Source organism: Zonotrichia leucophrys, chromosome 5 (assembly GCF_028769735.1).
Source record: "Zonotrichia leucophrys gambelii isolate GWCS_2022_RI chromosome 5, RI_Zleu_2.0, whole genome shotgun sequence".
In the NCBI taxonomy this organism is placed as follows: domain Eukaryota; kingdom Metazoa; phylum Chordata; class Aves; order Passeriformes; family Passerellidae; genus Zonotrichia; species Zonotrichia leucophrys.
The window spans coordinates 35,298,197-35,368,806 of record NC_088175.1 but is presented as its reverse complement, the minus strand read 5'-3'; the positions used below and the strand labels follow the sequence as shown (position 1 = coordinate 35,368,806).

The following is a 70,610-nucleotide window of genomic DNA, read 5'->3' as shown; positions in this document are numbered from 1 at the left end:
GGGTTGATAGATGTGCAACTCAGGTGGGAATCATGCAAGGGTTGAGTTCATTGACAATAACAGGAATATGCCGCTTGGATGTGTTCACAGTGCAAAACATGCCCATCACCTGTGCCTCAGGAGACCTCAGGGCACACTTTGGCTACCTACTGATTGTGCTTTCAGATCTGTGTTTGAAGTCACAACAAAAGAAGACAAAATCTCAGTGGGCCAAGGATAAGAGTTGCACAAGGCAATTTTGGCACCCACTTTACGTGGTGAGATAATTAAATGTAGTGGCTTTTGGGGTAAATGAAAGAGTAGTGTTTTTTTCTCTTAGTCTCAATTACATATTTGCCAAGGAACCATCAGAGAACGGGCAGGTCCCTTCAGTGGCAGACAGCTACACTTTTGGAATCAAGCATGCAGGGCATTGGAGATATCCCTGTGCAAAATCCAGCGTAAATTCTCAGGGAATAGGGAATCCAGAAGAAAAAAAGGCAAAGGGAGAAAGGATAAGAAAGAGAAAATGACAGAGAAATCCCCCTTGTGATTTGCAGTAAGTCTTCATGTTCAAAGTGAAAGCGATAGAAACACTAAACATTTTATAGTGCAGCTTCATTTGTTTAGGCTTCCCTACTGAGCATTAAATTTTATGGTACTTTAAAGAGTGCTTGATAGTTTTGTAAAGCCCTGCATTAAACACACACGTACACACACATGTGCGTGCGCACACGCAGCTTTAACAACCTCAGCATCCTGTAGTGGCCCAGTACATTCTAATTTTACACTGTGAACTTAATGCAAGGCATCAGAGAACACCTTGCTAGGAGAGAAGTGTTTGATGTTGGAAAGGAGAGAGGAGCAGAAGGAGAGAGTTTGGAGGGAGGCAAACAAGGGCCAGTGGAGCCCGCTCCAGCCCTGCTCCCAGCAGTCTCATGAGAGCCAGTTCTCATCAGCAAAGGAGCCAGCCTTGTGTGTGCTGTCCACAGGGGGTTTGCCTTTCCCTGGCTTGTCATCACATGGATGTGCCTTGCCTTGCAGCCAGTCCTCCCCAGCAAGCTGAGGTTGGTGCTGGTTTGCAGTGCACAGGAGGAAGGTGCAGCTGTGCAGCAAGGCATGAGGCACACAGGGAGCACCAGGTGGGGAGCACGCTCTGTTGACAGGCTATCAGATGGATGAACATATTATCTGGACACCAGGGGGACTCCCAGGAGCTGGCCTGGCTTCCCCTGCACCCAGATGTATTTGGATTTACGGGAAGGAACTAGCACCCTTCAAAGGATTTCCTTTCATGTGCCCCACACCACACACCCTCCATACCTTTCTGCCAAAGCTGTGATGGACTTCTCATGTGATGAGACAGAGTAATGAGGGAGGTCTTAAGCAGCTCTGATGCTCTAAAACTTCAAGGATATGCTGAAGGCACTGAAGAACTGTTCTTCCTTGGAAATACCTAATCCCCTTCAGATGAGAAGCTCCAACCTGTGTGACCCCAGAGCCATGAATCACCTACAAAGGCTTGACTCAGCGTGCTTCATTGTCAGCTTAGCAGTGGAAAAAGGGATTTCTTTATGGTTTTCACTCAGGAACACTCTGTCTCCTTAGCACTTCAGAGGAAGACCATTTATCAACAACTTTTTCTATCCCAGCTTCTCTCTTTGACACTCTGAGCTTCTGACTGTGACAAGAAGGTGAATGTCAAGCTGTGGGTACAGCGAATGCCATGTGGCCAATCATAGGGTGTTTCTTGAATTCCTCTAGTTCTCCCATCAAGCTCTGACAAATGGGAAGCTGTTGCTCCAAGCAAGCAGAGTTATTTTTCTCACACTGTATCTACTGTTGTACATGTTCCTAAGAAGAAAGAGAGCATGGAAATGTCTGCTGTGAGAACCAAGTGTTTTTCTGGCTGTAGCTGCAGGTTACAGCTGCCTTCAAGCTGCAGCTTAAGAAGTGGCACTTCACAACGTGTCCCTCTGTGCCCTGTGATGGCTACACAGCAATTCATGAATTCATGTAGCATTGTGTGTATATACAGCTGTAGTCTTCTGCCATGCTCAGCAATAGAGAAGAGCTGGCAGCAGAGCCTTATGCACCTGCTGTACAAGAACCCTGCAGGGCTCTGGTCACCCAACTGGCCAGGTGAGGGCCCTGATACCTGGGAGGGAAGCAGAGGTGTAGACAGCTGAAGCAGATATGCTGCAAACAGCAGTCCATGCTCTGCCACATGGGCATCTTATGATGGAGCAAGAGGTGGGACAGGGGAGAACAGCGCAGAAGTAAACTGGGAGCATGTTTCTCTTTCTTGTTTTAGTTCTCAAGTGATATAACCACTTCACTGAAGTCACAGGCTGGCCCTCTTACTCAGCTCCATAACAGCTTTTTTTTACTCCATTCCTCAATGCCAACATCTACCAACTAGCCTGGCCCAGCCAACCGAGGAATCCATGCTCTTTATCCCTCCTGTGTTCAGCTCCTCTGAAGGGCAACCAGAGCATTTTAGTGTAGTTTCAGCTCTGTATTGTGCCCAGCCAAGACAGAAATTACTAGGATGTTTAACAAAACTGTCAACAGGACAGTGAATTCCCAGAGGTTTTTCTTTCTCAAACACATCCTAAGGAGAAGAACCCAAAGACTCTGGGAAGGTCAGGTTCCCCAAAAGCCATGTACTTTAGGCAAGGACAGTCAAGGGTTTTGCAAGTAAATTTCCTTGGCTGTCCTTGCAACTTAAGAAGCTGAAGGTGAAATTTAAATAGCAGAGAAGATGAGTTATATGGATTTAGAACATGCATGTTCTGTATTTTGCATTTGCTTTATTTAGAGGAGATTTCCAATAGCCCAGTAAAAGTGCTTAATTCCTAATTTCCAGTGACTCACTTATCTTTGATTTTAACTGTGTAGGTTAAACAACAATATGCCTGAATTGTCCATTGAAAGTTGCATTTTGAGCACCGAGAGAGAGAGATCTCATGCAGAGGGAGTCATGCTGCAGTGACACAGTGTGGGAATGTGACCTACCACCCTTTTCTCATGCAGTATGAGTTGGAGAGAATTGGCACTGGTGTGCTGACTGGCTCCTAACTCTAAGGCAAAGCAGATTTTGAAACCAGGACCAACTAAACTAGGATCAGGATCTGGGTTATGAGCAAGGACAAATTAAGTCAGACTAATTAGCCCTGGGGGCTACCTCCAGTGTAAAACTGTCTCCACACACATGAAACAATTCAGCCTCACCAAGCAAGCAGCCTGAGCCCCATGTCCATGCCACGGCATAGGAAAGCACATATCATGGCTCAGTCCTGGCTCCCACAGAAAGCCTACAGCAAAAATCATGGCTCTCAAGAATCCCATTTCGCTGCTCCTCTCCCAGACTTTATTGTCTTTGGGAACCCATCACAGGTCAGTACAAATTATGCAGATAAGAAAGCTTTTAAAAACATGCTTCTAATTATTCAGGTGCCTGGTCAAGAGCCTCATACTTTTACTTGTGGTACAAATGACTTGTCTTTTTCTTGGGGCCCTCTCCTTTTCTTCTTCCTCTATTTTCATTTCTTAGTCTTTCTGTCTTTCCTGTGAAAGAGAACTGGGGGAGCTGTTTAAACATCATTAAAGCCAGCTACTTCTCACAAAATATATGCTTGCAGAAATAACCCCATTGCACTGGGGACAAATAGATCCTGGTCCCAGAGCTGTCATCACAACCATATGCTTTGTACCGTGTCTCTGAATGGATTCGTCCCAAGGTGAACACGGTAATGCTTGGAAGTATTGCATTTGCTAAGCATTCTGTCAGGAGTGTAAATCAGAACAGGACAGCATCATTTCTGCTGGACAGGCAGGATCCAACTGGCTCCTGGAGCAGTTGTGGGGACTGGACATCACATCACATCCCCTCCTTGCTGGTGAGGAGGAGCTCAGGCCTGGCTTATGGGAAGGTGTTCCCAAACTAGTGCTCACGAGCCCTGCCAGGGTCATGAATCCAGACACACAAACAAAGGTAAGGGCTGCAACCCTACTAGTGAGGACAGAAACAAAGCAAAGCAAAACAAAGGCCATGGGATCACTAGCATAAGGTGTTTTCTAGATGGGTTCCTCAAGGCTGACTTGCACAAATTAAGTCATCCCTTGAAGGACAGTGTCTACTTCCTTGTGAGTTTGTTCTTTCTCTGGCAGCCATAGCAGCAGGGGCACCCAAGCATTTCAAGTGTGGCAAAGCCAGTCTGTGCCTAAACTTCACCACATCATTTAAAGTTCGGGATATGGCTGCTGGGCATTATCAGAAAGAAGCAGCCACAAAATCAGGACTCTCCGCAAGTTTGGGAGTACTCAGATCCCTGCATTCACTTCAGTTTCCTCTCTGGCTTTGTCTGGGAATGTTTGTGCCAGCAACCTACAGAAGAAAATGAAGTCCATTGCACACAGATGCTTGGCCAGCTCTCAGTAATGAAACACGTCTTTATCGTCCACAATTTTTGATTTAAGGAAGGGGCAAAACTGCCCACAGTTTGCAGAGAAAATAAAATATATAAAAAAAGAAGCAAGCCTCAGTGCTTAGGTTGTGAAATGCAGCTTCCTCGGGACAATAAAGACGTGTTTCATTATGGAAAGTGGCCGACCATCTGTGTGTTTTTGCCTTGTATCCCTCAGATCTGGGAAGTAACAAGGCCAGTTTTGCACTCACTTCGCTGACTGTAACTGTGCTGACGTGTCTGACTTTGTAAACATTGCCAGCATTTGGGAGTGAGGACCACATGCCTGCTGCTCCTCTGGGCACGCTCCTCCCGAGGGTGCGGGGAGCCACTTCCCCCCTGCAGCCAGAGACACTTGGCTGTCATCTGTGTGCACTAAGCTGCCCTGAAGGACTGTTCCCTGGGTGACTGGCAGCCTCTGGTAGGGCTGAAATCACCTCAGAACAGTAACACTCATTCTGTTTGCAGGGCGAGGCGTGACACCCTACCTTGGGACAAAGCGATGCTAGACAGACTGAATAGTCAGACAGACTTTGCTGCTGAAATCCTGCTGTGCCTCCATGCATGCTGCTCCACTGTTTGCTCTGCTCAGACTGGTTTTCAAGCAAGGGCTTGTTGGACAGATGCATGTGGAGCTGGATGCTTCCTCTCTGTGTATGGCACTGCAATGGCAGTAAAGGTGCCTCTGTTGCCCTCATCCCCCTAGCATGGCCCAAAGCTGCCCAGTCCTTGCCTGGCCCTTGCCTGACTTGCTGACACTGCTCAGCAAGGTTTCTGCTTGAAGTGAGACAAGCTGTGGATGCTTCTGCCTGCTCCCCTGTGCTTGGCTGCTTCTGCTGAGGAATAGAGTAAAAGGTCTTGGGAAAACATGGTGCTGCCCTCTGAGAGGCTGCCTTTTCATATCAACCACTGCACCTGACCTGTGGGGACTTGCTGGAAAATAATCAGTGCCCCCACCATGATCTCCAGCCAGAGCCATGACTTCTTAGCCAGATAGAACTTGTGTGGTTGCAGCAATGGGCAGGATGGTGCTAGAGGAGGCTGCCATGAGAAGGCGTGAGAAGGCTGTTTCTTGGGTGAAGAGTGAGATGGAATGGAGGGTGAGATGTCCCAGGGATGGCTCCATTTTGGGATCAGGTTACTCTTGACATGGGAAGTTCCACCACTCATATCTCACCTGCTGAAGGCCCAACCATCAGGCTTTTACATTTTTAAACATATTCTTTTATGTTTCTGGCTCACTGTACAGTCTGTATGTCCATCTATCTCTGGTACTTCCTAGATCTATACAAGTGCCAAGGCTGCCACTCGTTAGGAACAAGCAGGTCCAGTTTCAGAAGAGACAGAACTCTGTGAAGAGTAACAGTTTATAACTACCCAACATGATTGAAGATGTACCAAAATCTACTCATGCTGCTCCAAAAGCCATCAAAGACGGAATAATGACTCCAGCTGTGACCACCAGCCTTCAGATCAGGTCCTAAATGAAGCCACGTGAACCATATGCGGTCAGAAGAAACAGAGCTCTAGGTGCATAATGTGGCAAAGATATGACATTTTCCAAACAATGAGAGGAAGAGAAGAGAAGAGAAGAGAAGAGAAGAGAAGAGAAGAGAAGAGAAGAGAAGAGAAGAGAAGAGAAGAGAAGAGAAGAGAAGAGAAGAGAAGAGAAGAGAAGAGAAGAGAAGAGAAGAGAAGAGAAGAGAAGAGAAGAGAAGAGAAGAGAAGAGAAGAGAAGAGAAGAGAAGAGAAGAGAAGAGAAGAGAAGAGAAGGGGAGATGGCCAGAAGAGCAGAAGAGCAGAACAGCATAGGTTTCCTCTCTGTCTGTTCTGAATGGCGCAAAAAGGGTCATACAGCACCAGGAGCCCTTATTTCTAAACACGATACAAGGAGCTGATATTGGTGTTTACACAGTCATTTTAGGGAAGAAAGAGTTTAATTTTGACAGCACCTCACCTACAAGTGTGCCTGGATATCATTTTTAGCAGGTGCATGTAATCACAAAAACTCCAATCAAATAATAGAAACATTAAGTTTCAGCTCAAGATCAAAAAATAGAACCAAAACTTCTACCTTGGCTCAGGCTGATGTGTCAGCCACATGCCTCAATACCTATAGCTTCAAGATCACTCATTCCTCCAAGGCACATATGTTCAGCTCTCTAGGAAAGCTAAGGAACTTCTTGTCCTGGGCCCTCACCAGTAAAATCAGTCAGCAGCAGCATTCCTGGGAGCAATGCAATGAGACCAAGCTTGGGGAAGTTTCTGGATGGGGAGGTGTTGTAAAGCAAGCCTTATGCAAAGCCTCAGGAGCAGCACAGCTCAGTTAACCAATACTGGGGAGCAGATGTCCAGCCATGCCTGAGGAGAGTTTGCAGTCCCCTTTGGAGCTGGAGTGAGCAGGAGAGTCAGGGACAGATGGGTGACAAGGCAGCATTATTAAAAGCGGGAGAGATGGCAGCATGAATGATCAGAAAGAAATGTCCTTCCAAGGCTGAGGTCACCTGCCCATTATTTACATAATTCTAAAACTAGATTATATAAGGAGTTGAAGAAGACATGGCCTGGATCCTTCAATGGGTTCCCAGAGGAAAGCTTGAGATAGGATTTATTAGCTTTTTTCCCCCAGTTCTAATTTCCATTAAGTGGAAGACTTTTTTTCTGCCAAAGCCAGAACTCTAGGTTCCTTTGAAATTCCTGGCTAAATGCTCCTCTCTTTGCACCAGGAGAAGCATGGATTTAATTCCACAGCAATCACTGGATCACACCCAGGCCTTGTGTTCAGGCCTGCCGGATGTCCTTGCCATGTCCCCTGTTCCAGCCTTCCCACAGACACTGCTCATGTCTGTGCAGTGCACTGAGCAGCTGCCCTGTCCCCTGGCAAAAGTTAGTCCCTGTCTCCATCAGGCTACAGTGCAATGGCTTTTTCTTTCTAAACAAATCAGTTGCTGGACCCCTAAAACTGGCATTTTAGAGTCGGTAAATTGCAGCTGCTTGGCATAGTGCACCCAGACAAGCAAGGAAAAAAGCAAAGAGAGCAAGGGATTTGTGCACACAGTGTCCAGGTCAACAGTGGTTTATTAGGTCCCATTAACCATATGGTCACGATTATAATAAAAGTCTGAGTTATGGCCAGTGACATGTGCAAACCACTCCCCTCTCCTCAAAAGCCAATATATATATGATGGGTGTAGATTCAATGTGAACACAGACCTATATCACAGGAGTTTTTTAACCCTTTCTGGTCCCTAGGGGAAAGGAAGAAATACATGAACAGGCTATATCTGATAACTCTCTAAGGTCAGCAAAGCCTCTCAAAAAATAGAAACTCTCCTGTTACTGCTCTCTTTTTCTTCAAGGCTTTGCTGTAGCTTCTTGGAAATGGAAGGCCATTCTTATACCATCACGCCCCAGAAATTAGGATACTTTTCCTTTCTAGTGGGCCCAGCTCCTGCTCCCTATCTGCCTTGTGAAGAACCTGAGTGGTTCTTCTGAGCTGTGTGAGTGTAACACCGAGCAGAATTTGCCCCTGCATATTCCTGAGCACTTTTGTAATGGCACAGCTCTGGACTGAAAGACCTGCATGCTGGCCCTTGAAAGTGAGAAAATATTCTTGGTGCTGTGAAGACATCCCAGTTCTTTAGTACCACTCATGTAGAGTGCTCACAGTACTCTGCAGGCATGGAATGATTGGACATGTGAGATGCAAAGGCTCTTCAACTATTTAATGGGTCAAAGAGCCAAGGTAAAAACAGGCACTGGCTAACATAACTGATAACACTGGTGACAAGAGAAGGAAAATTCAGAAAGCATGAGTAGGGAGAAGTAGAAAAAATTTCACAGCTATTTTCCTGGCCAGGCCAGAGAAAGCAACAGTGAAAATGAATATGCAATTTAAAAAATTCTTTTCATTGTAATTATTGTGGAAGTAATTAACCCCTGGAATGAAATTTAAATGTGTGACTTTTGCTTAGGTGATGTGCCTTTGGAGCAGAAAGACCAAACTGGCTGTGAAGGGCAGTGGCTCCTGCCGGGCTGCCTCCTCCTCCTCTGTGCCACATTGCAGCAGGTCTGCAGCTCCATCTCCTGCAGCTGCGGGAGGCTGGGACAAGGCCTGCTGCCCTCAGCCTCCCGCAGCTGCTGACAAGGGACACAGAGGCCTGGAGGCCCACACAGAGCCCAGGGCCATCCCTCCAGCCACTGCCACTTCCAAGCCCTCTGGAGAGGTGACAGTATCGGCAGCTCTGCCCTGTTGAATCTGGCTCTTTGCCTCAAGGTCTGTGAGATAACTCCAATGCCATCCACACTTTGTCCTGTGTTTCCAAATGATTAATTTGCTGAAGGAGTTCACTTCTCTCAGTGCTCCTTCCTTAGCCTGCATGTTAGCATCTTGTCCTCCAATGTGAACACACATCAGGCAGATCTCCCACTCTTGTAAACTGGGACATGTCTGGTGACACCCCATCCTAGTTATGCTCTTTGACCATAAACACTGATATTATAAAATATATTTCCATTTCCTTGCTGTAGGGAGAATCCAAGTCTAGCTCTTCACAGTTTGGATACATCATCACTAAGGCATGGAAGAACTCTGCCTCTATGTCACTGTTACAGGGCTCATCTGAAGAGCAAGGGTTTGTGCCCTGATCACAGCTTGGAATGAGGCTGGTGGCAGAGAGCTGCCAGCAAGGCACAGAAGGTCACAGCAGGCAGGGGAGCAGTGGCTCTGGTGACTGTTAAGGAGGACCTGGAATTTTGGAAATATCATAAATGCATGCAGCAGTGAAGCCCACTGGAGACAATACCCAGGTCTGTTCTCTCCTCAGGCATCTTAGCAGTCTGCAAAGCAAACAATACAGCCAAACAATTCCCAAAGTGCCATTATCATGCCTAAACCATGTACTTATCCATCCTCTCTCCCAACATGGCTGCATGTTCAGCCTCAGCCCAAAGTCACGCAAAACTCAGCTGCTAGCACTTATCCGAGCACCCCCTCCTGACACACAACCCACCCATCCCCTCCCTTCAGCAGCTTCCTAAATCTCAGTCCAGAGGACTGATTTGCCTCAGGGAGTTCAGTTCTTTTGGAGAAAAGGCTCTGGTCAGGAGCTCAGCTCACCTTTCCATCACTGGGAGCCAGAGAGTTTCAGACAGCAAATCCTGGGACATAAATAAAAGTTTGGTTGAAACTTGGAAAGTGCTGGACGCACAAAGAAATGACCTAAAAGGTAAAAGTCAAAGATAAATAAGAACAGTTCATGTAAACTGTGTGCTCATCTTAACAATAAACAGAAAGGCTGCTGCACAGAAACTTGAAAGGACTCCACTCTGCAAAGATGAATGGTTTGCTGAGCCTGCTCTGGGCTCCTTTTGAGGGGCTTCAGCATGAGTAATTGGGTGTGAGAAGCACTGGCTCACCAGGGCCGGAGCAGGCGAGCTCCAAGGAGGGGAGTGTAATGATCACTGGGGTTATTTATTGTTTCGTTTGCTCATTAGCTTGGCATCACCTTCGGTCGGCAGCCGCAGCACGTGACAGCTTTGAAGCGGCGCCCCGGGTGTCGCGGGCGCTGTGACACGCGGTTTGATGTGTGACACGCGGTTTGATGTGTGACACGCGGTTTGATGTGTGCCCTGCAGCTCCCGTAGGATTTCCGCTCTGCGCTCCGCTCAGCCCGGCCATCCAGCTGGGGATAAATCACCCTCCCCTGCCCAGAACAGCTCAGGGCTTTATTGCTATTATCTATCATTGTATAGTCCTCCTCTGGACGCGTGCAAGCTTACTGTCTCTCAACAGTGAGGGCAGGATTTCAGAGTGCTGGGAGAGCTAAAACATGGGGAGCTAAAGCCCTGTGGGTCTCCCCAGGCTCACTATTCATCACAGGCAGCGTGCGGAACTGCAGACAGGCCTGCGATGTAGCACGGCTGGTTCTGGCTGAAGGCTCTTTCTGCAGAAAGCCCATGCACGGCTCCCCAGGAGTGGGGCAGAGTCAATTCTGCTCTCTGTGGCTCTTGGCTGGAGGCTGGCTGAACTTGCACTCCCCTCACCTCCTCGGCAATGGCAAATCTTCCTTGCTGGCACCCAGCAGTGCTGGAGAAGATGAAATGTTAAAAGACAAGCCCAAGGAGAAAAGAGGAACTGACAGAGAAACTGTCAGTCCAATACAGCTGCAGAAATGCCAGCTGACTGCTTTTAAATTTAACATATAACTGAGGCTTTGGTCCAACACATCATGGACTCCAGCAGGCCATCTGCACAAAGGGAGACTGCCAGTATCAACATCTTGTGCCATTAGCCACCTTCATTCCTTTTATTTGGCACCAATTTTTCCCTAATCTAAAGAAAGCCTGTGTTACAAGTGACAGCCAGAGACCACAGGCTTCCCTGATGTGAGTTGTGATCATGACAAGGTATCATGCGATAACCATGGTAAAATACAAGCTCAGTCAAACTACATTGGCAGGAGAATGCCAATAAAACAGATCTGTGGCTTGAGAAAGGTAAATAACATACCAAACTGCCAAATTGCAGGAGCATTTGCACTGTCCTTGTTCCCTGGGAAATATGAGATCTGGTCCACTTGGCTTTCCCTCACTTTTTATTAAGAGGGTTTGACAATGTTCTGTTAATGGCTTGCTAGGTCCTATTGCTTAGGGTGAGCATTAGGAAAGTACTTATGATTACAAATAGCCACATCAGCAAACGTGGGTAGGCACTGTCCAGCCTCCTATAACCTAGTGACAAATATCAATTAATGGACTAAGAACTCAGTGATAAAGAAAACATGGGAACTCCTCTCTTCCTCCTTTCAGAAAAAAAAACATCTAGTTAGCAAAAACTGATGTAAACAGCTAAATGCTTCAAGATGTAACAAAAGGCATCAGGCTTTCAGTTCTGCTGGGGGAAAACTCAGAAGTCCTCTGTCAAGAAATTTGTGTACTCAGACAAGGAAACCTGGAGACTGCAGGCAAGAGCCTTTTAGAAGATCCTAGTTGCTGGTAAAGAGCTCAAGAGATCTTTAACACAGAGAATGGCAATAAGCACATGGCTTGGCCATAAGGGCAAACTCAAAGTCAGTAATTTGTCCAGGGGGGTGGATGTGAGACGCCTTAGAAAGCAAAAAGGTGTATTTGATGCTGTGGTTTATACAGTGGTTTTTCTGTGAGTGCCTACCCAGGAGACATCCCCCTAACTTCTCTGGAGACAGAACTACAATGCTCCCATGTGTTGTTCTGAGCATCTTGGCACAACCATCCTGCAAATATCTCTATAGTCTCACCAACAGTTTTCAAGCTCTAGATAACGCTAACAGCTTTTACCCTGACTTCTCCCTAACTCCCTTCCCACCTTCCCATCCCAGCTTAATGCTAGATAAGCAGCAGATCTCCCTTTTCAGGGCTGTTTTCCCATTTTTTCCTGTGGTGCTCTGTTCTGACATGTGCCCCACATATGGGCCAGTGTTTGGTTCCCTGGGGTTGCAGGCAGGAGGGCAGCTGCATGGCATGGATGATACCCTTATTAACACACTTCCTCTCCACATTCTTGAACTGGATGTCACTAAAATGCTTTGGGTGATAGTCCCAGTTCTCTGCCACCCCTTCTGCACCAGCACAGAGGATTGCTAGGAAGGGCAAAGCCAGGTTTTGCAACAGTGGCTCCATTCCCTCCTTTTTAGCTGTGAATGCACAGTGGCTCTGTGTCTGGCTTCTTCCACTGTCCTACCTGGAGCCATCCAGGTGAGTGTGGATGCAGTACCCAGGTAAGCAGACCCCAAAGAGGCCCTGGAAGCCTGCAGCAAAAGAGTGCTGCTGCTGAAAAACCTAAGTGCACCTCTGTGATGCTGGCTGACAGACATATTAAAGGCATCTATTTCAGCTCCTTGGAGCCAGATGCCTCCTCCTTACTCTGCTGGGCAGAGAGCCGGCTCAGCATGGACTTTTCTCTCCCATTTCCTAGGGATGTCAGTCAAAAACAGGCTCTTGGAAGTTCAAGCGTGGCCAAAAGGAAGCAGATTTCAAAACACACCCCTCCCTCCATTCCCCCCTTCCTAGGCCTTTTGTTTCCAGCTCCCCCTCCTCCCATCAAAGAAAGAAACAAGAAAAGATTCTGGAGTCACCAAGCCATGATCTATCATTCTTTCAGGGGAGTTTCTTCTAATATTAATCAACACAAGACTCTCTCCCCGCCTCCCCTGCCCCAAGGGAACACTGGGCTTGGAAAGCTCAAGTGGATTTCGAATGGATCTTGCGGCAAAATTCCTTAGTTCTCAGTTGGAGCGAGATGGTGTCGGTGCAGTTGCCAGGCTTTCTGAAAGTCTTGGAAGATAAATGAGATTCACTGCCTATTGCCCAGTGCCATGAAGGAACAGGACACCCAGAAACTCCTCAGGTTTTGGCAGATTAGGGCCAGAGTCCCTGCTTTGCTGCAACTGTCCCCAGTGAAGAAGGTAAGGCTCCAGCTGGGAGCTGATGACACCTTCTACAGTTTGCTTTTCAACCCTAAACTGGATTGCAGAAGCATCAGCATTATCCTACATGTATGAGCTGCTGACAGACCTTCTGAGGTGACTTCAAAGCGACACAGAATGAAAGTACAATTTCTCAGGCCACTTTTTCCCCTTCAGGTCTGTCCTCTTGGTGTCTCAGGGGGTTCCAGCAGATGAGCACAGGAGTGAGCTGTTTTCCCCTCTGTGCCCCATGGTAACAGGTTTGCACTAGGACATGAGGCAAGTTTGGGCTGTTTGGAGGGTGCAAAGGGACTGAGGAGAAGCAGAGAAGTTGCCTTGTCCTGCAGTCTCTGGCCCAAGTACAGCATGAACGCCTCTGGTGTTAAGCTCTGCAGATGAGCCAAGGAATGTCCTCGGTGGCTGCCAAGTGGGACACTCCTGTTTGTGCAGTTCAAGATGCTGGCTGGCCTCCCCTCAGGCCAGGGCTTGGGTTAATAGATGGCAAGAGACACACAAAGACCTTCCAGCTCATCCTTTCCTGGAGGTAAGGCAGGTGTCCAGTCAGTGGAAATTAAAACCACGACTCCATCACTGCTGATCTGGCTGTTTTGCAGAACATCATTTGCAAGACTTTGCACCCAGGCTGTTGAAATAATATTGTCACTAGATTTACTCCAGTTCATTAAAACCACAGTGGTGGTTCTCTAATCTTTCGTGAAGCTTTGCCAGCTCTGCTGACTTCATGGATTTTGGCACAATCTCTGCCCTCACATCCCTTTGACTTTTTCTTTCTTTTGTTATTTATTTAGTTTAATCATTAAGGACCACTAAGCAACTGTGTTACTAGTCCTCCTGATAGCTCTAAAAAAACAACAGATGAGGATGAGGGAGAGCAAAGGGAAATCTTCCAAAATCCTGCACGAGAACCTGGGTGTTGAAGCATAAGTGGACTGCACCACCCATGAAACATCTCCTGAGAGAGTCAAACCAAGTCACAGCAGAAGAATTTTCTGATAAAATAGTGTGTGACTTCCTGAATACTTTGTTTAAGACAGCTAATTCATCTGACATACAAAGATGGTAACACGAACCTCCTTCACTACCTAAAGTAGGGACTGAGTCTAAACTTACAGAAGTCTCCTTCTGATGACAGATAATCTGGTAACAATCCCTTCAGTATATGCTACCAGCAATAAAGGTGTCCTCTTTAGATCATGATTTCTAGAAGACTCTAGCCACATTTTATTTACTTTTTATCTCAGTCTAAAAGGAGATGATTTCATACTCCCTGATTTCTGATTTTCATTTTCATAGAAAAATACTTCATATTAGATTTTTTTCTGGATATAATAATAGCAATTGTGCTGGAGTTTCAGAAATACTGTTTGATTTGATTTGTTTGATAATTTCATTTGTTTGTATGTTCTTGCTTCCACTATTTCATGGTACCTCACCATAAACATATGCTGGACACACACTTGGAAGTAGTGTAAAAAGGATAGCAAATATAATGTAGAAATGGGAAGACAAAATGGTATTTGGAAATTTGACACATTTCCAAAACCAGAAGCAGTATTTTTCTGAAACAAAAACTTTTATACGTGTCTGAAATTGTCCTAAAATTCTGCTTCACTGAAGCTTATAAACATATTAGTTTTCAGTTTTAGTTTAGACAGAAAGGAAACTCATCGGTGACAACATCTCCTGTACCAGCAGCATTCAGAGGCTGAAGCAGCCCTCGGTCTGTGTCTTTAAGAAGGAAGGATGACAAGGGGCTGGCGTGCAGTGGCTGTTAGCATTTCCAAGATGCTTTGTATTATGGCAGGGCTGAAGAGTTGACAGTCTCTTCTCAGTTCTGTGGTTAGCTGGCTACAGGCATAAAGTCATTACTTTATATTAATGTGAGATGTGAACATTGTTTTGCTGGTTGTAATTATTCTCCAAGTGGTACAACCTTAAAAATTACAGCTTTGGAGGATCTCTTCCTCTGTAGTTCTTCCTGGGAGTCGCTGCCTGGGTCGGTTCCCAATAATGAGATTTTCTAAGGAGGCTGGGAATGTATTGATTGATTTATTTGCTTTTGGATGCTAATTAACTTTGATGTTCAGCAGCCACACTCCTGGCAGCCATACTGCATGGAGGGGAACAGCAGAGCTGGGCGTCTGTTTAGGAACAGGACCACTGTGGGGGTCAGATGGGAATAAGTGTCACTGGTTTGTGCAGCATTTACTTCCTGAGCCAGAAGCAGAAACCCTTTTGAAGGGCCCTTCTTTTCACAGGACATGCCAAACGACAGAAGCAGGGGAGTCCCTGCACACCAGGCTTTTCTAGAATGGGTAAGACAGATGGATATACCCCAGTGTGGGGCTGCCTTCCAGGGAACTGAGACTGAGAACTGTCCACCCCCGTCCAAGGAGCTGTACCTTCTGGCAAAGGTTGTCTTGCATCCACTAGAGCCTCCAACTTCCATCCTGACCAGAAGAAAGGCAAGGCAAAGACATCGGAAACAATTGCTTAAGCAGTGATGAAAGGGACCAGCCTCCCTTTATCTCCACAAAAGACACTGTGTCATCAGGCCTTGCACCATATTTCAGCACTATTCTCTCCATCAAGCCTGTCAGTGAAGGGCTGCACAGCTGTGCAAGCAGATGTGTTCAGTGGTGATGGGTTCAGTGGTGTTGAGTCTAAGGTTTGGATGAAACCCAAGTGGCTTCTCTCACACAGGCGAGAGCCATCAGCAGCGATGACCTCTGGTAACACTCAGCTCTCAACGGAGTCATAACCAGAGCCTTCCTCTCCCTCACCATAGCACTCAGTATGCATTGAAATGAGGTGCTGGAAAGACAAGAAGCACATATGAGCCCTGCTAGGCTTTGGGATCATGTCGCTGTGGCACGCTCATCCTCAGGCCAGCAGAGGGAATTTAGAAAGGAATATAGTTGGCTATTGACACATACTGATGTTTCCTCCTCAGCCCAACACTGACAAGCACACCAAAGGTGCCTGGCCTTCAGCTAGGGTGCTTAGTGTGCTTTGAAGTCCAAGTGAAACTGCAATGTTCAAACTCTTTGCATACTGGAATGTGCAAACACATTTTTCCTCTTTACTGCCTCCCTCTCCACTCTCTTCTAGTTTTGTCTTAGTGTGCATCAGGGCAAAGTGAAATAGGAATGGAGATGCACTTATTTGTTTTGGTACTGCAAAAAAGAGGTGGCCTCTTTTACAGGGCAAACAACCCTGTGCTTACAGAATACCATTATAAGAGTTGTAACTCTTAAATGTTTACATGATGCTGCATCTACTACAGCAACACATGTGATACCCACATTTTTGGTAGCAGCCTCCTCAGCCATCATTTTGCCACACACATAAGTCAGCAAGACCTCCTGCGTGTTGCTCTCGGAGCTCTGGCTTTGTGCCTCTCCCCCAGCCAATTTATACCACACTCATAGTATTTAGCAGCTTGCCACTGTGCCAGAGCCAAGCTATAAATCCCTTGTGGAGAGTTGTGCTATAAATGTCCACTTGGACCTCTACACTGGCAGGATGAATCAGGCTATCTCCCAGGGCCACCAGGAAGTGGCCCCTTCCCTTCTCCTAGTCACACAGTCGCCCTTAGGCTGGAAAGGGCCAGGTACCTACTGCTGCTGCTTAGGAAGGACCCAACCTGTCTGGAGCATGGTGCTGTTGTTCAACCACAGGATGCTCCACGCTGCCTTGTCTTTCCAGTGTACAACTCTGGGCAGAGCCCCAGTTATCAATAGTGACATAAAGGTTTGAGATCTGGACACAGCTTGGTAGCTGCCTTAAAAGCCAGTCTACAAATAATGTTACAGAAAAGGTGAGTGAGGAGAGCCCCAGTTAAACTGGACAATTCACTCTTGAGCAGGATGCAGAGAGCCTCACTGAACTTAGAGTGAGACAACTGAAGCTCTGCTCTCTGGGGAGGGATCTAGCACAGACAGATGGCCCAACAGACCAAAGTCAAACAGTTTTCACATTGCAGCAAGAAGTGGTAAGATGAGAACAGGCAAGAAAAGCTGTAGAGACAACTGTTCCTGCTCATGACATGGAATCAGCAGAGAGCTGGTGCTGCTCATCAGCAGGGTGGGTGCAATTATCCCTCTTGAGAGCAGGCAAGTAATAAGGTGTGAATCATTCACTCACAGCAAACTGATCTTTGGTCTCCTGCTTTCTCTCTCTTTCTAATCCTGACCTGATCTACCACGATTATTCAGATATCAAACTCCTCTTTAGCTGCCATGATGTGCACTAGAAATCCAGCCATGGGCCAACAGTCTGAGCTTAGGAATAGATCAGTGGGTGTTAGGGGATCATTCGTTGAGCTCTCAGACAATGAAAGGACAGTTTTTTCCCAAATCTTCTTACTGACTGCCAAATTTAATGAAGATACATATTGGAACAGTCAGGTGGTGAGACCATAAGTTGTCTTCTGTAATGAAAAGGGCATTTTTTTCACCCCTCTAGTTACTGAAGCTTATTGAGAGAGAGAGACTGCAAGAGATTAATTGCCCCAGCTGAAAAGTCTGGGCCTGCTAAATCTCGTAGGGTGGCTAGCTGGGCAGCACTATTGCAACATGAAGATGACTCAGCCACATAGCATCTTTGTTGGCATCCCATTAACTGCTGTGGAGACGATTATTTCTTTATTGCTAAACCAAGTCTGTCAGTGGCTTGGGGCATTTCTATGAAAAATGTAACAGAGGAATAATAATTCAAAACATGTCAAACCAGAGAGCCGTGGCTCATCATATCAGACTCCTTCTGCCTGAAAATCAGCCAGTTCAGATGGTTCAGAGTGGGTGAACCAATGCCACAGATGCTGATGACTTCACTGAAGGCAGTGCATCCTTCCAGGAAAGCAAGATCCTCTTCTCATACAAGCTCCCTAACAAGTATAGAAACAGAGAAGAGCAGAGTAATTCTCAGAGTAGAAGCTACATCAGCAGAACTGACTCAGAAGCGAAATTTGCTTTTCAAAGTTTTCCAAAAGGCGTCAGCTGCTCCTGGGTGAAGTGATGCTAGCAAGCAGCATCCAAGTTACTTTCCCACTGTGGGAACCAAACCCTTTTAAAACTGTTTTGACTGTAACCAAGGAATTAGAGAGATGGATGAAGCCAGCCGAAAGTGTGACAATCTCCTAAAGGCACACAGATGGTGAGCAGACACTGCAAACTGATTCACTTTGAGCGATCACTTTCCTGAAGCATATTTTGGACAGTTTTCAACCTCTCTGAGGACCTGAGGAAACCCGTAATTCCTCCAAGGCAAAACAAGGGGCGGGAAGGGAGAAGGAAAAAAAGCATGATTTTTCCTTGAAAAGCACATTCCCACATAGTTAGTTATTTATTTGCCCTTTGACATTGAGAGAAGCTCATCTCCAAGAATGATCACCCATGGCTCAGCCCAGATGGAGGTGGGCAACAAATTTCATTGCTAGTGCTAACCATGAAAAGATTTTCCCGTTTTACTAGAAACCACAATCTCCCATCATTCCCATACTGTTTAAGTGATGTATAGCTTGGTAATTGTCCTGAAAGATAAGGGAAAGCCTCCTCTGTGGTTGCATTTGATATTGGCCTGATGTATGGGATTGCTCAGGGGAGGTTGTCTAGAGAGAGCGTGGAACATGCTTCTCTGCCTCTTCTTGCTGGGGAAACTCTGCTGGTGGCAAGCAGGATCCTGAGGGTTGAAAATTGCTTTCCCACATCTAACACCCCTTTCATAGCAGCCTTAGTCAGTTTTTGGCATGAGGACTAGAATTAAAGAGTTGTTTATAGCTGCTCCAGAGCCTCCTCTGCAGTGCTGCCACCCCTGTGGCACCCCTGCACCAGGGACTAAGTGGAGCTGCTGAGACAGCTCAGAAGGCTAGGAGTGAAATGAGGCAGGGCAGGGAAAGTCCTGCAACTGGAAGAGGGCAAAATCTTCTGGAGAGGGAAACCTCTACCCCCAGCAAGTGACAGAAGCTCCTTTTCTTGGGTCAGAGGAAGGGACAGTGGACATATCCCTGACTGACTGACTATTAGAAACACTGGTTGCTGAAAATCCAGCTAACCAGATGAACCCTGACACAGAAATCTTCCAGCTCGATGCTATAGGGAAGAGATGGACCAGACAACTCTGCGATGTGTCTTTTTTCACTTTCCAGAGACAAACAGGGGATCCTGTTAATAATTTATGATAAGATTGTCCAAGCAGTCGGGACAGGCAACCACTAGATGGCATGTCCATCCTCATCCAAACTCACAGGTATCTCACAGCTGTGAAAGTCCAGGAAACCCTGCTCATCCCACACAAGCACAGCAAAAGGATGATATTTTATCTCAGATCTGCTCTAAGAAAATGCTGGCACAATTTGCAGTTATTTTGCATCAGGGATCTGCAATCTGATGAATATTCCTCTGTGATTTTAAAAGGATTTAAAAATAAGCTGCACACAGATTTTGCCAACTTGCTCTCACTGGTTTCAGTGAAGATGTACTAGGCCTGCAAAGAGCATTTATGTGCAAAACAGCTCGTAAAAAGAAATATACAGTGCTTTGTTCTCCCACAGGAGGGCTAGTGAATTATTTGGATAGAACCCACATGAAGTAAGACGTTATTGGTAGACACTATTTTCCAGATCCTCAGCTGCTGTTATGTGGTATACTTCCCTCATTTATACTAGCTGAGAGTCTAGTCTCTAGGTCTCCAGATCAGAATTAAGCAAGACACCAAGCAGTCTTTGGAGAAAGGAGCTTTTATTTGAGGGGAATGCCAAACACATTAGATTTGGACAATTTTCTCTCAGAGATTTAATCGCAGAGGAACTGGCAGAACAGAAAAGGCCCAGAAACAGGAGTGGATCAAGCACATTAGCACATACATGCCATGAGCCACAGTGTTTTCCATGTAGCTGCAAATACCTGAAGTCTTTAAAGCAGAAACTTCCAGTGTATCTTTAGTCTCTGAAAAACTGGCTTGCACTATATATAAATTGAAAAGGAATCCAAACTTTCAAATTTCCCTACCAAGTAATTCTTATATACCGTAAAAAAAATGGGTTCCAGTGCAAAAAAGCTAAAATCACCTTCCCCCCTGACTTTTTTCCACTATAATATGAAGATAGGTTAGACCCCTTGCCTTTTCTGTTTCTGCACAAGGGCAAAGAGTGTGCTCTTATTCAGCGTTATTTTGAAATAATCCCTTTAAAAAATATTATTTTATTAATTCCGTGAAGTAACAATTTACATTTCTCTTGCATGCCTGTGAACTTCTCTAGCACTTTTTAAAGGGTGAGTCAAACCAGCCCTGCAACAAGTCTTTAATTTTTCTGTGACAAAAATTAGATCAAATTAGACAATGAATATATTTCTTTCTCAAAGACAGACAGTAACCAAAAATAAATATTTGAGTTTCCTGAACACATTTAAAACTGATAGGAAGCATATAGCAAAGCTGTACAGCTGGGAGGGGAGTCTCACATTTTGTGAGTTTTCTGTGTTGCTAATCACAGGGGAGTCGTGGTGCACCACTGAAACTCTGGGGTGCTTTATATGGTGCAAATAACAAATACTCGTCCCCAGGAGAGCACTACTGGTGATGCAGCCCCAGATTTGAGACTAAAGGGAGACACCAAGTGGAAGAAAGACTCATGGCTAATTGCAAGATGCCAGCGGCCCTCAAGGGTTTAATTCCTCTGGGTGGTTTGCTGCAGCTTTGTGTGCCCAGGTAGGTGATGCAGGGGTGCATTTGGGACTTCACTGGCCATGTGGACATTGAAATGTGCATCTGTGGGAGGAAAGAGAGAGAGGCAAAGGCAGAAAAGAGATTCTTTCCAATGCATGATTTGAAATGGCTTAGCATAGCAAGGAGGAACTTGGATGCCTTAATAAATGAAATTGAAGGGAATTAAGTCTCTAAATACTTTTGTGGATCTGAGCTTATGTAAGAGGTATTAGTGTCATGGGATTGTTTGTTACACTTGCCTTGCTCCTTTAGGTAAATCATGCTAGTGCTGCACACAATTCCCTGGGAAAATACCCAGCCTGGCAATACCAGCTCCCAAATACTCTCATTTACTTCAGCAGACCTTAAACTGGGTTCTCCTTCCTTAGGTTTTCTGAGGTGTTTATGTTAATTGGACTCAAAAGGATGACTTCTCACCAGTCTCTGGAGCTGTGAGGTGCGGAAATAATATTGCCTAGGCAAGAGCACGTCTCCTCACACACACCCCTCTCAGATCAATGGGGATCAGCAATGTTCATTCCTCCCAATCCAATGTAAAAGAAAGTTAAAAGAAATTTCAAGAGATAAATGAGTGTTTAAAAACATTTATTCAGTCTTCTATCAGATGAAGCTGGTCCAGGTCAACATGGGTGCCAGAAATGAATGATGTATGAGATCTGCCCAGACGTGCCCATGTTCTTCTAGCGCCAATTCTCTTCCTCATACTTTGAAAGACAAGAGCAGATGCATTCAACTCTGCATTCATGCTATGAACTTAGCAGGAAAGCAGTCTTATCAGTACTCTGGCTCCTTCTTCCTACCATGCAGAAAAATGCATGTACTTAGCCAGCAGCCCGGCCTCAGAAATACTGTTATGGAAAGATATTAAGCAAAACAGCTCAAATCTTGTGGGAGGGTACTAATCCCATAGTGCTTAGGCATTTTGTAATCTCACAGTGCAAACCTGCACATAAAATCCAGAATATCACTTCAGTCTGTAAATGTTAGCTCAAAAGAAGCTTACAGTTGAAACTTATTGTGCTCCAGCAATCTGCCTTTAGAAACAAGATTGTACTTGGTTCCTGCAAGAGCAGTGGACATTCTTGCTGCTCTCTGAACAGGAGGTTGGGATTCAAAGTAACCCCAGTGAGCAATGAAGCCCTGTGCAGACGCTTGCTCGCTTGCTCACTCCCCCAACAACAAAATCAGAGGGAGAACTGGAAAGGAAAAAAAAGCTGGAAAACTCAGGAGTTTAGATAAAGATAGCTTAATTTAAAAAAATATATTAAAAAATAAAAAAAGGAAGCAAAGCCAGGCACACAAACAAATCAAAACAAGGAATTAATTAAGTTCTTCCCATGGGCAGGCAGGTGTTCAGCTATCTCCAGGAGAGCAGGGACTTGTCACATGAAGCGGTTACTAGGGAAGACAAATGCCATCACTCTACATGTCTCCTCCTCTTCCTTTCTCCACACAGTTTATATAATGAGCATGATGCCATATGGTCTGGAATATCCCTTTGATCAGTTGGGGTCACCTGTCCTGTGTCTCCTCCCAACCTCCCATGCACCCCCAGTTCCCTCACCACCGCGGCAGCATGGAAAGCAGAAAAGGCCTTGGTCTGTGTAAGCCCTGCTCAGCAATAACAAAATTACCCCTCCATTATCAGCCCTGTGCTCAGCACAGATCCAAAACACAGCCCTGTACCAGTCACTGTGAAGGAAATTAATGCTATCCCAGCCAAAATCAGCATGCCTGCAAAAGACACAAACAAAACACCTTGTATCTCTAAGGAAAGAGAGCACACCAAAAAAAGCAGGATACTGCTGTGTAAGAGGAAGAAAAAAAATGTTAGTGTCTACTATAGAAGCCTCAGGAATACAGTCAAGTTCTTCAGGTGTTCATCCATATCTACAGGTGTTTAAAAGGACTAAGCCTGAATGCTCTCTCTTTGAAATTGATATCTGGTTGCCAAAGTTGACTGCAAAAGGCACAATGAGGATTGTAAAACTGGGGTAAATCCTAGATTCACCTAGTTTCCTGAAGCCTCACTTTGGGGATGTTGTTAGCCCAGGCATGCCCATGAGCCCAGCAAAACTAGCAAGACCTCCTTAGTGAGTGGGATGCATTTCTGAAACCCTTCCAGTAAATTTCTATCTTATCTACCTCAAATGAGCACGCCCATGGCAACAGTTGTGGATTCTTCTCAATCCAGAGATATCTGTGACCTGCTCACACACCTTTTGAGATTTGTTTCTATGAGTACTTTTTTAAAAGGGAAAAACTGTGGAAAGCACAGGATGGTAAATCTTGATGATTTGTTCCAGCAAATTTCCCATCTCAAGGGTCAGACAGTTATCCAACATGTATGGAGGCACATGCTTCCATACTTAACAGATCTACTTAACATGCTACTGCTTAACAGATCACAAAACGTAGAGTTCAAAGGCCTAGGAAGACACATCCCTGTGTGTTGGATTTTCCAGCACTTACTGAGGGAGATCAACATTTTCTCCCAAAATACCAAGTTTGGGATTGCAGTTACCTCTGTAACAGTCAGCTATGAGGGACCCATACCAGGATCCAAAATAATCCAACTATGGACAAATCTGCTTCCCAGTTATATGATGCCTCTGGCGGAACAGTTTACTTTTAGCTTATCCAAGTCCAACTTTTGGAAAATTTCAACTGCCTGCATTTCTCATTTCAGCCAGGGGAGGGCAACTGGTCATCAGGAAACTAAGATCAGTTTACTAAAGCTGCCGTGAACTTCGAAGTCCTAAACCACAGAATATAAAAAATATTTTAGTCCTGAAAACACACCTTTTGATAAACATGTCTTTCCTTAATATAAATTAAAATAATCCCCTCTTGCACCACAAGCCTCAGCAACCACTGCACTTTTATGACTGTTCACTCTAATCATTATTCTTTCTATCTAATTAATCGGATACTAAATCACAGATTGGGAGAAATAAAAGAGGATTCCACTTACAGTGACATGAACACACTTCAAATTAGACTTGAAATTTTAGATTGTGCTTTGCATTCTTTCTATTTTATACTGTGCTATCAAACAGAGACTAACCATGAACTCTACGTTGTTTGGTCATTTTGTTTTTAACTTGGAGTTTAAATAGAAACACACTCTCCCCTCCCTCTCAGCAATTCTTTGCTTTATTTTTGAAATCTCTTCTCCTTGTCAAAGCAACTTTGAAAGAACTTTTTTTTTTTTTTAAGTTAGGCAGTTTGTACTGATAATTACAGTCCTTGTCACTATACCATCTGGACCACTCAATGTTTTGGCCCTATCAGGAAAGAAATCCTTCCTCTCTTAGAGTCACAGTAATGTGAGGTCAATTCAAAGACTTTTTAAGGGAAATAGATATGCAAACACTAGAAATCCACGTGTCTTCCTGTTTCTCTGTTCCCCCTAATGCCAAAGACTAATTTCCTCCTTCTGGTGAATGTGGTACAGCACAGCAATCTGTGCCAGCTGCAACTCAAACCCTTTATTCTCAGAGATCTTCTGAGACTAAAGAAAAGAAGTTTGGTACCTTCCACTCTGCAGCCTGCAGTCAAACAACCCTGAGACTTTTCATCCCAGCTTCAGAGAGATATGAAGAGCTGCCCATACATAAAATGGTGGCAAGTTTCTTGCTTGCATCCAGCTGTTCCAGGATGGCCCCTACCCAGCCAGACATGGGTCTACTACAGAGAATGAGGGGCTGTAGCTCCCTCCATCATTAGCAGCCACCCATGCCATATTTGTGTTTTTCATTGCAAAGCAATGGGGACTGTGCAGCTTCTCACAACCCTGGGCAAGGCTGCAAGCAGCCATAAAAGCACAGCCAGCCAGCTCCGTGCAGAGCATTAGTATTCCCTTGTGCCTGAGGAAACAGACCTTGTGTACAAATGAATCAGAACCTGTATGAAGCTGCATCCCAGGGACTTGGACTCCTGTGCAGACTTCCCTTGTTTACCCACAGAATAGGCCATGACTTGATTTGGTACAGAGATTAATTCCTCCTAAAAAGAAAGTATTCATTTGACAGGGAATGGTTGTTGTGTTTGAAATGAAGATGGCCCAAGGCAAAAACAGATTGCTTGGCTCAATGACCCATTGGCTGGTCTCTGGCTGCCTTTGAAATGGTATTCAGTTTTCAGCCTTACATGCCACATAATGGTGGGTTTCTCCAGCCTGGGTGTTTTCTTACAAGCACTTTTGTCTAATCACTAGCTGAGAATCCAGCCTGATGTGTACATTGTAAAAGATGCTGTTTATACTTGGGCTTTTAGTCTGCCATCTGTGCACAGCTTAGCTACAACATCGCAGTAGATCTGTTTCTCCTCTGCTGCCAAGTCCCTGTTGCAAGCCTTCTCAAGAGGATGATTCACATCAGACTTTCTAATAAAATTCAGGCACTTTGGAAGCTCTTTTTTAAAACCTATTCCTTCTCTCAGCAAATGCAGTGGTACAGACTTAATGCTTTTTCTGGACTCACTGGTTCATATCCGAGTGGCACTCGAGCATAACCAGTTAGGCATGCAGTCACTGATGCATATGTACTCCCACACTGCCCTTGCTAACATGGATCCTGTCCTCAAAGCCTCTAACAGAAGAATTCAGGCACAGAGCTGCTGGCACAATCCATCTGCACTGCACCTTTAATCACTTTTTATTTTCAACCTATTTTCTTTAAGAAACAGCCTTTGCACTAATCCTCAGGGGAAATATTTTGTAAGAATCGGAAACAAGCTACATGCTCAGTACCTGTAGGCTTGGATAATCTGTTGGCACAGAGATGAGGAAGACTAAATATAAGAACAGGCAGATGCTATTTCACCTGCCCCACCAACCCTTGTGTCTTTATAGGTAAGCATTCTGGCTTACAGGGTACAGGCATAAGCCTGACCAGATGTTTGAATTAAAGACAAAGATTATTACAGACAGGGAAGAGGTAAAGAAAAAGTACTCAATATTTTGTTTGAGAATAGAAGTGTTTTTAATAAAGCTTAATTCTACTTGAAAAGAGATACTAGAGTGCTGCTGATTTCCAGAAAGACACAATCCCCAAGACTGGTTGTAAATGAGTTTTCAGATATTGCCCCACATAATTCTCAAGCATAATTTGTCTCTGTCTTAGACACTAACAACCAGCCTTACAATTTTTTTTTGGTATGAGGAAGGAGTCTGAGCAAAATCAGACAGCTTGCAGGCCGTGGATAGCCTGGTATTCTGTGAGCAGCTGCAGAAATAGGGGTGGTGAGACCACACCCACAAAAACCCCTTTGCAAAGCGAGTAATTTCACTTCCACCTTAATGTCCCTCTTCTTCCTCAGCACCTGCACTTCCTCCCCTCTCCCCAGCCGAGCCCTCATGCCAGCTGGCGAGCCTGCAGCTACCTGCTGGTGGCACAGAGGAGGACGTGGAGTGCAGGGTGCTGCTGCACACAATGTGTGTGGTACTCAGCAAGTGTCACCTGCTCTCCAGGTGCAGCCTCCTCCCATGGCCCCTCCTGCCTCACGCCATCCATGCATGAAGGAGGATTTGTTATGTGGCCTGGCCTTGCCCAGTACGTGGCCACATGCTTATCCTGACAGAAAATATGTCCACAGGATAAAATACAGGCTAGTGCGAAGGCTGCTGAGTGCCACTGCTGAAAAAGGGAAGAAGGATGAGTTTAATCTTGGTACCAGAGGAGCTGCAGGGAAAGGTTTGGGCTGGATGGGGCTCTAAATACTGGAATGAAAGTCAAGTAAATTCAGTGAATAAAGCACAGCCCAGAAAAGGATCTTTTAAATTATTTTCTTCAAAGCCTGGTGGCATAGTAAGGGATCAGCCTTCAGACACAGGAAGAGGCCCAAGAGGCATCTTGTTAGGAGAGAGTAAGGCGGCCATGGGACACCTGTCTCAGCACAAAAGCCAAACTGGCTTTTGCTGCCCCAGGAATGGGGACTGAGACTTTGAGCTGCATGAGTTGGCTGGTCCTCCTCCTGCCAGGACAGCAGAATACATGAAGGTGAAGAATGTTGCTCCTCAGAATGGTGAGGGACCTCTTTATCTTCCTTCATGTTAGGATTGGCTTGATGGGTTTGGTTTCACCATCTGTGAAATGAGGATTTATAGAGAATCACGTTGATACTGTTAGACTGCCTTATCACTTTTATTTTTATTTGTTTTCTCCCAGTAGAGAAGAGGCAGAATCCCATTGGGCTAATTATGCCACGTGCCAAGAACAAAGAGCTGGTGATTTGAGCTTGCTGCCTGTTGCGCAGAGCGGATACACTACACAAAACAGAGAAGCCCATGGAAACAATACAGTGGCACTGGTCAGCAGAGCAAACAGCAGCCACAGCATGCGAACGCCACACCATCTTCACAGTGCTGGAGGCACTGGGGCAAACAAGAGCTTAACGGGGTTTGGAGGGGGAACAATGTGCAGCCCGGGGTGATGTTTACAGGATTCACTGGGGCAGCGAAATAGCCCACTGGAAAAATCTTTCGGTGGGTCATCATTGCTTTCACTGGGCAGGAAGCTACAGCGTGCGTCTCCCAGCACCAGACAAGCTGCGAGCGGCCTTAGAGGGCCTTAAGGGGTGTTTGTGCGTGCGCTTGTTGCACCTACCTGGCGGGCCAGGCAGGGGGCTCGCGGGAGGAGACGGCTCACGGCAAGTGCAGCGAGCAGGGCAAAGGCCCCAGCGCTGCCCGGCCACCTGCCCAGGGAGCGGGCTGCCTTGGGCTCGGTGGGAGAGGAGGAGGCAGCGGCCGAGGCCTCACAGGTGGGCACTGGGAAACTCGAGGCCCGGTGTGAGGAGGGAGCAGCACGGGCTCGGAGCGGGCACTGCCGGGCGCTGCAAGAGCCCACAGCCGCGGGCACGGCGGGCCCGGGCGAGGCGCCGGCTTGCGCACGGCCGGGGCCGGGCAGAGTCCGCCCCGGGGCCGGCTCAGCGCAGCCGCCGGCTCCGCCCCGGGGGCCACATCGGCGGAGGGGGGAGCGCTCTGCCGAGCTTAGCCGTGCCCAGCCCGCCGAGCGGAGCAGGTAGGCGCGCTGCGGCCGCCCGCCCCAGAGGGGCCGGGGAGCGGGGCGGCACGGGCCGGGGGGCGCGGGCCGGGACGGCGCAGACCGGGACTCCCTCCACGGCGCCCGGACACCGCGCTCCACTCGACGCGGGGGTCTCGGCGTGGCGGGACGGGGGCCGTGCCCGGCGGGGACTTCCCGGGGGTGTTCTGCGGGCCTTTCTGGTGGCCGGGGCAGGAGTCCCCAGTGTGGTTCGGCAGCCCCGCGGGGGCCGGCAGCCCCGGGCACCCCCGCGCCCCTCCGGCGGGGCTGCGTGCGGGCCGGGGGAGCCGCTCGGGGTTCCACTCCCCGCTGCTGGGCGCCCCCAGCGCGCCCCTCCACACTCGAGAGGGGGCTGAGCTGTGATCCCCTGGCGGAGCTGCTGTGCGACCTGAGACCGCGCCAGGTGCAGCCGACACAGTGCCCGCAGGAGCGGGTCCGGCTGGCCCGGCGGGTTGCTGCTGTGCGGGGATATCGGCCGAGTGCCTCTGCTGCCTGCCGATGAGACTGGGCATACAGCTGGCTTCAGTCAGCTCTGTCTTGATTGATTTCCAAGATGTGGATTAGATGCTTCCGTAGCGATCTTACCCTATTACGACTACAGAAATCTGGTGCTGGCCCAGCCTGCTGTGTCCCTTTTTCCTTCCTTCCTTTTAAAGATCCCTGTGAGCAGTTCAGAGTAGTGCTTGCAGTTCAACAGCTGGATAGATGCTTTAAATGCGAATTGTATTTGCAATATGACTGGTAACAAATCTGTTGATAAGGGGATAGCGGCTTGTTGCACTCCAGGCATGCTGATTCTGGTCCCGGGCATTAAAGCTCTGCTGTGAATGCTTTCATATAAAATGGAGTGTTTGGTACAAAAAATAAGAAACCAAGAACCCAAACCCAACCACCCTGGGATCTAAATATTGGATTCAGTAAACTGTAAAGCTGGTTTAGGATAAAGCGTTCCTATGTATTGGACAAGCTCTGGCATATTGTGTATAAGATGAGAGCGTGAAACTTACTAGTTGTGCAAGGGAGGGACAGTGTGCTATTGCAGTGCTCCCAGAGGCAGTGGCTGGGGAGAAGAGCTGCTCTTGGAGATCTTTGAGCTGCTGTTGAGGGTGGAGGTTCACAGGGATGTAACACATCCCACCACTTGTGAGGCCTCTGGGTTGTTAGCTTCTGACAACACCCGTGTGCTTCTGTGCAAGCGAGGGTGAACAGCTGGAAAGTGCTGTCTTGAAATCTGCCATCTGTGATACTTCCCCTCCATGGGTTTTTTGTTTTTTTTTTTCCTTTCTCGGACATCTTGGGCTTAAGAAAAATCCCCTTCAAGGCCTGAGATGTGAGCCTGCTGCTGTGAAGCTTGCTCACTGCATGGGAACTGTCAAGCAGAAGCCTGTGATTAGAATAATTTTAGTGGACCACAAGGTCAAAGTGTAGAAACACTGCTCTGAAAATCTAGATGGAGGTGTTTAGTGAGAGAAGTATTCTCAGTAGTGTGCTGCTGTATGCTGATGTCAAGCATATGACAAACTGTAAAAATGACAAATTACTCTGCTCTTATTAAATACTTCATGAGCACTAAGTGGGAAGAAAGTGCTAATGAGGCAGAAGGGCACTGGGTGGTACACTGAGTGACCTGTTCTGCAGTGTCACTGCAAGGGCATCAGAAGACCTGCCAGCGTTCCATAGCAGAACTTCTTGCAACAGTGAGGTGGTATTTAAAGTTTACATTTGTGTTTGGTCTTTTGGTGGGAGCAGAACTCCTAGAGCTGCAGTTGTGCTTCTTTACCAAAAATATAAATTCCTTGGGTGTTTGCTCATGCTTGGCAGCCCACACAGGTGAGAGGAACCTTTGCCAACTGCTCTGCAAGCCTGTGTGTGGATTTGGAGTGGCTCAGAGGGGTGAGTAGCCTCACCTCACTCCTAACCTTGTGTCATTTAGCACCCCTTTTAGAGAAGGATCTTGCTGCCAGGATATCTTTGCTTGGGGTAGCCTCTTTGGACCTAAACCCTTCTTTGGCTGCATTTCTCCATCCTTGTCAAGAGCTCTGGGGGCCACTGAGATGATGTTCTCAGCCTTGTGCTGCAGGGCTGGGTGAAGTCTTGCCGTGTTTGTTCAGCTTCCTACCTGTGTGTGACAGAAATAGAGCAAGACGCAAGCTGAGTGCCTGGAGAGAGCCCTCCCTGTGGGCAATCTCTGTCCTGCTGCATGGAAGCTCCTCCCTTAAGAGGATTTAGCAGCTTTAATGATGTGGCTCATCTGGACTCTCTTCATTACTGTTATTGTCTCTATTTTAGTTCTCGGGTGACAGGCAGGTGTGGTGTGACCTACAAGTGTTAGCTGGTGCAGGAAATGCTCTAACGAGGCCTTCCCACCGCTCCATGGAGTTTTCTTGTCCCTGCTACTCAAACTGCTCTGCTTCAAGCTCTTTGAAGTGCAAGGGGTGGTTTCACATGAAATTTCCCATCTGACTGTAACCAAGGATAGGTTTTACCACTCTTCTCTCACTCTGTGTCCTGGTCTCATAGCTGTAGGGCAGTAAGGGTCTATTCAGGACTGCAGGTGTTCATGCAGTAGATGTTTAAGTCAGAGGGGTGCAGGTGGGAGTTTTGAGACCTCTGGTAGCCCCAGGCCCCAGGGCACTTTTCAAACCGTGGCTGTGGTTCTTGGTGCCTGCTGGCATTGCTGCATCAGGAGGCACACAGCACAGGCAAAAGCATTGCCACAAAGACCTTTGGGCACTGATGGGATAGGGTCTGTTATGGGAATACCAGGGGGCTTGGATCATGCTATATGAAGCAATATTACTGCTCCACTTTAATGGTGCCTGTAGCATGGCAGCCACCTTTTTCCTGGTCTGGTTTCCCTTGGCCAGTGAGTGGGAAGTGCTAGAGGGGGTGGGTTCTGTCGCGGCTCAGGCTCTGTTTGAGTAGCTTGGAAGGCTGGAGGAGGTAGCAGTTATTTCCAGTGGGCCTGTGTAACAAGGGGTGGCTGGAGCCACAGCCTTCTTGCACTTACTCCTCAGTTTCCATTGTGGAAAAACTTACGTGCACCAAAGCTAACTTATTACTGCCAAGAATTATGGCATTCACCCTAGAGCGCCTTAACTTCACCTCTCTAAAATAGGAGCATGACATCTTTATCCCCTTCTTCTCTCCCTCTCTTCTTCTTTATCCCCATCTTCATTTGTCTCTGCACATGGATCATGCCATCCAGAGTTGTGGAGTCCTTTTGTGCAGCAGAGGGGTAGCTGGGCCCTGTAGCCTACCCACCACCATGTGCTTGTCAGCTTTAATGGGCAAAGAAATAAACTGTGTCCTTGTACTAATGCATCTGTTGGAAGAATGTGGGATTGGAGCTTTCTACGGGCTACTGATTAATGACAGACGTGTGAAGGGATGGCTGAGTGTGCCACCTTTCCTTTAGAGCTGTCTAATGAGATGCAATCATTACCTAACCACCTCTGTGTCTTTTTGGCTCTTCTGTGTTCTTAGAGGGAATGAAATGGAGGAAAGGCTAAAAATTACAGGCTGTCTTGGCATGGTGAAAGGAATAATACAGGAGGCACGGTCAGCGCCAGCAGTTCCTTGACGGCTGGTTGGCTGTGGCACAGCCTGTTTGCTGAAAGCTCTCTGGGCTATCAGGGCCTGGAAACACTGAAGCAGTTAATGGCTGACTTCAGTCTAGATGGGGTGATAAGTGAGGCAAAGGAACTGTGTAGTGGAGATTGCTTAAATCACTTCTTGTGTGCACTCTCAGATTCAGAGCTAGCTAATTTTCTGGAAGAAGGATGAGGCATTACTGTGAGCAGCTCTGCAGAAGGGACTGTCTGGCTGCTCAGAGGAGAAAAAGGGAATAAAACAGTAGCCTGTGGGGATGGGAACAGGGATTGGAGACTGCCAGCTCTGAACCCAACCAGGTGTCTCTTTGAACAGGGGGAGGCTGGATGGTTTGTGGCTCATCCAAAGTAAATACAGGAGAGAAAGGGAAGGACACTAAGCTGGGGACAGGCTTTGTCCTGTGGGAAGAGGTGCGTGCACAGGCTGTCTGGCTGACTGCTCTAGTTCTTTGTCTCCTTGCTGGAGCTTCAGAACTGGGACAACACCTACTGGGACACCACCATTTAAAGCAAGTCAAACCAAAGTCCAGTGCATGTCCTTAATATCTGAAAGTTGCTGGTGTGGTAAGTGCCCTGACTGTCTTTAAGGAGCTCAGGAGCTGAGAAGGACCAGAGGAAGAACCTTGCACAAAAGATGAAGTACTGGTGGAATTTGTTCAGGATGCTGCTGGGCTGCTGATTTTAGTTGCTTTGCAGCACAGCCTTGAGGCAGGTGCATCATGAAAGCGCTTTACCCTTTACTACACAATTGTTACTGAGCTGTAAGCAGATTGCTGATCTCTTCCAGTATGATGATAATCCCATGGCCATGTGTACTGGAGAAATGCTGATCTGGGACGAACTGTATACATTAGGATATCCAGCAGCCTGAAGATTTAAAGTTATATAATGGGGAGTTCCCTTTGTAGGCAAAACAAATATTCTTCAGTCTCTCATAGGCAAGCAAAAGAACAGTTGAGCTATCAGAGCTGCAGCCATGTGCCTTGAGCTAAGCTGGTCTTCCCACAGCTGGAATTGGGAACTGCCCTTGGTCCCTCTTGTTCCCATTGTCAAGGAAGTAGTTTGGGAAAGGAAAGGAATTATCTCAGAGGGGTTTGCACAGCAGGGACTGAACATGCTGTAAAGTAACTATACCTGTTGGGAACGAAGGAGGCTGTGTCCCAGAGTTGTTCTGGAAAAGGGGTTACAGTCAGTGGATCTAAACATATTCTTCTCCAGCATCTTGCTTGGGTCACTGCCTCTGTGATCCATGAGGTTTCTGTGCCCTTGCCAGGAGGGTTCCAGGGACTACAGAGGAATGTGATGCCCTCAGCTCCTGCCTCTACAGGAGAGGCTTCATGCAGCACCTTGTCTCTCTAGTTCTAAAAGTAAGCTGCTCCAGGATGCTGGATTTTCTTGGGCTGGTACACCAGACTGGCACAGGTTTGAGCGACCTGGCTCTGGGGTTTTGTGCATTGGGTTCCTGGAACAGCATGCAGGGCAGGTGTGGAAAGGGCATTTTTGACACTTGACTAGGACTTCAAGGGCTGCTTCTGTCATCCCATAATATTAGAATATGCAAATCCTTAATGCCCGGAGCTGGTATGTCTCCTGTGATAGATGGTAAGCAGTTTTGTTGGGAATCAGTTGCAAAGTCTAAATTAAATAGATCATGTGTACTAACTTAGTCTAGTTAGACCTTTCCAGGGAGGCTTCTATACCTTTTGTGGCATTTCAGTTTGTAAGTGTTCTAGTAATAGAGAAAAAAATATTTGTGTTGGGACTGTCTTATTCCCTTCCTATATGATTTTTTTCTGATTTCTTTTTGGTCATGCAAATGGCTTACTTAGTATTACTTGGAATGTGTGTGGAAAGAAATTGAAAAGAAGTTCTGTGTTCAGTGGTGAGAGTGTCAAGGGGTTTTTTGGACTTTGGTCCCCAGAGTTATGGCTGCTTTCAAAAGTTGCTTTGCAGACTACTCTGCTCCTCTCCTCTCTGCTTGTAATAAATTAATTTGTAGAGTACTCTTTGCATAAAAAGGTGCTGTTCTGAATGGTGTGGTAACAGGACACTGTCTCTAGGGCTGCATTGGTTCTGGGGCTTCTTTCATGTGGTGCTGTGGCACAGTGTCCTCTTGCCTGCTGTGGAATTGGTCGTTGTGTCTGTTGTGGATTGAAGTTGCTGGTAATGAGTCAGTCTGGAGTGGCTTTGCTGGAATGTCCTCAGCTTCCCAGTGTGCTTCCTCAGCCTCTTGTTCCCCTCACTCCCTTTACTGTGTCATGGAGCTAGGCACCCTGTAAGACCCAGAAGCAGAGCAGGACTCAGATTAAGGAGACAGTGCTGACCTGCAGGTTAGCAAGGCTGTTTGCCCTTGCTGCTGCCTTGTGTTTTGCACTGACCAAACAGATATGGGAACTATTCTGCAGCATCTGTGCTGCATGGTTGAAGAAACTGGGGCTTAAAAGGCAGGCAGGAATTCTAATTATGCTCATCTCTGAAGTCTTTCAGGGGAGGGAGGACCAGATAAAACTCCAGTTGCCTAAATGTAGTTTCCCAACAGTCTGAGAAGCTGCTGGACTCTTCTTTGCATTCAGGTCCCTTTCTGATTCCAGCTTGCAGCTATGCACACGGAATAGCTAAAGAGCTCTCTGAGCTGTGCAGTGAATCTGCCTATTCCCCGAGGAAGCTCTTTTAATTAGAGAGGACTTCTGCTCAGCAGCTGCTGTGGAACTGTGCTAGGCCGCAGCTGTGTGGAGAAGCCCTGGTGAGCCTTTACCGTGAAACAAGGTAAAGGCACAGCCCTTCCCTGGTTCTCATGGGTCTGCTTAACTTTTCTGACTGCACAGGAGTGGGGGAAGAGGCTTCAGGAACAAGAGGAGTTCCTGCAGGCTGGTGGTGTGGGGGAGTGGAGCCCTGTGTGATAGATCAGCCCTGCCAGTGAGCCCCAGCCCCTCCTCCAAGTGGGCCTTGCTGCAGGGGTGGCTGCTCCCTGTGCACAGAGCCCAGCAGCTCCTTTGCTCCAGATCCTCCAAGGGTGAGAACACCTCGTGAAAGTGCAGCTGTTATTGGGGTGGTCCTGGCTGCTCCTGAGGGGTTGGTGATGCCCATAGCTGCTGATGCTTCTCCTGCCTGATGTGAGAGGACCTGAAATGTCGGAGTTTCCTCTTGCCCTTTCTCACTGGGGGAGGTATTCTGACTCAGGGCTTCCTGGAATGAAACTGAGGTGACAAAAAGGCAGTTGCCAAAACTTCTTGGGAATTTTTTAATGTCAAAAACTGCATCAAACTGGCTGCTGCCTTGGCAGAAGAGACTACTTCAAGGAAGGGCTATTTTGAGGAATGGCAAGCTGCTTTAATTCCCAAATCCAAGACCTCAAAGGCTTCTTTGATTTGGTGCTGCAGTCCTGCTGGTGGCCTCAGAGCCTGAGTGTTTTTGCATTCATTACCAGTCTATCGTGTAGCAGCTTTGAAGGCTGTTGTGGCAGTGATTTAGACTTCATCCTGTAGTAAAACACTAGGTTCCTTCTTTGTGTAGCTTCAGGCAGATAGGAAACCTCTTCCTATCCCAGCCACCAGCAAGACCCACCGGTGTGTCTACAAGTAGGTGGCCATGCACTGGTGCTACCCCTTGGGAACCCAACAGTTGCTCCTTGTTTGCCCAAAAGAGAGGCAGCCTTTGCCACGGGGTGTTTGCTGTCACGAAGAGCAGCCTGTGCAGCCATGTGTGAGCTGAGGCAGCTCAGCAGCTGTGTGGTGCTGTCTGATGGTTATTCCATAGGTCATTCCTGTGCCCAGGATCTCAGCCCTGGTGCCCTGTGATGGTGGGAGGAGGAGCAGGCAATGGGGCTTTGCTGGGCTGGGTTTCAAGCTGCTGCAGTAGCAAGGGGTGGGTGTGTATGCTGGGGGCAGAGGGAGCCATGGGTGACAACCATAACCTGCCCAGGTAGTGTGCATGAGACCTCTTGCTGTGGTTCTAGGGGATTGGTGAGTTTGGCTTGATTAAAAATTGTAGAGCTGATGTGAAATAAAACCAGGTGGGTTGTGAGGGGAAATACAACAATACAGTGGGACAGAGGCAAGCAAGAAAAAATTGTCTGCAATCCTATTATGAAGTAGTCTTAGCCTCAGTCATGGTTTATTGATTAAAGATGGAACAGTCTGCATTTTTTCCCTCTGAAATGGGAGCATTTATGTCTGCACTGAGGCTCATCGGATTATTTGTAAATTAGTTATTCTGAGTTCTTTCTTATTTTAAAGTAAATACCTCTCAACTACTCTTTTCCATCTTATTCTTCTAGCATTCCTCCATCAAATAGTCTTTGGAAATATTTATGCTCTAAATATAGAAAAGGAGACCTTTTCAGGAAAGAAAAGGCCACCCAGCTTCTCTTGGTTCAGGTTCAGCTGAACCCGTTTTCCAGACCACTGTGCATAGGTCTGCAGCCTCCAAGGAGGCCCCTCTTTTTCCCAAAACAGACCCAGCTTTTCAAAGTCTTGCTGTCTTTTTTAACTGCCAAATTCCTAGGGAACCTATCCCATATGTCTGTTCTTCTTGGCTTGAAACAGTTCTGTCCAGAACCTACATATGTAGTGCTTAGAAGGATTGATTGATTATTTTCTTGTTTTGGGGTGGTGTTGGAGGAGTGATCTTAACTGCAGGTGGCAGGTCTGTCACTAATCAGTGTTTTTGTATTGCTCCAGTTAACTCTGCTGAGATTCCCTGCATGGTAATGTAACAATCGTCAGGGTAGCAAAACCGCTCTGTGTTGCAGCCTGACTTGGAGTTTAGGACCATCTTCATAGAAGGGCAACCAAAAGTTTTTGGGTATCTCTTCCAGCTGGCTAAGTGTTTTCTAGAGGACCCCTTTGCTTTCCAGTCTTGTCTTGCTGAGATTTCTTATTGTGGCATTTCACTTCCTAAAATGCTTAGACTGGGAACAAAGCAGCTTCGCTGCAGCTTCTGTAACAGCTCATGCTGTGTTATTCTTGCTCCTCACAGCGTTGCTCTTTACTGCTGTACAATGTTGCTTTCTTTTCCATTTTCTGTCTCCTGTCAGAAGAGCTTGGAATGAGGAGAGTGTTCTCTAAAGGTGAAAGGAAAAAGTGCTAGACAATGCTGCTGTACATCTGAGAGACTGTACAGCAGCCCCTGTTGGGACTGACTGTTCCAGAGCAAGGTTTGAAATAGCTTCTGTGTTGCATCCTTGGAGTGATCAGGGCAGCAAGGGGTTTGGCTGTTGTGGCTAGGTATACTGCCAGTTATAAATATGAAACTATTCGTATTATTTACCATGATGTTGGAGAGGGAAAATGTGGTTGAGGTGAAAGTTTTTTAGTACCAGGAAGTGACTCAAAATATCTGTGATTTAAAGTCCTCACTTTAGGGCTTTTCTTGCCCTCCTGCCCTCTGTATGTCATCATTTTGGAAATGGGCAGCTTGAGACAGAATCCCTTCCTCAGGAGCTTTTTATAGTTCCAGCTTTCTCTTTTCATTTGTACCCTTTAGTGGTGTCAAGTGGCATCTGTGGATGAAACTCAGGATGTTGTGAAATGTTCATCCCCAGACTGTCTGTGGCAATGCTCCCCATGTCAGCAGGGCCAACCACGCTCCAGCAGGGCACAAGGTCTCTTGTGACCCTGGGGTGGTCTGGTGGAAGTACAGCTTCTTCTGGGGCACAGGCTGGGTCAGGGAGTGACCTTCTGTGGCTGTGTCACTGCTGCCACACACAGTGGCAGCACAGTGTGTGTGATTCTGTACCACTGAGGCTGGAGACCCCAGGCTCAGCTGGCACTGCCTGCTTGTAACAAATGGTGTGGCTGAGTTGCCTTCCTTGTCTTCCCTGGCGTGCAAATCTGGGAGAGATCACGAGGTGCTTTGTGTGAGAATCTAGCAGGAATCCTGTACTTCTGATTGCTGTACTGTCAGCCTGCAGTGGGGGCCTTCAGGTTGGAGGCCCCTGGTGACGGTAGGGCAGACCTTGCTGAAGAGGGGCAATTGTTACAGCTGCTGATCTGTGCTCTTCTGTTCTAGAATCCCAGGTAGCAGTGCCAATGTACTAGCAGGGGCACAGGAGTGGTTAAGTAGCTAAATATTAGCAAAAGGTCTATTTGGCAAAACCAAACAAAGTCTATTTGGCTGTTTCCCATAACAAGCCAAAAGATGTATCCCCTTGCAGCCTGAGGCACTTTCCTGTGGCAGTAGGACTTCTTTTCACTTTCCAGTCATGATGGGTTTGCAGTACTCTTCCAGCTCTACTTAATCTGTGGCTAAAGGGTTAAAGCCTCAGCTCCTTTAGGTCAATGCCTTACTATCAGTAAAGAGTCTGATACAAAGCACGTGATATGATTAAAGTGGACTATTAGCCTGTCTCTTCTGTTGTTCAGGGAAGATTACTTAATTCTAAAGCTTCACAGTAATTTAGAGTAACAAGCCAGAGGCCTCTTCTGTTTGCTCTGTGGTGGGTACTGGGTTTTTGCTTTGTTTGTTGGTTTGGGGTTTTTTTCTGCTGCTTGAGAGCATGTGGAAGTACTCTAGGGGGAGAAGTCTTGGGGAGAATCCTGGTGGCAGAGGACACTTCCATTCTCCAGTGGGCTGTCAGCTGCAAGGGCTTCATTGCTCTGGTGAGTCAGAACAGTTTGGCAGGGTGTCTGAGCTCCTCCAGAGGTTTAATCTGAGAAGGATGAGGGAGTGCTCATTGCCCTGTGCCCTACTGAGTAGGCAATCTCTAGTACTTGGACTTAGAAGTGTCTGGCTTCAGCTATGAGATGAACTCCAGGACAACCTGCAATTACTGGCAGTGGTGCTGGGTAAGCTCAGCTTCCTTCCTATGCCAGGTGCTGGTGCCCAGGCTCTGCTCAGCTCCATCCACCTGTCTGTGGAGATGTAGGGTGTGAAGGCCCAATAAGCAGAGGGCAGGTAGAGAGAGAAGTTGTTTGTTTAAGTGTTGTGCAAGTTGCTAAGCTGTGGAAAACTTCCTGCCCCTGAAGTAAAACTACTTTCCCTGCTAATTCCTGAAAAAAAAGGGTAGGAAATCCTCATTTCCCAGGTCAAGCAGATGCTGTAACTTCTCAGAAACATGTTTGTCATAAGTGTGTTGAATCTAACCACCCACTAGTTACTTGCCCTAGCATCAGAGAAAATGGAAGTAACTGAAAACCAGTTTGTTTGGAAGGAGAACTTTACAATAAAAAGTCCTCGACCTTGACCTCTTACATTTTATGGGGGGAGGAGGAAGCAGGAAAGATAAAAATCAGTTCTACTACCTGGCTCCTACCTAAATCTCACAGTCTCTGTTGCTGTTGCATAAAATAGAAAAAAAGGCTTTCTTCCTGCCTGGATTGTGGTAGCTTTTGGGTGCCCTGGCAGGGTCTGAGGAAGGTGTCTTCAAGCCAAGTGGCATTGGGAGGGATATTGTGCAACTCCTTGGAGGAGACTTGTTGACCTCCAAGGCATTGCTTGCATGAGAAGGGAGATAGGGGAGCCTCTCCTGTGCATGTACTTTCACCTGGGATTTCCAGGCTGATGACTGGCACAGGGAAACACAGAAACACCTTGTGCTGCAGAACCATGTTGGGGAGAGGCTTATCGGGTAAGCACAAGCAGAATGCTCCTTGTCTGTGCTGGTCTCCCTGCTGCAGTTTGGAGTGCAGGTCTTGCTCACAGGTTTTGCTCCTCTGTGGGAAGGTGTGGGGCAGGCCAGAGCAGGGGGACTGCTTCTGATGCACTGATGCCACTGACAGATGGCAGTGGGAGCTGGTGGGCACATCCATTTCAGAGGTTAGGTTTGCAGCCTGGCAGCTCCAAGTGCAGAAAACAAAGCTGAGCTGGTCTCGTTGTTGAAGCGATTAAAGAGCCAATGTAGTCAAGTGACAGAGTTGCCCAACCAGTTTTGTGAAAACTCTGCATTTTTACTGCATTGTGTGCTGGCTTTTAGTCAGTGTGGAGACCTCTTTCTGGACCCGACCTGCAGAGCTTGTTGCACAACTAACATTCTAATACGTGGTAATTAAAAAGAGAAAGTCCACTAAACTCTACTTTTGGGTATTTCTTCTGTCTGCTATTTTTGGTAAGTTGATTAATTTCTTCTACTTGGTTTTTTTTTTTTTTTGTAGGGGGAGAGGAGAATCAGATGACTTCTGGGACAGTTTGTCAGGTTTGGGATTGGTTTTTTCCTCCCATTTTTGGCAGATTTCTATCTCTGGTCTTGATGTATGGAAAGTTTTGCTTAAATCAGAGAAATGCTGTCCTGCAAATACTGTCATGCTGTGCAAGCATGAGTGTGTAGGCTGAAAATAGCAAAGAACTTTCTCAATTTGCCAGTTGTAGGGACTGAAGACGTACTTAAATGTTGGCTTTCAGTCTGAAGTGTGAAGGCCAGATGTTCTCAAAATGTGTTACACTGCTTGTAAACATAGAGATAAAAACTGACGCTTCTAAAACCTCTGCTGCTCTTTGATACTGAACTGTGGGCTTGGTTTCTTCTTAAGGATATGATAGTGGTTTATAAATGTCTGATCACTTCCTGTCGAGCATCAGAAGTACATTTCTGAAATACGCATTTCCTTTTGACAAAATATGCAGCACATACTTGCTGTGATAAGGCACACTGAAAAATCTGTGCCATCGTTGGAAGTCCTACAGGTGCTTTCTAATCCAGGATCTTGCTGGGGAATGCAGTTGCTAGTCAGATAATTCACACAACACTGTATTAATTATAATCACTGTATTAATTATAGAAGTCAGACAGAAATCTGCATGTCTTACCAGGTGCACCAGGAGCAAGTCTACCTTTTCATTGTGAGCTGATAAGTTCCCTCAAAAACTATTTCTCAGGAATAGTTCTTTCCAGTGGTATTTCTGCAGTACCTTCTGCAGCTGTTGCCTTGCTCTAGTCTGCTCCCTTTGCCCCTCTGTAGCAAATGCAGAGGGACTGCATTCACGTTGGAGTCTCTGTCCTGCAGATGTCTTGCAGATGCTCTTAGGGTCTCTGTGCATGTCTGTGCTGGTAGTTTGAAGTTTGCAGGTAATTGAGTGTGATGCTGCAGTTTGCAGGCTGATATAGCTATGCTGGTCTTTCTGTGCTTAGCCCTCAGACCATCTCCTGTACCATTGAAGATGACTACTTCAGAAGAAACTCTCTAGTAGTAGATGGAATAAGAGAGGATCTGATTTGTTCTGTTTTCAAAATTTGTAATATATAGAAATACTTTTCTATCTTGTACTGACACCTTCCTTCAAAAAGAAAGTGTATCCGTATCACTAAGATATATTACATATTATATTTATATTTACGTGTGTGTATGTGCCTTAATTTTTAGGATCCAGCTTCTCCCTTCGTTCTTCCACTATAACTTGTGAAGAGATGCTATTTGGAAAATTTCCATGACAAACATAATCTTGTTTATGTTTTCAAGGTCAATACACAGCTGGTATTATGTCAGTGAAGCTTAAAGGAAAGTTCAGTGAATTCAGACTTGGGTCATTCATCAGCTCTGTGGTTATTTGCTTGCCAGAGACAAGATGTACCTCCCAGGTGTACTGAAAGTCTAAGGCCTTTGTATATTAATGTCAACAAGATGAACTCCTTAGGATATGCTTTGTACGTTAATGGGGCTGTAACTTACTGTCCCTGCCCTGAGGGCAGTGATGTACCTGGTTAACAGGAGACTTAGTAACTCTGTCATTGTTCATTAACTGGTACTGGTGTGTGAAGCTGTCCTGTCTCATCAGTCATGATCAGGAGACTTTCTGATTGCCAAATGTCTGTTCTGCATGTGCATGGATAGAGAAGCAGCTGGGCTTTGCGGTGAAGGGTTCAGAATCCTGCAAAGAATGACCTCCTCAGCCCCATGGCTTTGTGAGCTGCCCCTTCCCCAGTCTCTCCTGCATGGGGATGTCTGCTTTGGAGCTGGGAAGTGGCCATTTGGTGAGCAACTCTAGTGTGCTGGCTTCTGTGGCTTCTGGATTGGGATAACACTGTAAAAAGTAACTGCACTGGCCTTCAAAATGGCCTCAGCCTCACGCAAATTACTGTGCAGATAAACATCTTTATGGAACCAGCAGCATGCTGATCCCTTCCTGGGGACACCTGCTAGTTGGGCAGAGGGAGCCAGTTGTGCAGCCTGAGTACAGCAGTGGGAGTTCCATCTCCAGGATTTCTTGGTCGATCTGTCTGCAAATGAATCCAGCTAACTCTGGCCAGTGTTGTGATGTGAGAAAGAAAAGACAGGGAGGTGAGACAGGATCAGGGACAGCTTTAGGTATTTTAAGTGTCCAGGCTTGTAATATCTTGAGGGAAATGACCTGTTGCAATGTGTAAGACTTAACCTAAGTGAGGAAGGTGGTGCTTGCTTGTTGTGTCAAGAAGCACCTGCAATTCTTGAAATCAGCTGTGGCTGCTTTGGAGGTTCCTTCAGTGCATCAGCTGTACTTTCACTCAAAGATCCCTCCTTCCACATCAGATATAAGATGTGAGAGAGGATCAGGGGCCTTAGGGTATGTTGCAGAACCTTAGTTCATAGTGCTGTCTGCTGCATCTCTGCCTCTGTCAAACTGGAAGTTTCTCCTTGAGCAGGCAGGAGGGATAGCAGATCTGAGCCATCATGCCAACCTTACAGGGCATTCGAGGTGTTTGTGGGGGCAATGGAAATAGCAGCTTGTCAAAGCCAAACCTGGTGCTGGTTTGACCCCATCCTAGCCTGGTAGAAGTTGGTAGTAGCATGTCCTATAGGGTCTACCTTAGTTTTATGTCCCCTGGTGTTAGAGCCTGAGGGGTGCTGGTGGGGAGCAACTGGTCAGAGTACACAGAAACAACCTGCAGCTTCTTTGTAACCAATCATTTATTGTCCTTAAGCAATAGGATGTGGAGAAGAGGAGACAGCATCCTCAGGCTATGTAGATACAGTCAAATGTGAATGCTCTTTGCCTGAGCGGGAGTATTGGGACTGACTTTCAGAGCTCAGTGTGCTTGGGAACATGTGTGCTGTCCTTAAGGGTTTGCATGATCTTTGGACTTTTTTGTAAATCTACTGAGACAGTGATTTACACAGCTGTTCTGCTCTGGTTTGTTTTGTGGTTCTTTTCTTTCATTGCTCTCATAAATGAGCCCCTTATTTGTGCTGTACAGTAACTTGGCAGCTGAGGTGTTTCAGCTGCCCGAGCTCATCAGGGAGAAACCTGTGGAGTGAGCATGAGGGTGGCTGCAGAGGAGGGCTGAGCCCTTCCCAGCATGGCCCAGGCATGTACAGAGTTAGCCTGGGCCAAATATCATTAACTTCACTGAGCACCAAGCATGCAGTGCTTGCTGGGTGAGGCAGTACAGGATCTAATTGGATAGAGCAGAACTGCAATTAAAAATTAACTTAGCCTCTCTGCCCCTTGACTGATGTGGTTATAATGTCTGCACATGAATTTTCCCTCTCCTGCCTCTGTGGCCAGTGCAGGTCAGGAGGCAAAGGCATTCAGCTCTCCCCATATCACCTGTCCTTCTCTGGGGTCACCTTTTACAGGAGGGGGACTGGGAGTTTCATAGGCTCCTGTGACAAAAATAAGTTAATTTTTGAGCTGTGGTGGGACTCCTCTGCAGTTGCTAACAAGGCAGGTCTCTGTCTGCATCTCCTCAGGCACACATGTCCTGGATTTTATGTTCCTACTCCACATGCGGGTCTTTGCTGTCATTGCTGTTGCTGGGAGAATGATGGGCCTGAGACCTGGAGGTCACAAGGGGACAGGAAGTTATCCCTGATGCCAGTCTAGTCTGTGAAGACTTGTTCCATTCCTTCCTGGTAGGAAACCCCTGAGTTCTGGATCAATTGATACCTTTCTGGAATTAGTTCTCCCTTCAGGTCCTGGATCTGATCACTGGGCTAATAAACACCCTGGATCAACTTCACAGCAGCTAACCAGGCTGTGTTGGCAACCAAGTTTTTGTGGCACTAGTGCCTCAAAGCAACACTGCAGAAGTAATCCTGCATATCTTTAGAAGATGGAGAATGAGAGGTTGGAAGAAATGCATTCTGCAAGCTGATGGTGTCTTATGAAATCCTCTACAGAGCTGGCATCAGTCTGGTAATGACAGGGAAAAATTGCATGTGTATGTACAGGACTGTTGAAAAGAGTGGATGTTGCTGGTTGGAGACGAAAATTCAAATGGTCAAAGCAGTAGGAATGGAGAGGGAGAGAAAAAAACAAATAATTGTGGACAGTCAGTGGAATTTGAAAGCTGCAGACTTCATGTATTTAACCTTGCATGCATTGCTGCAAGACATTAAAGCTCAAAACTTGACCAACTTCAGAAGGCAAACTTCAGCTTTTACTGCAGCACTACCTATGGTGCTTAAGTTGGCTTTTTGGCACCGAGTGGCATTTGGATATGCCTGGTTGTGCTAACTCCAAGCTCATCTGCTTCCAAACCTGCCTTATCTCAAAATTTGTTGAGCTTCTGCTTCTACTGTATGACAGTGTTGGTCTCATGACTGTACAATTTCAGAAGATGGAGTTTTGAGGAGTTTCATTGATGTAGTGGACTAAAATAAGTTAATTTGCAAAGAATAGAAAACTGGAAAATCTGTAATATTTCAGTGAAGCTCTAAAGTATCTTAAAAGCTTGAAGCAAAACCTTTAGATGCTTTTCTGACATGAAAACTGTACTTTGAATTACTTTATAGCTAGGGGCCATGAAAGAGATAGGTTGCCCTGTGGCAAGAAGAGAATGGTGGATAATGCTGTAATGCTGTTGAGGTTGGATATTTGTTTTGGGGTTGTGTTTTTAATAAACATTGAAGATGGTATGCCTTTAACAAATAGCTAGGAGTAGAAGAGCCCTGTTAGCAATATTGTATTCTAGTTACCTCAGGCATATCTTCTTTCCCAGTAAACTTGCTTTGCTGCTTAATTAGCTGAAATAACTTTTATAAAGATCTTAACAGCTTTGCAAATCTGTTTTCCTGACAAATCAAAACAATGTGGGCAGTGTTTAAGTAGGCAGCATACAGCTTTTGGTGCTAGGAAGCAAGTCAGTGAGTACTGGGACTTGCCCCTCCAGTTTGAAAATTAGAAGGATTGCACCTGGGATCAGATGTCTTAAGGTAAGAAGTCCAGTGCATTGTGCAGGAATTTGTTAGCTAGCTTAGTTCTTGGCTAGGTTAAAAAAGAGAAAAACATATGTAACCTCCCACAAGAGAAATTCATCATCACCTAGGGATCTGGCTGCCTTTGCATTCTGGTCAGACTCCAGGCTCTGGTTTGTGATCCTATTAAGAGGAGATGTGTTCATGGTGAAGCCAGGAAGCAAGCCAGCTGGATGGGAAAATTCACATCTTAGTTATCTTCTCCAAGTGCTGCCTTAGGTGTTGGTAGCTTCCAGGACTAATGGCCTGAGAGAACATTTCTCCTGCAGAGGAAAGGAGGCATTCTGCTAGCAGAGAGCCTTCACTCACTTTTTCTAGGTTGGTAGTGATGCAGCTGTTGTTTAGTGCATCTGTGCTGGAACAGAGCCAGCTCATGGTGATCGCTGCACCCAGGGGCCCTGAAAATGGCAATGCTGTGTGTTTGACATTTGGTGTACATATGGACCAGAAACTATTACAGGACTTTTCCATGGCTCATTTGAAGAACCTACTTTTGGGTACAAGTGGCTTTATGGCCTCTGACCTGAGGAGTTAACTGAAGAAAAACTGACTGAGGTGTTGCTAACTTGGCTGTGCAGTAAGAGCTCTTTAGGTGCAATGACTGCTATACAGACGAGATTTGAGACCAGCCTGCAGCACAGCTGGCTGACATTATATATCTCTTCTGCTTCCCATCTCAATAACATCACTGCTGTGCAGTGATGAGCTTAGCACAGTCTGTAGCTGTGGTATTCCTTGAAGTTAGAGCAGCAGCTTGCGCCACAGAGTTCAGACTAGTGCTCTCTCCTGGTAGCTGGAGGGTGACCATTGTTTGTTGGGAAGGCTGGCCAGTTACAACAAGGCCCACATACCAGTTTAGCTCCAGGGTTAACCTAAATATTTAATAGGATTAAGCAAAAGCCTTTGATTGGAACAAAAGAACAAACTGGGCTCTGGTGATCCTTGGTACACTGAGGCTGACAGCAGAGAGCCTTGCTGACCTTGCTCTCTCTTGGGGCTGTTTCTTCCCTGGTCACACCAGCCTGTTACTGTTCTTCCTCTGGTTGGTGATTCTTAAAGGGGCATGATGTATTTGGAGCAAGGAGCTTGGTAGAGCAAATTTTAAGGAACTTAAAAGTTCTCTGTTGCTTATGTAGGAAACAACTGATTCTGGGCCAGGAAGGAGAAGCAAAAAAGCTGACAGAACCACAGAATGGTTGGAAGGGACCTCTATGGTCATCTGGTCCAACCTCCCTGTTCAAGCAGGGTCATCCAAGAGCATATGACACATGTTTGCATCCAGATGGTTCTTGAATGTCTCCAGTGAGGGAGACTCCACACCCTCTCTGGGCAATCTGTTCTGGTGTGTGGTCACATGCACAGCAAAATTGTTCTTCCTCATGTTCATGTTCATGTTCCTGTGCATCAATTTTTGCCTGTTGCCTCTTGTCCTGTTGCTTGGCACCACCGAGCAGAGCCTGGTTCATCCTCTGACACTCTCTCTTCAGGGTGAGACAGGCATTGATGAGGTCCTCTTTCAGTCAGCTCTTCTCTAGGCTGAGCAGGTCTTGCTCTCACAGCGTGTTCTTATAAGAGAGGTGCTCCATCCCTTAATAATCTCTGTTGCCTTTAATAATCTATGTTGCTCCAGAAGCTCCATGCATTTCTTTTACTGCTGTCAGGGAATTGTGGTAGCTTGCATCACTTTTCACCACCAGAAGTAGTAGCTAGGGTTGGTGTTGTGATTGACGCTACTATTGCAAAGTCCATATAGTGATGGAATTAGCAGTGTGTTTGTGATTAAATCTCTTCTGTGACTGCTCTGTGTCACTCTCCAGGAGATCTTGGCGACAGTGACTGCAGTGTGCTGCTGTGTCCTGTTTTACTGTCCTGAAAAGGCAACTCTGGTATTCTATGCTGTCTGTGCATATGCTCTGAGGTCCACCAGAAACCCAGAGCTCTGCACAGGGTAAGGGTGTTGCTCTGAAGGTACCCAGCGAATCTGTCTGTGTCATAACTCCTTGTCTGTCTGCTTTCCCCTTAGGTCCTGTAAGTGAAAGAAGATGGGGTCTGGCTGCCTAAAAGTCACTAAGTACTTCCTCTTCCTTTTCAACCTCCTGTTCCTTGTAAGTATTTTGAGCATCTGTGGAGTAAGAAGGAAGGCCTGGACCAAAGCCAGCTAGAAAATGTTTTTTTTTCTGGATGTTGGCCTAGTGTGTTCATTAAACAAAATGGCCACGGTTTTGGAAGGAGGGAGAGGACCCCTGAATCTGGGGGATGTTAGAGCCTCTGTGTTTGTCTCAGGTATGCCAAGGTGTCCACTCCCAGTAGCCACCTGCTGCTTCCAGTGCACACAGCTCCATTCCCACATTGGGAAGGGAAAGCAGAAGTTATGGGTTCTTTCTGGGAGGAGAGTACTTGTAACTAGTTTCTCTGACACATCTGGAGCAGCAGCTGAACTGTCCCTGAGCAGCAAAGCTACAAAACCTTGCCAAGTAATGGCAGTGCCCTCCTAAATAGGCCAGCCAGGCTTCAAAGAGCAACTCTAATTTTGTTTGAGTCCCAACGGCTGGTTTTGATTTGTGACAAGATGAATTAGTCCAAGTCTCCTGTTTGAAATGGAGTTGGGAGGTGGGGGAGACTAGGACAGGCTTGTCTGGGGAAATAAAACAGCCCACTGGGTGCAGTTATTTTCAAATGTGAGGTTTAGCAAAAGACCAACTCCTCCCAGATTGGGTCTGGGAGGGCCACACACATTCTTGCATGCATCTTTCTGATGCCTGGATGTTGTGTGCCCTGTGGGCAGTGATGGTACTGTTGGTGATGCCTTCTTGCAGTGGAATGGTGTAGTGGGGAAGTGCAAGATTTCAGCTTTCCACATGTCAGCAAGAAAATAGCCTGTCTCATATCAGTATCCTCTGAGCAATGTGTAAGGAAAGGAGGGGTCAGGCTGGGAGAGAAGGGAGGGAAGTGAATCATGATAAGGTGAGCACTGCTTTCTGGTCTCTGTCCTTGCACTCAGCTTCACTCCTGCTTCCTGCATGGCTGCACTGTGCTGGTAGCACACAGGATGAACTTGAGGCACATCTGGATCTGGTTTCCCTTGGCTTACTGTGCTGGCTTTTTGCTCTCTGTGTTTCCTTCCATCCCAGGAGTAGGTAACTGCAGTCTAATGGTCCAAAGTCAGGGGTGCTCAGAGCATCCATGGGGAAAGCTCTTGGGAGGGAGAGGAGAGGTATTTCAAGTGCCACGTGGTCTTTCTGAGTATGATTTAGTCCACTTTAAAGATAGAAAAAAATCATCTGAGTCCAGGCCTGTCCGCCTACAAGTGCAGGACTCCTCTGCAGATACCAGCATCCAGTCTCTCTCCTCTCTTGAAAAAGTGATAAATTTTAAGCAGCATATAACAGCCAGTCTACCCTGGGAAGCAGAGCTGTATTTGTTAAGACAGTGTTTGAGTCTTGCTGAAGCCCAGTATCTGACCACTGTCTAGTTTTCCTTGATGCCCAAACCTCAGTCTGAGTTCATTAGCTAATCTCTGTGTAGAGAAAGTTCTCTTCAAGAAAGCCGGCCTAGCATATAGGAAGGGGAGAAGATGACAGCCTGAGATACTGCTGTACCTTAAAACACTGTCACTGGTTTTGCTGTATGCTATCTAGGGTCATTGTGGCACCTTTATTCCATGTGTCCTCTCTTTCCCTGCTCTGCTGAGCCAGGCATGGTTGCAGGCAGCCTGTGGGGAGACATGTGCTCTCAGGAGGCAGAGTTGAACTGCTTTGTTGGGCTGACCCACATCCACGCTGCATTTTCCTATATTTTGCAAGACTGTGAGGATGGCAGGTGCTGAATCCCTCTCTGGGTCCTGGAGAACTCCAGTTTGAGTACTCCTGTCTGGGTGGCCAGTGACTGGAAGCAGCTGTTCTTTGTCTTGTGCATGCCCTGCTCCGAGCCAATCCTCTGGTGTAGCACCCAGCCCCCTCTCTCTTGTGGAAAGCTGGTCTGATTCACTAGCTGGACCTGGAGAGTAAGAACTTTAGGGTAGGATGTATTGTGAGAAGGTCTGTGCTGACTCAAGGGAGAAGCTGCTTTAAATGAGCTCTTTAACCCTGCTGTGCAGCACAAGCATTGTCTTCCCCTCGGACTGCTCTGTCAAAGTGGGGTCTCCAAAGCCACTGTGTTCTGGCTGAGCTTGATACTTGTCTGGAGTGAAGGTTTTGAGTGTGCTTCTGTCTTGACTGAGGGCAGGCTTTTTGTACATACCAGATGTTGAGGAAGGTGGCATACATTACTCCCTCCATCTCATAGGAAGTAGGTGACATGAGACATTTTTCCATTATTCTTGTTCAAGGTCTGAATTGGGGAGGGTACTTGGTGATTTTTGAGCTTGAACAGTGTGGTAGAGCTATATTAATTAGCATAGAAACTGCTTGTATTGAGTTGCTGTGAGCTGTCAGCACAGACAGGTTTTGAATGCCTTGTGCTGCTTTTCTGAAGCTGCTGAGCTTTGTGAGGAGGGTGCTTGAGCAAAGGTGAGCACCAGTGCTGCTGACAGAGCCCTATGTCTGCTCTGGGCCTTGAGCTGAGCCTATGTGATTGCACCCCGTGCAGGCCAGCCCTGGCTGGCTGAAGTGTGTTCTTCAGCCTTGCTGATGCTTGAAGCCTGTAGAGAGATGCTGGTGACTCTTTTTAGAAGTTGAAACAGCACTTCTCTGCAGCTCGAGGTCTGTGAGAAGGTCGTTTGCTATAGCTGAAGTAGTTCAGGGACTTAGTGGTATTTTGCAGTCTTGGAGATTTACTTCAGGGAGGGGTTTGACCTGCTTTGGTTGAAGGGAAGAAGGTTACTTGGACTGCCTGCCTGCTTGCTAGAAAAGATACCAGATAAGCTTGGAGTATAATCCTGGTTTCCTAATCAGAATTTAACACGTCTGCCTTCTTGGCTAGCAGACACGTGCTGCAGCACATGCTTCTCCTTAAAGGGAAGACAGCTCTGCAAGACAAGTTTAACAGTCTCTGGAAACTATTTATTTGGAATACATAACTGTCTGTCCTGCTGCTAATCCTTCAGTAAATGCAGCAGAAGGTAGCTACCTAAAGCAAAGCCTGGAGTTTTAGAGCCTTTCTGTTGACCCCTGTGCAGGTTCAGTGTTACATCACACAATCTGAGCATGAAGGAAAGCAGTGCTAGGGAAGGAAAGCTGGGAACCCCTAGCTGCTCTTTCCAGCAAGATGAGTCAGCTTCATCACCGCTTGGTTTATCCAAACCCCTCTTGACTACCTCTCTGTGGGAAACTGCTGACCCTGCAATGAGGGGTCTGCATCCTTCTGGCTTGGATATAGAAGGAGATTTTGCTGAAACTGGGGGTGAAACCTCCACCCCCCAGGGAGGAGGGAAGACATCTGTTCCCCACTTCAGGAGTTTACAGCAGTGGAACAGAGGAATTAAACTCCGTGGAAAGCAGATGTGATTTCTTCTCTGGAGGGTCTGAAGACAAGCCAGTGGCAGAAGCAGCCTTGCTATGCAATGCAAACTCCCGAAGAGGCTGAGCAGAGATATTATCCTACTAGGAAATAAATACACTCTTGTGTCTCCCTGCCTCCCCCTTGTAGTGTTTTCCATAGCAGCTCCTGGTAAGCACACAAGTTGTGGACTGGAGCAAAGATCAGAGTGAAAACAGGCCTTGGATAGTCTGAGCACCTCATAACAAATAACTTGCCAGGAACTCAGCTCAGCAGCCCTTCTGTGTTTTGTCAGCAACAGCAAAACTTAGGTGACATATCAGGGTCAGTGAACCAAAAGGGATGTCACATACAGCCCGGTTTGCATCTTTTGTTAAAACAAATGCTTATTAAAACTGTAGTTGAAATATGAGACTGGCCTTAAACTGTCTATTCAACAGTTCTTGATACTACTAAGTTTGAGAGGAATTTTTTTACGTGTCCCAGCTGTTGCATGTTAGAGGGGCCTTTCTAGCTTGATCAGCAGACTGAGCATTGTGGGCAGCAAGTTGGGACATAAGGCAAAGGGGAATTCTTTTTTTCTGAGATACAGCAACTACATGCTTTCTGAAGCTGAGTCAGTATAATTTGTAGGTGGGAACTTGCTTGATGACTTTCTAATGCTGTCCCCAGAGCTAACTACATGATGCACCTTCTGCCAAGACAGGAAAGCTTGCAAGCAGCTTATTTCAGACTGTGGCTTTATCTTTGTTCAGAAAAGCTTCTTTGTATGAGCAGCTGAAGCCTAGAGTAAACTTTCAAAGTGTGGAGCCAATGCCTGTCCATGCAACCTTCTCTGCCAGCTTGGTTTGGGTGGTGTTTTGGCATTTTCCATGTCTCCCAAGTATTAAAGCTTTATCTAATGAAGCACAGAATTGCAATCTGTCTTTAGCCCTTTAGTTAGTTTATTTCACTTCATCCTGTCTTGAAATCCTGCTGATGTGAGAACAGCTGCTTGCAGCTCTTTTGCAGTTCTTGTCCACTCCTTTTTTCTTCAAAGCCTATTTTGGACCTTTGCACAAGTGTTTTCCAGTCCTAGTTGGCTGAACAGCACAATTTTCAGCTTCTTATCAAACCTGAAGACTTGCTGGTACATGAAGGCTAAAACAGAGCATGCTTCCCCCACCTTTCAAAGTGAGATGGGAAAATACATGCATTTCTTGGCTACTGAATTGAGTGTCTGGATTCAGCTGAGTTCTCACAGGGATGTATTGCTCTATTAATCCTTACCCCACATAAGACTGTGTGGTGAGCAAGGCAGAGGCTGAGGCTAATGTTTCATAACTCTTGACTCTGCTGAGGCTCAGGTATTCTGCCAGAAAGTAGGGGCCAAGCCTCTTGGGTTTCTCTATTTAAAAAAATATTTAAAATCATGTGTTTGTCTTTCCTTGGTTCTTCACTGAAGCAATGCACTTACCTTTCACTTCTGACAACAATATTCTAACAGCAGGGTGTCCCTTCCTCAGACTGTTTTGAATGGTCATCCCATACAACATTATGTACTATTAAAATACTCTGTGAAAAACTGCCAAGCAGATCTTGGGGCTCCTGTGCAGTTGGCTGAGGCATTCTTCCTGGAGTTGTGCTAATCCTGTTTACCCTGGGAGGAGTACCACAGGGGAGATGGGTGGGAACAGCAAAGGAATGATTGTTTTTTAACTGGAAGTATGGATAATAGTCACTGCCTCCTCTTATTTATCTAAGCTTATAACTTACACAAAGCCGTGTATGTTTTGTTCTTGCTCTTTCAGATTCTGGGTGCCGTGATCCTGGGGTTTGGAGTATGGATTCTGGCCGACAAAACGAGTTTCATTGCAGTTCTACGTAAGACTGTGTTTTTTCATCTTCCTTATTTTTCTAAATTGGCTCTGTTCTGGGGCTGTGTTTGACCGTGGTGTTGTCTAGGACTAGCAATACTTTTGTGCACAGTCTGTAGCCTGAGCAGTAACATGGTGTTTAGCAAGATGGGATTGTTATCAGGGACATGGTGAAAGGGAGCAGCCCTGGAGACACAGCATTCCTCTTAGTCTTGTTGATTGAAACACCACAGTCAGACTGAGTGAGACTACTGCCTCTTCAACCAACAATACAAATATTTTGTCTTAAACACAGGGGCTAGTATTTCATCCTATTTTCACTGTATGCTCTATGTTTTCCCAGTGATTTCCTTATCACCATAATGTGCAAATGCCCCCAGTGCCTTAATGCAGTTTTGCTATGTGAGTCCTCCACTGCATCCTTTCTGTAATGATCTATTTCAATTTAAATGTTTTAAATGCCAAAGAAAGTAAGTACCTGGTTTTATTGATGCTTCATGTACATTGAAAGGAGGGGGTATGTTTGTTGCTAAGCAGTAGAGAATGCAGATTTGGGGTGTGTGTGAAGTGCTTTGACTACTAAAACATACTCTTGATTACACTTGGTGAGACTTACCCTGGGCATCAGAGGAGTTCTGTATTGTGCAGAGATCTTAGCTTTCTTCCCCTAAAGTCAGCCACAAAGTTTGACTAGAGTCTTAACAGAGAGTCTGCTTTCTGCAAAAACCAAAAGCTGAGCTGGCTTAGCAGAGTCTGGGCTTCAGAGGACTGTAAGTGGACTTTCAGCTAATGAATATCTCAGCTCCATCTTTCACAAGCTCTGCTTGCTTTGAGCTCTTTCCTAGACGCGCAACAGACTTTTCTGCTTGGTGGTTCTGGTTACTTGTTGTCACTACCTTCAGAATTGCTGAGTTGGGCACCAGCCTCAGACAGTGCAGGAGGGCTGCCTGCCTGTGGGGAATGCACACCAATGGCATTCATAGCCCTGCTCCCAGCTACACTGATTCTGCAAAGGGCTTCATCTCCCAAGTCCCCCTGAGCACTCTGACCTGGTTTGAGAGGTGCTGGATGGAGAAGACACCCCTGCTACTACCACACATGCAAATGTTACTCCTTACTCTGCTTTTGCGCTGTGGCAACTGGCTTGCCACTGCAGTACTAGAAGGTCAAGAAGCACAGCAAGGGGTGTTGGTTAATAAAGCAGGGACAGGAGCAGAAGCAGAACATGCAGCCTAAATGGAGCCTATCATGGCCTGGCTGTTTGCAGTACCCCTCACAGTCTGAAGTGTGCTTAGTACCAGTGGGTCAGTAGCTGATTCCCTCAGATTGATGGGTGTTACAGCCACTTGTGGAGGGAGAAGTCCCTGAACTTGGCCCTGTTTCTTCCCATTTACTTAGAATCTCTGCTAACAGAGCATTGAAGAATTTAGTTTCCTTCCTGGAGATTTCCAGTATCAGCTCTCTCCCTGCCCCCTCACTTCCTTTCCCATGCCTTGCCCCTCTTTCCCTCTGCTTTAGTAACCTAGGCATCAGGGAGGGCACCCAGCTGCTGCCAAAGGAGCCTGTTGTACTTGTTTGGCTGCCTGCCCAGCGCAGGGGAAAACACGGAGTGACTGCAAACAAGCAGGAGTTGAATGCCCTCGCAGCCTTCTCTTGCAAGACAAGACTCTTGCAGATGACAACTGCAAGTGTGGCTCTTGTCCCCTGACACTATCAGTTCTCCAAGGCGCTTTTGAGTTGGAAGTAGCTTTTTCTTTCTTCAAATGAGAATTTGACAAAGCAATACTTTCTAGCACTGTGGAGGTGCGGCAGTCTGGGCACTTGAACACTGACGTGCATGATAGCTGAACTGATTTTGAGGGAGGGCATAGGGTAGGTTTGTGAAGGCCACTCCTGTAAGGCTACTGCTTCAGTAAATACTTTGCAGTATAAGCACGTAACCTGCACAGCAAGAGTCACAGGACTGGTGAGGAAGCAGGATCCTGGGGTTTGTGGCATATGTCCAGCCAGGGAGAGCTGGCTGAAGTGACCTGTGTGACAAATGGATCTGCTTCTCTTCTTGATAACTGAACTTTCTTCTGTTCAGATGTTTTAGGGAAAAATGTTTGGAAGCTGGTGGCTTGTGCTAGGTATCACAAGCAGGGGGAAGCATATATTAGGGGCGAGAGTATCAGTCTGGGCTTGATTATTCTCCTTTAACATATTTCAGGAGAAGCTCAGAGGAAGTTTGCCTCCTGAGACTTCCTTAGTTCAGGAAACTAAATGCTGAGCTCTAAAAATGTTATTTTCATTAATCACTGGACATCCAGAATTCCCCTATACTCTGTAGCTTACAGATACAGGAAAGTCTCTTAATGATAAATGAGGTTTCTAGTTACTGTTTCTAGACAGAGCATCTCTTCAACTTTTGTGCTGTAATGCAAGAAATAGTCAGCTGACCAACTCAAATGTAGTTTTTCTTGTTGCTTGCAGTACTAAATGCTGAGGGGAGAGGGCTGACATCACCAGCATGTCTGAAATAAGCTGACCTAAACTTGGTTGAAAAACTGCTGAGCATTCAGAAGCGCAGACTGTTAGAAACTATTAGAAACAATAGCAGGGGATATCTAGGAGGATTTGTAAAAGTAGCTAATTTGGGTATTATATCTGTTTTGATCCTGGAATAGCATCTGTTTGCAGGGTGTAGTGCACAGGTGCTTCAACAGCCTGTGGTAGGTGCCTGGCCACAAGCCATTCAAGCCAGACTTGCTAAGTAACCTGTCACATCATCTGTGCTCAATGCTAGCTGTAGCTTGTTGCATATTTCACTCTGCAGAGTTAGTTTGTCCCAGTGTTGACTGCAAGTGGATAAGTGAAAACAGAGTGGCTACAACAAGAAATAGTGCTTCAGAGTGTAAAGGCTATCCAAAAATGGGGTTTAGGACTTGGAAGAAAGCTTCCCTGAAGATAGCAAAGGGAATTGAAGCAAAGAGACAGTAGTTATGGAGTAGATCATCTTTTTTATTACTGTTACTTGCAGTACATTCATGAGGGAGTAAAATTCCAGTAAGGAGATAAGCCTTGTTTGGAGACAGTTATTTGTTTGGAGTGACCTTGGGTCTTCCAGGTTCTGGAGTCCTGCAGGATGGCTTTTAAGTCTACTTTCATCAAAAGACAACCAGAAGCATCTATCTGTCACCGTGTTTGGCACACATCTGTGCAGTCTGTTTGGAGCTGACAAAGACAATTATCAGTAGATATGGACACAGTTCTATAAATGGTGATGACAGACGTATATTTTTGTCAGTAGCTAATGTTTTTCCTTCTCCTGACTCCTACAGAGATGTCGTCTCCCTCCCTGAAGACTGGTGCATACATCCTCATTGGTGTTGGGGCACTTACCATGCTGATGGGGTTCCTGGGCTGTCTTGGAGCCGTCAATGAAATCCGGTGTCTCTTGGGTCTGGTGAGAGTATTCATGCCTGTTTTAGAGCCAGCCTTTAATACATCTGCAAAATATCTGTTGGATTGTAGATGGGGCTTTGCTCTCCCAGGGATGTTGTTTCTGCTAGGTCAACTTAGATCTAATTCTTAATTGGCACACATTAAATTCTCCAGCAGTCAGCACACTGTAGCAGAGCTCCTCAGACATTACTGATAATAAGCTCAGAACTGTGAATGAGAGAGCATGTCACTGACACTTCTTGCACACAGTGAGTTGAGGACTGCCAACTGAGAAGTGTACCCTGTCCCACTCACCCTGACTTCCCAGTTGGTACTATGGTCTCAGTGGTAGAAGAGCAAGTTCCAAAGGCAGTGAAAGAAAAGAGGAAGAGTGATAGTATCCTGTTATGTCACATCTATGGAAAGTGCAAGAGTTGAGAGAGACCCAATTAGGAATGTCCTGTATGTCAGGACCTCTCTTCAGGCATTTCATCTATAGGAAGCTTTCTGTCTGTGATAGGTGAGATGATACCACCATCATACATCTCAGCCTGCTAAATGACTCTGTCTTATGCAGAGCACATATGTATTGGAAACCAAGCATGGCACACACTGTGTGTCCTGGTATTAGCAGTATCTTGTCTAGCAATAGTAGCTGCCACCATTTAAAAGTAACCTCAGCAGTTTGCTGGTGAATCTTAAATTTAGATCCTCAAACAAATTAAATAGCTTGTTTTAAAAGGGTAATTGATTTTTCTAAAAGAATGCATTAAAAATTAGGTTTGTAAAATTGACTCTTTTTTTTCTGTTGAGGCTTGAGGTAGGCAGAATCCAGCTGATTGATTGAGGCCAGAATGGTCTGTGAATGGAGTTGGATGTGGGAGAGAGTCCCAGTCGAGATGACACATGCTGAGAGCCTTCCTGAAGGCTTTCTGTTGGCCTAATGGGAGAAGTGCTGAACTGCACTGCTCTGACATTGGTTCCAGCTTTTTCCTGGGAAGGCATTGTTGATAGCAGAGTTTGTCTGCAGGCAAAAAGACATTAGCTCATGTTGTGTGTAATTTCATTAACTTTTGTATACAGACCTTTCTAAAGACTGACAGTGATCACCTATTGTTTTTTGTTTCCAGTACTTCACCTGCCTGATGGTAATCCTCTTAGCTCAGATTGCTGCTGCACTGGTCATCTACTTCCAGAAAGAAACGGTGAGTCTTTATTACCATGCATCTTTTCCTTAGTCTTGGCTTGGGAGAAGGGTGATACCTAGAAATTCTTTTTTCCAAACTCGGCTATCCTGCTAGCAGGCATAACTAGATTCTCCTTTTCTCCTAGCTCAATAGCTTTGCTCTTTGATTTTTCTGTATCTGCCTCAATAGTGCTGTTTTCTTAAGGATTATGAAACTTTATTTGGTATGCAGGCATTATTTTTGGGTAGTGGGAATAGTGGGGAAAAAAAAAGTCCTAAAATGCTTTAGACCATACCTCCTCTTGATCCTGCTGTAGACAGCTATTTGGGCAGGTAGTAGCAGTGGTTTCTACCATGTTGCCATCCCTGGTGCCTTGAGGAATTACCAGCCTGAGCACTTTTTTGACTGGTCTTCCTCCTTGTGCCATCTTGTTCTGTCCTTTCAGTCTTTCTGCATCTGTGGGTGGAACTCTTCTTGAAAGAGCTGTCCTCTTTCCACAGAAGCAACCCCAAATATCTGATGGTTCCCGTTCTACAGCTGGAGTTTAAAGACAAGTGGTTTAATATTTTGAAGTGGATTCCTTTGTCAGGAAAGCAGTTTCACGGTGTGTGCTTCTAGAGCTCCAATATGCTTTGTAGTGTAAAAGGGAGCTACCTGGTTTTGAGCTACCTAAGTGCATTGCAGCAATCCATCTTGGTTATAGGTTGACTGGCCAAGGCAGTGCCTGATCAGGTCTTCAGTTACTTAAGAGCTAAACTGGGAGCCGCATTTATGCAGTGGAAACAAGTTTTCACTGTGGGGTCACTATTGGCTTCAGGTACAAGTTGTGGGTAACCCTGTCCTTTGCTGCATAGCTGTATATACCACTGTATGGCTGTGCTTACCTCTCCTCAGCCAACTCTTTAGCTAGATGGCTACAGAAAGCAGAACAGTTGAGGAGGTTATGGATGGGGCCGGGTGGAGAAGTTTGGGGCAGGGGGAAGGTGCCTGCCACCAGCATAAGTGATGTAAGCTTTGTTACTGTGGTGACTGAGCAGCTGTCGGCTGGGTTCCTTGCCAAATGTGGTGTGACTGTAGCTTGCTCTCTGGGCTGAAAGAAACTAAAGGAGAAACTAAAACTGTGACTAAAACTGGTGTGTAAAGATAATTCTCAACAAACAGCTCTGACTAATGCAGATATGGAGGTGTGGAGATGGGCATTCCCCTGCGATGGGGAAATGTGACTTCAAACCAGGAAATTTTGTACCTCTGTTAGCATTTCTTCTCCAGTTGCCAATCGACTCTAGAAAACTCCAACTTTTAAGCTGTAGTTCTTCATTTAAACCTCATCAGACTAGGGAGAGTTTAAAAGTGCTGGAGGTTGTTTTCCACAGCTGTTGGAGCTGGTGTGACTGACATCATCACTTTTATAGATCTGGGAGAATGGTCAGGGAAGCTGGGCTTTGAACAAATGCTCCTGTTCAGTCCCTAATGAACAAAATGAATGGAAAAGCTGTTCTAGAGCCATTCTCTTTTCAGGGATCCTCCAAAGTAGCTGCCTAGAGCACTAAGAAAAGCTGCTTGAGGAAGGTCTTGGCTGAAACCTCGAGCACAGTGGTTTGGGGCTGCGCTTCAGTGCTGCTGTGCGAGTCGCTCTGCTTCGCTGGCTGTACGTCATCCCAGGGCGGCTTGGAGCACAGTGAGGCACGCTGAAACTGCTCAACAGCCAGTCCCCAGATGTCTATTGTGTTCTTTGTGTTTATTTCTTTCTGACTTCAGGAACTTGGTTAGATATAAAACAAGGAACCACAAGGGTAAAGGAAAAGATTTTGGATCCAGAATGTAGCAAGGTGGTACTCAGTCCTTCACTTGTAACTGAAGTATTTATTTCTATGGATTCACTTGGAGTTATTATTGGCATATCTGTTTCCCTTTTTGGTGTCAAAATCCTCCCCCACACTGACAAATGAAAGTATACTGGAATAGAGTTAGTGTAACTGTAAAAGGCTGAGCCTCTGACAGGAAGGCTGCTGCTTTGGCTCTCCCATGGGCATTGTTAGAGGAATGCCCCTTCAGACTGGAATTGCCCAGTACTTTTGGGAGGATGTTGATGCAAGATTCGTTTCCCTACATTTGTTGGTGGCTGAAACTCTGGGGTGGGGTTTTTTTATCATCAACAACATAGTAACATCACAAATGCTGCAAATGACATTCTGCTTTGTGAACTGAATGTTGCTATCACCTACATCTAGTAGATCACAAGCCCCTAAATGTGTGAGAGCCTGGGCAAGTTCTCTCTTGGCCTGGTTCACACAGTTCTGTGCAGCTTGGCTCTAAGTGCCTTGAGTGAAGGAGATTGGTGGTGTTTTGGGAATAGCCCTACTTGCTAGCTATTGTTTGCAGCAGACAGGCCTGTGTGATTGCAGGCAGCGACTTGTCTGGGGCTGTGGACTATGCATGAGTTTCAGAATCGGAAGTGACAAGGCAGAGGAGAGCTGCCTCCAGTTTTTTGAGCCTGCTTTTGTGTGCAGGCTAGATGCTAATAAGTGCTGAGGAAAGGATCTAGCTTGCATCTGACAGGGGCAGGATAGATGACTGACAGTGTCTGATAGGGGAAGAAGCCTGCACAATCTATTGTGTGATCAAAGACCTGGTCTTGCCTCTGGCATTCAGCTTTTCCCATCTCCCTCTTCAGTAGCCCATGTGGTGGGGAGACTGACAGCCTTGCTGCTTTCTGGCAGTGAGCTGTGGCTCTGGTGCCTAGGATCTAAGTGCCCCTGCTTGGAGGTGGTGGGATTGTGCCTTTGGACACTGGGCTTGCTAGAGTGGGAAGGGGCAAGAAGCCCTGAAAGCAAGGGTAGCCATTTCCTGGGGTATTCATGTCTCACACAGTGATAAGTCCTGATAACTTTAAATGGGTGGAGATGGTTAGAATGTTGAAAGCCTGTGTGTTCTGTGTGCCTTTCTAGCTTGTTGCTCTTTCAGTTTTCCTCTGCCAGGTGCTTAAGGGTGAACAGCTGCAGATGCCTGTGTTTTCCCTTTGGGCTGCTTTATAGGTTAAACCCACAAGCAAGCTGCCTATGTGGCTCCAGAACTGTGCCACTGTTTGCATAATATTCCCCCTCTCTCAGATTGCTTGCTACAACACCTAGGAAAGCCTGATTTTTTTTTTCTTTAATTTGAAATGCTTTACTTTTTGAAACAAGAGCTGTTTGCAGGACTTCTTTGCTGTTCTTTTGTAAGACTAAGGGCAAAGCAGACATACAGCTTTCCTATGCAGCTGTGGTTGGGGACATCCAACCATCCTTTTATGCAGGCAAGTCAAGTCCTGTCTGCTTGTGGTGGGGTCCTGCAGAAGTGGCAGTAGGCTCCATCTGACCCAATAGCTAAGGGGCAAGATGGGCCCAGGGTAGGAAAACAAGCCCAGCTCTCCTTGCCTCCCTCTGCATGTGGAGCAGCAGTGTGCAGGAGGGGTCAGGGTGGGAACTCACAGGTTCAGTAACTGATAAGGCTTATGGCAGCAACCAAGGCCAATCTCATTAGGGAGAACCAGGTCAGGTTGCCTTGATTTGAAGGGAAGAAAAAGGGAAGTGAAGTAATTAAAAGGGGAAGAGATAGACATCATGAGAAGAAAGATCATGCAGCTCCCATCCGTCTGGCCTGACATAGCTGATCCCAGTGAACTGAGCTCCAGTTTTCCTAGGAAGAGGAGTTGCTGATGTAGAGAAGCTTCTCTCAACTGTAGGCAGTGCTTCCTCTTGCTGAATGTCCTGGTATTTGCCATGGTCATTGAAAATGCTTGATAATAGAAGAAAAGAGAAAACCCATTTCCACTGATTTGAAATATGCTGTAGCACCACAGTCAAAAAGGTAATAGGTGGGATGGGAACATCCTGGTGCTTAAGTTGATGTAAGTCTATCCTATGCCTTGGGTAGTCTAATGGCACTTTTCTTCAACTTCTTGTGAATCTGGGTCTGTCCTTAGCAGTCAGGCTGGTTAAGAAGAGCTTCAGAAGTAGCTAGGAGGGAGAAGGTGAAGGAGTCTGCCAGGTGGTAGCTTGCACCTCTCATCAAACTGAAGGGTGTTGTAAATATCTTGGGAAAAGGAATGGTGGTGAAGAGATGATTTGATACACCTGAACTTTGTGATAAGACTGTTAATGAGCAGTTTAGGTAGTGGTAATACTTCCTGTCTTAATATAGAAATAGGACTTGTGGGAGTTTGGGGAGAGGTAGATCAGCACCTTGTGAAAAAGGCAGGTTTCCATCAGCTGTGTATCGGCAAACCCATCTGCATTCATGAGCAGAGTGGTTTTACACCTTCTCTGAGCAGTGGAGATGAGCTGCAGTGGCAGAGATCCTGGACCAGGGTCTCTCCTGCAGTACAAAGTTAGAAACACATAACCTGTGAGTCCTTAAGGCAGGGTTGTCCTTCAGCTTGCACTTACCTTGCACATCTGTCATGTCTGGGGCAGGCAGTTAGTTGTTCAGCCTGTATCTTAGCAGGTAACCATACCTGATCTGTTTCCTTACTGCTCTCCTGGTTTGTAGGCTTTCCCCATGTCCTGGCAAGGACTTGCTGGTGCTTTGGCTTTTGAGCAGCAAACCTGCTGCCCTTATCTGTACTTGTTAACTATTTGCAGTCAGCTTTTATGAGTGACTGTAGCTTTGTATGTGTATCTGAAAGACCAAAGAACAGGCTACAAGAACTGATAATCTAACTCTCCTGCCTCTTTTTTTTCTTGCCAGTTGAAAGTTGAGTTGTCTGGCATAGTTGTAGATCTGATTGAAAAGTATGACCCTTCGGATGAAGATAAGAGGAACTTGCAAGATGCGTGGGACTATGTGCAGATACAGGTGAGTTGTGGGGGGCAGCAAGAGGTAGATGCTCTTTGTCAGTGCAGGCAATGTCCTTTCAAGTAGGCTGAGGACAGAAAAGCAACTATTGCACATTGATCTGGCTGATCTACAAAGTGGCCTGTGAGGTTTGGTGCCTGCAGACTAGAAAATGGTCTTGCTTGGTGCTTCTGTGTCAGACCCTGAACCATTCTTGTCTGCTGGGTGTTAGAGCTAGCTAGTGTTGGCTGTGTGCTAGTGTATCTAGCCTGTCAAATGGCTCTCCAACACTTCTCTTTGTCTGCTGGGCCTCCTGAATACTAATGTGTGAAAAACATTCTGTACATGATTTTTGCAACAAAAAGTCCCTAGTTTATTGCCAGGCAAGTCAACAGCACCACCTGCCTTACTACTTGGTGCATGTTGCTTGCTTATTGTGATGGTTCTTTTGAAGTATCGGCGTTCTTGGGAGCCATCCAACTGCCCATGGTTTCTGTTTTAGCATCAGGGTCAGCTCTTGAGCAGCTAGAGGGTATTCAAGCACACTGGAGTCATGACAGCTGTTTACTGCCAAACCACAAGCTTGAGAGCTGGCTGGCTGTTGTAGTTAAACACATGGCCAGTGTGGGACTGATGGGTAGTAAGTACAAGTAACAGCATTTGTCTTCTGTTTGTTCTTTGCTTTGCACAACACTGACCTGCAGTATTTCTCCTCCTTGGAGAATGATTTATGTATGTTTTTTCACTGCAGTTGTAACTCCTTGGTAGTGAACTCAAGTGAATCCTGATTCTGCTGTGGAGAGAGGCTGCTGCTTGGGCCCTTCTTTTATGCAGGAACAGAAGTAAAAGATTTTGCAGAGATGGAGAATTTGAGTGTTAAGAGTCTACTTCATCTCACACACTGGAGTTAGCATTTGAAAGAGGGTGGGGTTCTGTAAACCGGGAGTTTAAAGTCCAAACCTCTTGTGAAGGAAATGTAGTTCCTTCTGGAGGCTGTCTCTTCACAGGTCTCTTTTGGAAACCAAATGCTTGTCCTGATGTGGATGTTCAGCTGTTTGTATCTCATGTCTGTTATAGCAGAAACGTTACTTTTCCTTTCCGAGCAAAGAAGGTTTTTCCCTAAACTTCTACCTTGACATAGGGCAGCCTTTCTGCTCTGTACTGCTGGGCAAGCACCGGGATCCATGCTTAGGATCTTACTGCTTGCTAGACTTCCCGATGTGCTTTTTCCTTCAGCAAGTAGGGTTTTATCACGTGGCTCTATAGGAATGTAAATGTTTCTTTGGACGGAAGTTCTCCCTATCCCGTGTTCCAGCCGGTCCGTGCTGCTCCCAGGCGGGCGCTGGTGCGCGGTGCCGTGCCAGGGCTTGGCGGCCTGGGGACGCCACCGTGTGGCGGCTGCTGCTGCCCCGGGGCCGCGGCGGAGACCGGGGCCCTTGAACTCTTGTTTTGCTAGCAGAGTGGCTTTTTGGAAGGAAGTAATGTCCCTGTGTTCTGGACAGCTCTGTACATAAGCAACCAGGGTGGTGTTTAGTGCTCCTAATTCATGCAGACTGTATGGCATGACTGTTCTTGCACCGAGAGCTCCTGAGTACTTCTACCTGCCTATTGTCATGTGCAGTTATCTTGCCAGTGCACAGGGTAGGACTGTAATGATCTCTCTCTCGTTATTAGATTGCCTGCTGTGGCTGGACTGGAGCAAAGGAATGGGAAAACAATGAGATTCTTAGGAACAAAAGCAATACTGAGTATCCATGCTCCTGCTCCAATAGATCTAACGACTTAGTGGGAGGAAGAGGTTTCTGCAATCTGGAAGACAGTCTCAATGGCACTGCAACATATACTAACTGGCCTGTTCATGAGCAGGTGAGTGAGTATGTCTGGGCCCTGTGAAGCTTCCACTGAGGCTGCCTTGTCTTTGTTCCTCTGAAAATCTAGAGCACTTCTTTCATGTCCTTATTGCTTGAAGCACCTGTGGAATTAGGGGCAAGGGGGGACAGGGTGACAGGGATCCTGCCCTTTTCTGCAAAAGCTTCCATGGAACATGCTATAGCATGTAACTGGGATAATTCCTGTGTGCAAAGATATGTTACGGATTTTCAGTTTTGACATATTTAGATCCATGCTCCTCTTCTTTGTGGCTGTGTTTTCTCTGTAGGGATGCATGGATGGTGTAGAGGAGTGGCTGAAGGACAACCTTGGTATCATTCTTGGGGTTTGCACTGGTGTTGCTGTTATAGAGGTAGGTAATTTCCTGACATGAACCTATACTGTCTTATTATGGAGACTTTTTTAAAGGCAAAGCTGTTTTCTCAAGTAATAGACACCTGGTTTAATGACAGTGCAGTTGTAGCTTGTGGTTGTGTCTGCCTGAACTGTGGCTTTTGTTGACTGGATTAAAAATTGAACAAAGCCTTGTCTACTTGTGGTTCTGCCTGCTGTATCTGACTTTTGGCAATTCTGTAACCAGAATACTGAGGCAAGCAAAATCCCACTTTAGTGAAATCCCATTTGTTGCCTTAAAAAGCCCATAACATAGTTTCCAGATGAAGTCACATCTTTATGAAGCCAAATTTTTTGTCATTTCAGTTTACTGCATTTGCCTTAGAGGACTAACTCTATTCACCTGTATGGTGTCATTAAAAGATGTTCACTGTATTCTGCTCCCCAATATCACCTGTTCTTCCCCCCTTATCTGTCTGGTTGCTGATTTTGTTCCCACTCTTCATACTTGTTCCAGCTGCTGGGGATGATACTGGCCATTTCGCTTTGCAAGAACATACACAGCGAAGACTACACCAAAGTGCCCAAGTCTTGAGTTGGCTACTCCAGAGCTACGGCACTGCAGAGAAAGGAGCAAACAGAACATACCTGCCTCATTCCCAGACTGTCCAACGACCATTGTGACACCCCATTTCTGATACCACTCTGCTAAGAACTGTTAGAGCTGCAACACAGCCTGATCTTCTGGCAATAGGGCCCTTGGGCCACCTGCATCCTGCCTCTGGATTATTTCTACTTCAAGAAGCAGACCTTAAACTGTCTTGTGTCACATGAGACACTGATTAACCTGAGGGGACAATGCTTTTGCTGTCTGCTCCATGTTAAACAATACTATTCATATCTTCATTCTACAACCCACTGGACCTAACATACAATAACTTTTCTCTCCCTTGCTCTTCTGCACATCTTTTCACCTCTCCCCTGAAGTCTCATGAGCCAGGAATTCTGTTGAGATTCCAGTGCTTTGGTAGCTTCACTTGCTTCACTGACTTGTGGTGGTAACTAGTCATGCTTTATAGGCCTTCTCTTCCCTTGCAGTTGACCTGATTCAGCTCCTACTGTACATCTTCCAGCCTAGGTTCTGATCTGAAATACAGAGAGCTACTGTCACACTCGCTTCTCCTGTTTCTGGAGTCAGCTATGCCTTGCCTTCAGTGGAGCTCTTCCCTTTGAGCATGATGAGAAGCCACCAGGAGGGAGCCAAGCCTACTTGTTTATTCCTAGTGTGACCTGGCAGATTGTGGTGGTGGTGCTCAGCTGCTTCTGGAATGGATCCCTTGAGTTTTGGATTTGACACGTTTCTCCCATTTGCCTCTTTATCTTCTCCTCTCCCCCTAGCTCTGCTTTGCTGGCTCCTGTCAGCTTGGAGGTTACTTCAGAGACTGCTCCATACTGTGGACTCAGCCCCAGGCTGGCTCTGCTCTTTGCATTCTTGGTTTGCCAACTTTATAGAGATTACAATTAATTTGATTCTTCCCCTGCTCCTTTATGAACATAAAATTTGTTAGCTGTGGATTTAGATATGAATATGGAAAGATCTGACTGGATTGCTGATGCTGTATATTGGGAATATCCACTGGTATCAGTGCCCAGTATAGGTTCTGTAGCTGGGATGCAAAGATAAATTGCTTTTATTTCAGTTGTCCATTCTTCTGACTCCCCTGTGATCTGGAGCCATGGCTGCATCCTGAGTTCTGCCTCAAGTGCCAGCACTGCAGCAGATAAGTAGCAGGTTCTGCAGTTGTGCAGGCTGCAGGTTTCTGTGCTAATGGCTGGGCTGTTTGTTATATTGAGCCAGTGGTCAGCAGCAAGGAGTGATGTAGACCAGAAGAAGGTAGAAAATGCACAAGAAGCACTGCCCCAACTGCTTATGTAAGAGAGCGGGGTGCAAATTCTCACTTTCAGAGGTGTCTTGGGCACAGCAGATTTCCTGCTGTTACACGTGGTACAATGACTGTGACACCAGGAAGCTGGATGGGAGATAAGTGGATGGTCCTTGCCAGGGACCTGTTACAAGGTACTTGGTGAGTGAGCCTTTGCCTTACAGAGGTGGTTCCAGGACTGTCTCCTGTCAGGGGTGGGGCAGGTAGTAATAACCCTACTTGGTGAAACCTACTTGGTTTTCCTTCTGGGAAGAAAGGCTGGTGCAGAGAATCAGGGCCCCAGCAGTGAGTCCCTGCTCTGTCCCCATCTTTGGACAGAGTGATGACTGGGGAGAATGACTGGGCAACTGGTTTTTGTGGAGGTCTGGTAAGGCTTTGCAATTCTGAGATATCTGCCCCTTCCTGCACAGATCCTTCAAGCTGACCTTTTCTATAGCAGAAGGCACCTTTAGCAGTAAAGCTTGCTAGCTTTTGTAACACAAAGTCTATTCTCTAATGAGTTGTTCTTATTTGTAAGATTCTCGTTCAGTTACAGATGCCAATGCTGAGCAGCAAGTGAAAAGGAGCCCATTCTGGATTTCCTTTTTTGTTTTTGTCTGTTTTTAGCAATATCTTCCTACTGGAAGAAATGCATGTACAGATATAAAAGTCTAGAGGGTGAATATTTCTGTAATAAAGACTTTGCTAAAAAATATATCTCTCTGCCTGGGACTTGTGTATTGAAGTGTTTTCCCCTTGCTTCCTCTCCACCCCTTTCTGCTTTACATGCAGATCACTGACATCTTGTTTGTTCAAAGTACCAAAAGGTCTGATGCGCATGTGTGAGATCAGTGTGGGCTCTAAAGATCCTGCCCAGCAGGGGGAAGTTACAATTTTTCTGGGCTGTATTCTAAAGTAAACATTCTCTTGTTTTATGAAGTATGTTTGTCTTAGGGTGAGCTGACTGAGTGATAGTTCCTTGAACATGCTATCTCCTAAACAAAATACTTGAAGATGTTGCTTCAGATCTGCACAATCTGCACAGTTTGAAGTCATAAGCCTTGGGGACTAATTCTGATGAAATACAAGGTTGCTGCTATGCCCACAGTGCATACAGCTCTTGCAAGCTTAACTATATCATTTTTTCCCACTCACTTTCAGTAGGATTCCTCAGCCCCTGCCCTGACACTGTGAGAAGGAAGAAAGCTAGATGGCCATTTTTCATAGTTTATGTCACACATGCTGGCCTTGACTGAAAAGCTATTCAGAAGTAGATAGACCAGCTACATAAATCTTCTTGCTTTTCTCAGCTAAGCAACTGAGAAGTCGATATGAGCTGGATCTCAAAATTCCTTCAGATCCTGCACCATATTGGTGCATCTGGACCAATGGCTTAGAAGAAACTAAGATGATGTACTAATGAATTTTACAGCTGTTGCTTTAGGAAGTAATAAGCATGACCTAAGTCCTCATATATGTTTTGAAGAAACAATGAAGTTTGCAGAGAAGGCACTGGGATGCTACAAGAAAACACTGGTGGCAACTGATCTAAGTCAAGATTTCAGCAGCCCTTTTCAGATGAGTGCAGAGCAAGAGGGACTTAAATGGATCCTGGAGCCACAGTAGGGTGCAATGATCTGTCCTACATGTGAGTACAACTTGTTCCTTTAGGCTGTCCTGGGCTGTGCTTAAGGAGAGCTTGGTTCTTGGTCTCATGGAGTGTCCCCTTTCTGTTTGATTTCCCAGAGCACCCTGCTTTAATCAGGAGGTAGTGCTTTCCCAGGGCCCCACAACTTGGAGGGCTACACTCCTGGCAGAACTGCCAGCCCTGACAGATGGCTCCTAGGTGGGGAAGGGCCTTGCTGGTTTCCACCCAGCCTCTTGTGGAGCTGGAAGGGGAAAGCAGAGGACTTGAGGACAATTGCTTGTCCCAGCTTGGGTCCCCAGCTCTGCCCGAGCTCTGTGGAAACCACTTGCCTTTGGCCACTGGAGGGAGGTGTTCCACCAAGAAAACCCAGCCGGGCTGGTCCCAGGGGAATGGGAAGATGACACTGATCGCTTCCGTCTGCTCCCAGTTACTCCTGGCAGCAGGGTAGCTAAATTAACTTGTAATTACAGATGTATTCTCCTCGTAAACGATTTGTGCTGCATGCTTGGCATTTTTAGGGCTAATTCTCCCTTCCGTTTATTGGAGAAGCACACAATTGGATATTTTGTTGCATGTCTTCCACTATTGTGAGAGTTGTGTTTCCTTCTTGTGTTTCTGCTCTACCTAGGTCTGGAAGTTCAGCATGAGGGAATTCCCATGATGCTTCTTGTCCCCATTTTTCCCTGTTTCCCTTCATCCTCAGTTCCTTTGAGTTGTCAGTCAGAGGGGAAGGAAAGTGCATTGAATACTTATAAATTTGATTTCAAAAAGATTACAGGAAGAAAGTCCTCAGATCTTCAGAGATTAAGAAATCTTCTGTTGCTCCTTGGGCCAGGCTCCCAGCTCCTCTCCTGAGGTGGAGATTTGCTGCTGGAGCTAGAAATCAGCCTAGCACTCAGACTTCTTGGGAGCTGCAGTGTTTGTCTAGCAAAGCCCACAGGGCCAGCCTCTGCAGAAGCTCAGCACATGGAAGCATTTTGTGCACAGCCAATAAGCTGCTCTGTAGCTGTCCCAGGCCAATAATTAATATTGCAAGAGCAGAGTTGTGACCACCCTGTGGCCTGAAGCAAGGCCCCTAGTAATGAACTGGTGACGTTTCTTGTTCTGTGTGATCATGAAGCACTCACGAGCTGCTATAATTCTTTCCATGAGGTGCTTTTTTTTTTCTGGAGTGGGAAAAAGAATTGCATTAGTTAGAGTGGCTAAGGGTAAGTCTGTAGGTCACAATGCATCTTGTTTTCTGTATGGAACATACCCCAATTTAACATGTGGCAGCTGTTCTTTTCTGTATAATTCTCCCATGTGTGGTGGTGTGGCTGGTCCCTGCCAGCTTTGTTCAGGATTTAGGCTGAATGTGGTAGACTTCAGAAAAGCCTGGTTTCTGGCTGCCATAGGACAGACTGCAAGTGCTGGTGTCAGACTCTGTGACATTGTTGAGGAAAGTGAGGAACGGGCAGCCACAGGGGCTCGCTGCTGAAAAGCCAAAGGACCCCGGGGTACTCACAAATGCTACCACTCAATGCCATAAATGGAGAACATACCCTCAATTATTCATGGGCTGGCTCTACCCCATCAGCCTCTGAGACTCTGCTCTAGCCTTGGCCTTTTATTACATATAAGCCTCAGTTAGCAGCCAGCATTTCTGAATGACTGCTTAAACCAGGTTGATACTAAAAATCAACCTGCAAAAAAATATGCAATTAGTGAACCAAAGCTATTAGTAAAATGTAAAATGTTGCTAGTAAAGCTACGAAATGTGCTTTAGCCATTATAAACACTTTCTAGCAGGTGTGTGCTGGCAGAGTTCGTGCAATTTTTTTGCCTTGTGGCAGGAATCTTCTCTGCCAAACATGGGAAATTACCTTCTCCTAAGTAAATTCTGTAACCCTGGCCATGAATTCTTTCTTCTCACAAGGATAAATTGTCTGGTTTCTCTCCTCTAAGCTCCTAATAATACAATTAACTGGGGTTTGTGAGCTGGAGTTTGGCTTTTTTGGGGAGGGATTAGGGGAATATTGGATGCTGTGTACCTGGAGAAAAATTATTCTCAGCTCTCTGGGCAAAAAATATTAGCTCCATTTAAAATAGGGATTTAAAAGAAGGATAATGCTCCAAGTAATATGTAGATGCTCTATGAGGTATGGAATCTGAGAGGGAAGATGCTGCTTTAGGCCCCAAGAATGGTATTTTCATGCACTTCAATTAAATTTCTCTCTGTTATCTTCTTTCCTACAGCTCTCTCACTGATGAATGGCATCATGGAGTAACTCCTCTGTCCTCAACAATGCAGAGTTTAGCAGAAAGTATGGAAACCTACTGCTGTAACTACAACAGGCCTTATCTTTAGGAAACAAGAGAGCCTTTTCCTTCCCACCTTTGGGATCCAGATGTAACTCCCATTCCTTCACAATGTTTCTTTGAACAATGGCAGCAGCTCAGGGATTGTCCTGATATTGCTCTTCATTCTGTGAGTGTTTACCAGGTTAGGAACTATACTGACATCAGACCTAGGCCTCCTGCAGGCCCCAGGTCCTCACTGTGTCACCAGACTGCCAAACCTTTACCATCATGTGTTTCTGGCCAGCGTTCTCTGCTGTTCATAAGCTTAAATCTTCCATGTTGTCTCTCCTTGTTCAAACATTTTTTCTGGAGATTGTCTGCCTGCAATTCTTCTGGAATCTGTCTGCCACCATCAGGTAACCAGCTCCAAAGCAACAGTTGTGACAGTGCAGGAGATCAGAGGATTGTGCACCAGACTAACTTTTTCCTTCTTTTTGCCCTCCTTAGAGTTACAGACTCGACATATGGAAGTTCTTCAGAGACAGCAAGAATCCCAGAGCATGTGATCATCTGTATGGCTTACCCAGAGTGCTTCCTGGGTATTTTCTGCATAGTCCTTCTGGAAACTATTTGGGGTTTACTAGGGTGGAAATGTGAGGTCCTGTCATGTTATAGTATAGGCATGTGCTTTGTGCACTGAACTTGCAAAATGATGTCAGAATAGTATAACTCATGCAGTGATGTCTGCAGACAGCCTGGAACAATAACCCAGGACAGTGCAGACCTTTAATTTTGGCGGAGGTTTTTTCACTATACTCTAAAGTATTCAAAAATAAGTTGTTCTTTTGATATGATGTTGTAATTAACTCTGGTAAGCACTGATTGGGATTTTTTTTTGGCGTAACCGTTTTTCCCTTGAGGATGTAAGTTCCTCTAAAACAAAGTGGTTTTGGTTCTTTTTTTCTTCTGCATAAACTGACTGAAAATAGTTGAATAACTTCTGATTGAGGGATTTCTTCTGCTTTCTCAGTGGTTACCTCATAGTAAAAATTATGTAAAAGACTAGAGATTGAACAAAATAGGATTATAAAGCTATATTCTAAACTTGTGACCTAAATCCAGGGTGTGTTGGTCTTCTGAGGTGGGATAGACTAAGGAATGTTTGCCAACCCTTTCAGTGAAGAGTTTTTTCTAGTGTTCAATCTAATCCCTTTTCTTCCCACTCCTCAGTGCCACTTGAGGCTGCTTCCTCCATCCTGTCACTTTTTACTTGGGCAAAGACCCTGACACCTGAGCACTTGTATTTTGGAGAGGCTTCTCTAGACAACTGTGGGCTTCATTTGCTACAGAACAAACTTCAGAGCTGCAGAGCAGAAGTGAGGTGGGCTCCATGTGGTGTGTGAGGGAAAAGCTGCCTGG

The 70,610-nt window shown here is 46.2% G+C and overlaps 1 protein-coding gene across 3 annotated transcripts; it reads left to right on the top strand.

Moving 5' to 3' along the window:
* Window positions 1-27,291: 27,291 nt before the first annotated feature.
* Window positions 27,292-65,994, top strand: CD82 (CD82 molecule). 3 transcript variants are annotated; one of them, XM_064714886.1, is made up of 10 exons: window positions 27,579-27,663; window positions 39,386-39,426; window positions 46,425-46,506; window positions 51,628-51,700; window positions 55,014-55,138; window positions 56,247-56,321; window positions 61,032-61,139; window positions 62,793-62,984; window positions 63,277-63,360; window positions 63,859-65,988. In XM_064714886.1, the coding sequence occupies exons 3-10, from the start codon at window positions 46,444-46,446 to the stop codon at window positions 63,934-63,936; spliced, it is 798 nt and encodes a 265-aa protein (XP_064570956.1). In that variant the 5' UTR covers window positions 27,579-27,663; window positions 39,386-39,426; window positions 46,425-46,443; the 3' UTR covers window positions 63,937-65,988. The 3 variants fall into 3 exon arrangements, with proteins under 3 accessions (XP_064570957.1, XP_064570955.1, XP_064570956.1); XM_064714887.1 differs by lacking the exons at window positions 27,579-27,663; window positions 39,386-39,426 and adding an exon at window positions 27,292-27,403; XM_064714885.1 differs by lacking the exon at window positions 39,386-39,426 and having other exon boundaries at window positions 27,528-27,663; window positions 63,859-65,994.
* Window positions 65,995-70,610: the final 4,616 nt, after the last annotated feature.

What these genes read in the sequence shown, in the direction of transcription:
- CD82 (XM_064714885.1), top strand. Translation starts at nt 46,444, where the DNA reads ATGGGGTCTGGCTGCCTAAAAGTCACTAAGTACTTCCTCTTCCTTTTC. An exon ending in TTTTCAACCTCCTGTTCCTT is followed by an intron (nt 46,507 to 51,627) that starts GTAAGTATTTTG and finishes TTGCTCTTTCAG; the next exon opens with ATTCTGGGTGCCGTGATCCT. An exon ending in TCTACTTCCAGAAAGAAACG is followed by an intron (nt 56,322 to 61,031) that starts GTGAGTCTTTAT and finishes TTTTCTTGCCAG; the next exon opens with TTGAAAGTTGAGTTGTCTGG.